The following is a 60,948-nucleotide window of genomic DNA, read 5'->3' on the forward strand; positions in this document are numbered from 1 at the left end:
TGCTTACACCTCACTGCCTTTCTTCTGCCTTTCTCATGGAGAAATTCACTGCTGGAGAGTTGGAAACCAGCCCCACGTTGATCCCCGTGGAGGACCCAAGCTGGCAGCTGCTGGGAGCCTCACTGGCAGCCTCTGGAGTGTGATGTTTGCACTTCTCCAGAGTGTGATGTTTGCAGCAAACGCAGCAAAGCAGGTGCTCACCTTCCAGTGAGGAGCTTTGGGAAAGGCTGTGTGAGACCTCCCCAGCTCAGCAGGCACTCGTAGCTCATGAGGCACTTGCAGCTGCAGTGGTGAAGGCACCACAGAGTGTTTTCTTCCATGGCAGGAGAAGATGGGGAAGGTGGGAAGAAGACAATTTTTTTCTTTTCTCTGTTTTCTCATGCACAGAAGGGTCCTTATTCCTTTTAGTAGCACGTTCCCTCCCACAGCAACCAGCTCTGTCAGCCAGAGAAAGGCTCCTCATGCAGCTACCTCACACCACACATCACCACTTGGACCTTCTCAGCTGCTCCCTGAGGATGGGAAACCCCACCCATGCCAATCTGAAAATGGAGAGCACAGCCCTGAACAAACAAGGAGATTGCAATAATAGATACAAGATGGAGGTTTCCTGAAGGAGCCAATATTTGTATTCTTCACAGCTGCATCTTTTTCTTTCTCTGTTGTGTTGGGGTTTTTTTTTCCCCTTTCTTTCTTTCTTTTTAGCCTCAAGTGCTCCCAAATGCCTCGTGCCATGTGGCTGCTTCTTATTTGCATCCAAGACCTGCTTGCTTTGATAGATGATGCACGTCCCTGCAAAAGCAGATACAAAATGCTGCTCAGAGAGTATGGAGAGACCTCTCCTGCAGAGATCCAGACACTGATCCCACGTGAAGGAGATGGTTCTCCAGCCCTGACGTATCTGGAGCTGGAAGAGGAACCCCCCCCAGTGCAGAGCAAGGGCCCCCAGGCCACCAGCAAGTGAAAAAAAAAAAAGAAACCCAACAGAAAAAGAAAAGGGAATGGAAACAATAATGAGGAACGGGGTTATTGGAGGAGAGAGCAAGTAGAAAGGGTTGTTTGGGGACAGGGGGGGGAATGCCAGATAGGAAAGAAATAGTGCTCTGAAGGAAGACAATGGAGAAACAGGGTGAAACAATGGAAAGCCCATGGTAAAAGGGAGTGGGGAGATCACAGATCACAGCAAGAAGTTCTTCACCAAGGTGCTGCAGCTTCATTCAGTGCCAGCACACGCAGCCCAGGGGATGGAAAGAAACCTCTTTGAGCACGTAGCTCAGTTTGAAACTGTGATGCTAAGGTGGTGCCACGGGGGGGATGGGTTTTTCCTGCCTGAATGGGAGGTGGGGAGTTAGAGACGGGGCAGCAGCCAGAAGAACGAGTGACCCTGCAAACACCTGAGGGAAGGCAGAGGAACCAGCACCACAGGCACAGCAGGAAGGAAAGCCAGGCAAACAAAGGGAAGAGCATCATGTTACACATGACAGGACAAGATTTTCAGATCGCATCAGGCCCTCCTTGCTGACCGTTCACCTGCAGCTCATCCAGAGGTGACATTTAGAACAAGTTTGGAAAGAGATCAGGATTTCAACAGCCACAGCCTCAGCCTTTTGTCTGATGGGGAAAAAAAAAAACCAAAATCAGTTCCAAATGTGGAAATTTCAATACAGACTATAATTTTGTTACAATTCAGATTTATTCTGCTTGCCTCCTTTCCTTTTTGTCCTTCCCCTCCTCTCAGATCTCCAGAAACTGGTTCTGCTCCTTCACTCTCACCCCCTTTGCAGCAGGAACGAGCCCCTGCCCTGCCCAGGGAGGCAACCTGCTCCTTCCAAACCCCCTGACTTTGGGATAAAAACACAGGATCCTGGGGCTCTAGCATCTTGCAGATTTTATCTTCATGCAAGGCAACAGGAAAGCATCTTGGTGATGGGGTTTTTTTAAACATTTTCAGTCTAGTTTATAAAAGTGACCAGTGAACTTGTTTTGGCTTTCTCCTCACTAGAGTGAGGACAAGAATCCTCCAGCTCCAACATGTTTAAATTAGGGTTGTTTTGAGTGTTTCTGAGGATGCAGCTACTCAGTTTACTTAGAACTATGACTATGTGCATGTCACAGAATCACAGAATTTTTTGAGTTGGAAGGCACCTTCAAGACCATCTAGATCCAACCCCCTGCATGGGCAGGGACACCTCCCACCAGCCCAGGCTGCTCCAAGCCCCATCCAACCTGCCCTTCAACACTGCCAGGGATGGGGCAGCCACAGCTTCCCTGGGCAGCCTGGGCCAGGCTCTCACCACCCTCACAGCAAAGAATTCCCTCCTCATGTCTCACCTCAATCTCTCTTTTTTCAGCTTAACACTATTACCCCTCATCCTCTCCCTCCCTGCCCTTGTCCCAAGCCCCTCCCCAGCTTTCCTGGAGCCCCTTCAGGCCCTGGAAGGCCACTATGAGGTTCCCCCCAGAGCCTTCTCTTCTTCAGACTGAACAACCCCAGCTCCCTCAGCCTGTCCTCATCAGAGAGCTGCTCCAGCCCTCGGGTCATTCTCGTGCCCTTCTCTGGACACGTTCCAACAGCTCCACATCTTTCTTGTGCTGGGGGCACCAGGGCTGGACACAGTGCTCTAGGTGAGGTCCCACCAGGGCAGAGCAGAGGGGCAGAATCACCTCTCTCAAACTCCTGGCCACACTTCTTTAGATCCAGCCCAGGATGGAGTTGGCCTTCTGGGCTGCAACTGCACACTGGGGGCTCATGTCCAGCTTCTGACCCACTGGTACCCCCAGGTCCTTTCCCACAGGGCTGCTCTCCAGCCTGACCTCCCCCAGCCTGTGTTCATATCTGGGGTTATCTGGGCCCAGGTGCAGGACCCTGCACTTGGTCTTGCTGAAGCTCATGAGGCTCACCTGGGCCAGGCAGGCTGCCCTGGCTCAGCTCCACTGGCACTGCCACCAGGAGAGCTGAAGGAGGTGTCTTTACCCTGGGAGCAGTGACTCCAGCTCCTCAGACCGGAGTCTTCCCACTGCTGAAATGCCCCATGTGGCTCCTGTGTGCTCTGGGAACGCTGCTGCCCCAGGGAGTGAGGCCAGGGTGGGCTCCATCCCACAAGGAGAAGCGGTTTGCAAGGAGCCAAGAGTTTCCTTCAGCTGTTTTTTGCTCTGGAGCACAAGGTATGGTACCATCCACTTGCCCCAGCATTTGCTGGGACCTGCCTGCTTCCAGCACTCTGCTGCAGCACGGAGCTCTTCAGCCTGTTTGGTTTTTATTTTTTGTTTGCCTCTTGGCTTGGGGAAGGGTTATAAACTTACGGGTAAACACAGGTAGTGTTTGGAGTTAGGCTGAGTCGGGTGTTTGATTCCTATCTGGGCCCTGCTGAGTAATCTGGGGAGGAGGAGAGGAGAGAGGAGGAGAGGAGAGAGGAGAGAGGAGAGAGGAGAGGAGAGGCTTCCCTGCTCCAGGTGTGCAGCCAAGGAGAGGGATGGTGCTGGGCAGAGGAGCCGGAGGGCACCACACTCCCCTTGGGACATGCTCCTCCACGGCTCTGCAGAGCCACCTTGGTGCTTGCCCTGGACCCTGAGAAAAGAGCAGATGTTCACGTGTTAATTCCCGGGGCTGAGCTCAGCAGGAGCCAGAGCTGCTGCCCAGCACAGGCAGCCAGGCCCTTGCTGCAGCCTACCCAGGGTCAGCACTCCTGACCCTCAGCACCTTCAGCCTCCAGGCAGCTGAGGATGAGGCCCTTCCAGCCGCTTTTCCCCCTCATTTGGAAAGCAGCCAGGGTGCAGTTAGTCTGCTGTGGCTGTTTGACAGCCTGTGTCGAGCTCTGGAGCAGCCACCCTGCCTTTCAGTGCTCCCTGCACTCCTGTCATCATCTGCAGGCAGCGAGCGAGGCAGGAGCCCCGGCTGTCCCTGCTCCACTGGGGGTGAGAGGGGCAAGCTCAGCCTCTCCTTTCAGCAGTGGGGCTGTAGCAACAGCCCAAAGTAGGCAGGTCAGCAGCAGGGCTGTAGCAGCAACAACCCAGGGTAGGGAGGTCAGCAGTGGGGCTGTAGCAACAGCCCAAAGTAGGGAGGTCAGCAGCAGGGCTGTAGCAGCAACAGCTCAAAGTAGGCAGGTCAGCAGCAGGGCTGTAGCAGCAACAGCCCAGGGTAGGGAGGTCAGCAGTGGGGCTGTAGCAGCAACAGCCCAAAGTAGGGAGGTCAGCAGTGGGGCTGTAGCAACAGCCCAAAGTAGGCAGGTCAGCAGCAGGGCTGTAGCAGCAACAGCCCAGGGTAGGGAGGTCAGCAGTGGGGCTGTAGCAGCAACAACCAAGGATTTAATTCACTTTTCCTAACAGACTCCGCTGAGTTTCCAACAAACTCAGTCAGAGCTGCTGGCTGGGGTGAGGGAAGATGCAGCTCCAGGTCAGGACACGGGGTGTTTGCACACAGGCTATGCCACAGAACGAGAGCAGGAACCATAAAACAGATGTTCTGTGTGAAGTGCAAACCACCCAGGCACTGAACTTCACCCCTTGCCACTTCCAACAGCCATAAAGGGGAGGTGTGTTTGTTGTGGAGGGCTTTTGGTTTGCACCTTTATTATCACTTGGTACCAACTGCATCTGGGATCCTGTGAGGATATTGAGTGAGGTCAGGTCAGATTTTATGTGGGAACTTCTATGCAAGGAGCTTCTGGTCTGGAGTGGTGGGTTCATGGGGGGTGTTCTGGGTCCTACTTGGAGAAAGAAGCAGAAACAGCAACAGGAGGTGTCTGCCTGTCTGCATCTCCACCCCTTCTCTTCCAATCCTTCCTGGCCTGGCCATTCTGATGGCAAAAATATCTTCTTTCTCCTTAAGACATCTCTCTTTTTTCCTGTAAGATAATCCCATTCCAGTCCTATGAGGAAAATAAACCACTGCACCCACTGAGCAGGCAGAAAGTGTTGTAAGTGTTACTGGATTCAAAAGAAAATCTCCAAACTCTGTTTAATTCCTTCACTTAAATCAGCATTAGTTTTTAATGAGGTAGTGGACGAAGTTACAGGGAGCGTGGAGCAGAGTGTTGGTACAATCCAGTGTGTCTGATGGTATCTCCTGTTTGTTTGGATAATGTTGATGAATGTTAGATCAGTTCTGCTGGTGAGGACGTGTTGCTGAGCTTCCATGGCAAAAAAAAGTAGCAAATTCTCTCAGATTTGGATGCGAGCACCTGTGTGTGAGGAACAGCAGGAGGCTCAGGGACCTGCAGGGGAAACCCCTGCTGCCCTGCAGGCCTTTCCCAAGTATCATGGCATCAAGGAACGGTTTGGGTTGGAAGGGACCTGAAAGACCATCTAGATCCAATCCCCCTGCATGGGCAGGGACACCTCCCACCAGCCCAGGCTGCTCCAAGCCCCATCCAACCTGCCCTTCAACACTGCCAGGGATGGGGCAGCCACAGCTTCCCTGGGCAACCTGGGCCAGGCTCTCACCACCCTCACAGCAAAGAATTTCCTCCTCATGTCCAACCTCAATCTCCCCTCTGCCAGTTTTCATCCATCCCCCCTTGTCCTCTCCCTCCCTGCCCTTGTCCCAAGTCCCTCCCCAGCTTTCCTGGAGCCCCTTCAGGCACTGGAAGGTGCTCTAAGGTCTCCCTGGAGCCTTCTCTTCTCCAGGCTGAACACCCCAACTCTCCCAGCCTGTCTCCAGAGCAGAGCTGCTCCAGCCCTCCCATCATCTTCATAGCCCTCTTCTGGACTCACTCCAACAGCTCCATGTCCTTCTGATCTTGGTGGCTCCAGAACTGGACACAGTTCTCAATGTGGAGCATCTCATGAGAGCAGAGAGGGGGACAATCCCTGCCGTGGCCCTGCTGCCCACGCTGCTGGTGACACAGCCCAGGACACAGGTGGTTTCTGGGCTCCAGCACATGGTGCCAGCCCATGATACAGCCAAGGCTGCTGGGCTGCTCTGGATGGCCCAGCTCATCTGCTGGACACAACACTCGTGGTTCCCCTGGGGTGGATGGAACATGCCAATACAGCCTGGTGGAAAAGTCAGCTCCAGCACACACTGTTTACTTTTGAGGATCGGAGCAGACAGGCTTCCAACAGAGCTCTGTTTGATAGCAGCTTGTGTGCCAGGTTGCCTTGCCTCGCTCCCTCCTGGGGTGTACACAGCCCTGTGTTGTGTACAACAAGAGAAAATCAAGCCAACGTGTTCCAAGACCTCCTTTGCAGGTCCTAACAAAGGCAAGAGCTGGGGAGGCTTTGCTAGACACTCGTTACAAGAACCATCATCGTCGTTATTATGGCCATGGGAAAAGAGGTGGTTTTGTTATGGGCTGGCACTAGAAATGCAGAGCAGCTGCTAACCATGGTGGTAAGTGGGTTGTTGGTCTGGAGGGGGTTTGGGCATCCAGGTGTTCACTGTGCCCAGCTGTAAGCAGCAGGACTTCTGTTCTCTGAGCCTTTCAGCAACTTCTCCCCCATCTTCCGATTGGAATCTGTTGTGATGGTACTATTCCTCCTTATCTCTCTCCTCTCCCCTTTCTTGTCAAAGGCTTTTCTTTTCCATTTCTTTAATATTTCTCTTCCCTTGTTTGTTTGTTAAATCACCTAGAGCAGTTGAATTAGCAAAGAAGAAAAATAGAAATTCCAGTGCAACATTTTCTAATGGGTAAATGAGTGTGTTTTTGGCTCTGCTTCTTGCCATTGTTTTGTTAAGACAGACTCTCCTTAACTCTCCTTTTCCATCCCAGAGACTGTCCTTCCTTTATAAGCCCAGATTTCTTCCCGTTTGTGCTCTTTTTCCTCCCTCCTGACTCATTTCCACTTCCCATTTTGGCTGTTTCTTTTCTCATTCCTTTTCCTTTCTCCAAATGTTCTCTGATCTTATTTTCTGCTATTTTTAATTCCTTCTTCCCAGGCCTGGATCCACCCCCTGACCCGACACTCCTGGTGTGTGTGCCTCTCTGCCCTCTTCCTCTCCAGACTGTCTGGGTGATCATTTCCTTAAAAACCAATTTATTTTCTAATCCAGTGCCTTGGGATAAGCATTTGCCTGCCTTTGTGTGGGAATCCTCTGTCCTTGCACAGTCCTTATGGCTCTCCAGGAATTTCAAAACACAGTTAAGGCTGCCCTCAGACTTGTTCCATGCTGTTCTGTCACTTCTGACCCAGCCAACCAGGCAGTTTGGTCATTGTCCTGCTTCTGCCAAATCCTCCTTCTGTGCAGCTCTGCCATCTGGAACACCCAACAATGTCCCTTCACCCTCAATGACTGGTCATCTAATTTCCAGTTGCAGCTGAACAACAATTTTCCCTCGCTGTCATCCCATAGCAATCCAAATTTGGGGTGTAGTCATTTCTGTTCCATGGTGTGGGAATAGTTCTTGTACTTGAAGCAGTCTCAGTTTTAAAGGAGCCCTGGAGCTTGTGGAATGTGGGCAGGTTTCAGATCCTCCATCCTAAGTCTCACTTAGCAACTAGCTACAACTCTGTAAGCTTTTCCACCAGACATCACATTTCCCAGCATTACCAGTGAATACCTTGCTAGGAGAAAAAGTCTATTTAGAATGGAAAATGAAAGGGGGGAAAAAACAATTTATTGAAAGGTCAGAGGGAAAGGGAAAAGATTTTTCCAAGTGCTGAAACACTGCATTATTACCTAGAAGGGAATTCTTGTCATAATCAAAGCCGGGAGGTCCAATAACCTTCGGTGCAAAGAATGCTCAGCATTCACCCCCCAAAGTCCTTTATTCTGGGTATCAGTGTGTTCCTGATGAGGAATCAGGCCTCCCTGTATCACACAAACACCACTAGTCATAACTTCTGAAGGTTTAGCTGGCAATGAATAAATACTGAGCCTGCAAAGTCAAAATAGTCCTTGAATTGCTGCCTTCAGCAGCAACGTTCGTTTCATGCCACGTTATTTCCAATTCCCAAATCACACCCTGATGGGTCTCCTTCAGAGGAGCTCCCAGAAATTAAGCCCAGATTATCTCACTCCAGAAATGAAATCCCCAGGGCACTAGACACGCTTCGCTGCAGATTAGTCAGAGCCTGTGGAGTTGTAAGATTCCTGAGATAGAGGGCTGAAGATTCCAGGAATTTTCTCCAAGGTGAAATGATTAACCAACCTTTTGTTCCTAGAGCACAATAATGCAGAAAGCAGGTCTGCATTCACAGGGCTCCGTGCTGGGCTTGTCTTCCACCTTTTCTGAAGGGCTCACAAGCCTTAGAGGTGAGCTAGAATTAGAGTATTTTTGTTTCAGAATTGCCAGTGAAATCAAGAGTTAAGGATCGGTGACAAAACCGAGATGTGACTCAAAAGAGAGAAGCAGCTTATTCTCCCTCTGAGTTTTTCTAAAGATTTCAGTCTATTTTAGTGGCATTTCTTCTCAACAATAATGAAATGTGACGTGCTGTTCCATACTATTCCACAGGGCAAAACTATGAGCTGTTGCTTTTCTGTACCAGCGTCAGGCCAGCAGTCATGGGGGTGCAGTAAAACTGGTGGAAAAGGTAGAAAGAAGAGGAAAATTCAGTGCAACAGACCACGACTGAGATTTTGCCAGTTGTGTCATCAAGAGGGAAAAGCTTCTGCTGCCTTCTCCACCTGGAACTGGCCATCGATCCAGCTACCAAATCTTGCTTTTCAGATCACAAATTAGATGTTCCAAGAAGCTCCAGTCCAGGTTTGGGAGCTTGGATAAATCGAGGTGGCAGCAGAGATCAGAGAAGAAAAAGCTAACAGGTTCCTTGACTTTTCATGCACCCGCAGTGTCATCCTGCACCACGTGTCCATTTTCACTGATCATGATGAATAAGAGCAGGATTTGCTTGTTTTCTCCCCAAAACAAACTCAAAACAAATCTAGAACTCAAAACCAGTAGCCAAGTAGATGATCAAGTACAACAAAATAAGAGAGGGGCAACACTTCAGTGAGTGCTGAACACACAGATGCAACCTGAGGATGATTTTATCTGTTCTTTTACTGCTTGATATCAATTTGCAGAGAATATATCAGTCATTTTATGGGCCAATAGGAGTAAAATTAATTGTAAAGTTGCACTGTGTAGTTTTGTGTCATTTGCTTAACAAGGTAAGCTATTAACCACTTAGAAATTCAGCAGGCACCACCACCTCTGGCTTCCCTTAACACTGCTTGCTGATTTGAAGGGATGGCTGGGGATTTATTTTAGTTCTGTGTAGCATGTACAGCAAATCAATCAATTCCCCTTGTCTCCAGAGAGAAATTCTTTGGCGTAAAGGAGCAATTTCTGCTGTACATCATGACCTATATTCATTTTTAAAAAGACCCCTAAGATCAGCGCAGGGGCAAGCACACGGGCGTCCATTTTTAAAGGTTAGCTTCTTTATATGTATATTACACAGTCTGCACGTAAATGGGGATTTTTTTACCTTCTTTTTCTTCGCAAACCACTGCAATCCACCACTTCCATGGCACTGCTTTACGAGCAGAGCTGCCACGTTTATCTTCCACCCGCCTCGAAGCCGGTTTCCCAGGCCGCGCACGACACGTCCCTTCGAGTCACAGCTCTGAGGGAAAAGAAAACAACCTGCCTCTAAACTGGCTCAAAACACCTCGACCGACCCGTATCAGAGGGGGGTGAAAAACACGTCGCTGTGTCGATGGTTGGGGAAAATGGATGTGCCAAAAAGTGCCTCGTCGAGCGCCCGGGCCTGATCCTCGCCCGCTGTCCTGGCGGGTGAGGGTGGCTGTGGAAGAAGGGAGCCCCGGCTGGAATGGCATCCCGAGGTGTGTTTTGCCCCGTTAAACGGTTTAAACACCCCTGACGGCGCCCGGCGTTGATGCTGTTTTATTTTATTACACGGTATTAAGAGTCCAGGCCTTCCCCCCCCCCCCCTCCCCAGATCCACTGAGGGAAGGGAAGGGATGGGGGGGGGGGGCAGTGGGGAGGAGGAAAGCGATTGTCCCCGTTTTGGCGGGACAGGGGCTCAGAGCTCCCCGTGGCTGGTGTGTCACAGCGGGTGAGAGGAGCAGCAGGTGAGAGGAGCCAGCAGGTGAGAGGAGCCAGCAGGTGAGAGGAGCAGCAGGTAAGAGGAGCAACAGGCCGCCCGCCCCAGCCGCCATCACCTGAGGCGCCTCCGGGGGGGGGTTCCCTCGCGGCAGGACGGGGGGTGCCCGCCCGCATCGCACCCCACCCTGACCCTCTTCGTCCCCACCCGCTGCCACACAACCCCCCCGTGCCCCTCTGTCCCTGCCAGCCCCCCCCCCCCCCTCCCCAGGCCGGCTCCCCGCCACCTGCCGCCCCTCCCTCCCTCCCGCGCCGCTTTCCCGCGGGCAGCGAGGGGCTGGACCGGCGGGTCGCGCCGGGCTGTGCGGTTGGCGCGCCCGCCCGCCCCCGGCGCAGGCGCAGGGCCCCGCATTCCATCATGGCGGCGCGGGCGGGCGGCTGAGGCGCCGCGACCGGTCAGTGCTGCTGGGGGGGGGGTAGAACCGCCGGGAGACCGCTCCCGGGGGGGGGCTTCTTGTTGCCTCCCCTTCCTCTGGGGCCGGGGGAGAGCGGCGCTGCCCAGGCGAGGCGCGGCCGGCAGTGGCAGGAGCTGGGGCCGGCTGGGCCCGCCGGCGGGGGGAGCGGGGGGAAAGGAGGGGAGGCGGGGGGGGGGTCTGTCTGTGGGCTGGGAATGGGGGGGGGAGGCTAGGGGAGGGGGGGTCTCCGTGTGTGGGGCGGGGGGCAGCGGGGTGTGGGGGCGGGGTGAGGGGAGAAGGACCCCGCGGGGTTGTTGGGGGTCCGGGGTGGATTTGGGGGTGTAGGGGGGGGGGGGCTCGGGGCAGGGCTGCAGGGGTGGGCTGCCCCCCCCCCCGCCCCCCCGGGGTTAGTGGGGGGGGGGGGTCGCGGGGTGCGGGGGGAACGCTCTGGCGGGGCAGGGGGGGAGGGGAGGGGGGGAGGCAGAGGGGCCCGGGCCGGGGTCCCACCCGCAGAGCGGGGGGTGTCTGGGTTGGTTCGCCGAGCCCCTCTGTGCCTGCCCCGGAGGGGGTTAGTGCCAGCGAGCTCCCCCGGGCTCCCTCTTTCCATTCCCGCTCCTCTCCCCAGCGCACGAAGTCCCCATCTCTCTCTCTCTCTCTTTCTTTCCCCCCCCTTTCCTCTCGTTTTCCTTCTGTTTCTTTGGGGAAAAGGCTGAGATCTGAAGTCGTGTGTCCCCCCCCCCCAGCAGCTTCCCCCCTCGCCGCCTCTCTCCCCCCCCCGCCCCGTTCTCCCTCCTCGGCAGCCGGAGCCGCTGCCTGCAAATGCCACGTCGCCTTCTAGTTGTTCCCCTTGGCTGATCAGCCGCTCGAGTACCAGACACCTCCCCCAGCTCCTCCTGGGGTCGGGGCAGGGGGAGGTCAGTCCTGTCATCCGCTGTTTGGGTGGTGACCGCCCTGTACCCTCCCCCGTTCCGCTTTGCCCCCCTCTGCCTTGGGGCAGCAGCGAAGGTGGGGACCCCACTGTGCCTGCTTTTCAGCCCAGTCCTATTTGCTGCCTCCTACAAAAAGGCTGGTGACTGCAGCACTGTGCGGGTGCTTTGCTGGGGGGGGGGGCAGGCTCTGGGGGGTTCATAGCCCCCCAGCCTCAGCAGACCCTGGTTTGAGGAGCTCCACGTGCAGCACACCAGGATAATGCAACAACAGGGTCATCATGTGCTGCTGGCAGGTGGATGTGCTTCCTTCAGCAGCTCCCTCCCAGCTGGTTCCCGAGTTTTGCTTCTGTTTCAAACTTGCAATCCAGACTTCTTGCTGGAATGCTTGACATTTTCTGTAAAGCTCATTTATTTTCTTAATTGAGGTCATATCGTGTTTCGATTTCTATCCATTCTTGGGATATTTTCTCTTTTCCATCCCGTGGTAGCTGAGTTTCTAACCCTGGCAATCCTTCCTTGCTTTACCTGATGCCTGGCTCTGAATCTTGACACACATCCCTGCTGCAGATAAGTTCCTCAGCAGCCTGGTCCATGTATGCCCACGGTCTGTGACATCCAAATGTGTTTATCTTTTATTACACTTGGTTCAATAGGGAAATACTATCTCAGTCACAGATGGAAAGACTGAGGCACCGACATATTTATGGCCCAAGGTCACACAGGAAGTGTGTGGTGAGGCAGGGAATTGAATCTAGATTTCCTGAGACTCAGATTAGCATTTTAACCAGGGAAGCATCCTCTCTGTATTTTAAGCCAATAAATTGACCTTGGAGTTAATATCCAGTCTAAAAGAAAGTACTTTGTGTTTTGTTCTGAATGTTTGTAAGACGCAGGACTGAAGTTGCTTCCCACACTTGCATTCCTTTCCTTGTTTTATGTCATTTCTATGTGAAAAAGGATAAGGTGGTAAAATAGGAAAGATGTTGACTTTCTCAAGACTCTGCCTGTGTAATCATGCATGTTGAAAAACAGCCAGCTATTACACTGTCCTCCTCTCTTTTAGCTCTTTTTTACCTCACTGTGTTCCAAATCTCTGCAAGTTTTGGAATGCAGTTGTTGTCTGGGAATAATTTGTTCTTAGCTAGGATCAAATACATCTAATATTCTGTAAAGCTGAGCTGAAAGCCATCTACTTTGTGTTGATTGCTACCCTAGATCTCAGTTGGTGATTCTTAATACAGCAGTCTGTGGATAAACAGGACTTGCATTGGCCATCTCCAGCATCTCCTGGAGCAAGCTATTACAAGTTGTTCTCTCAGCTGTAGGCTCTGAGTAGTTGCAGCAAGTTTTTGGAAAGACTTAACTGCAGTCAGGCAGTGCTTTGATAATGAAATGGAATAAATTCAACTTCTTGGCCTTTGTCTCCCCACAGATACGTATTGCAGGCTGGTTTCGTTCCTGTTACGTTAGGACAGCTTATTTTTGTTTGTAAAATTTGGTAGTTAATTGTACCACAGTGTTTTACTTGCCCATGGTTTTGAGGAATTGGATGTTAGAATGGTTTAAAACAATCATTGCTGGCATGTTCACCTTTGGAGGGAATAAAGATAACTTCACACAAGTGCATTTCCTGCCACAGCCCTCGATCACAAACTGCATCTTTCTTTGATGTTGCACTGAAACCAAATTTGCAACAAAGTTGAATGTAAGTGTTCTAAATAACACTTATAACCGCCTTTTGTTTGGGTTTTTTTGGAGGCTAGCATTTGCATCAAGTTGCCTGTGTGGGCTGTCACACCCATGCCAGCAATCTTTCATCTTTTCTGTTTATTTTTAGGAAAGGTTTGGTGAGTCCTTAAGAAACAAGATTTCATATGTACTGTACAAACAGTAAAAATTCCAGCATTCTGCTCACGACAGAGAGTGCCTGGCCTTGGCAAACCCCCACTGGGAGTGCAGTACATTTGTAGACCCATTGTAGTGTGTGGATTTGTACACCCACTACTGAGAAAGGTCTTGGAATCCCTCTGGGTGAATTTCAAGCCAATTGAAATACATATTTTAAGCTTGGAAGGTTGAAACTGGCACTTTGATTTGATGACCTGCTCTTTCCCCAACTTGGAAGGCTTTTTGTCAAACAGTAGAAATAAGCTTGTAACTTGCAAGAAAATATACAACTGGAAAGGCATTTTTACAATATTTTGCATCAAAGACATAAGCTAGGATGAAATATTGTAAGAATGCCTTCCCTAGTTATGTTTTTTCTTATTTTCCTGGCATAATTTCATTTCATAATCTGATAATTTCATATTTATCTCTGAAAGCAGATGAGAAATTATTAATAAAACCACAACAGTCAAGAGACTTTGAGAAAAACAATTACATTTCTCACTTCTAATTTTGCTGCATCTGAAAAGGCTCAAGTCTGAACCATCAGTATTTAAAATCGTGGTTGCTCATTGCTCTGGTTTCAAGGCTGGTGGATACCAGAGGAGTGTAACCTTTTTGGTTTATTTCACCTGTTTTTAGCAAGTTGTCACAAAGCTTACCAAGGTCAAGATGGTTAGTTTTCAGCTGTTATCTTTGCTGCAAGCCAGACCTTAACTGAAAAGTTTTGGATTCCTGAGTGAGGAGCACACACTGAACTCTTTATTGCATTCTTGAAGAGCTTATTGTAAAAGCAGTGATAATTTATTCTTTCAGTGGTGCTAACACAATCCTTTCTGTGTATTGACCAGCAAAGACAGACCACTGGCTGGGAGCCCTGATCCTGTTTCAATCTTAATGTAAATCTCCTGTTGTTCCCAATATCTTGATCGATGTGCAAAATGCCTCTGTTTGCTCAAGATTCACTTCTCCACCATTGGGGCTTGATGCTTTCTATTTTTTTCTACCCGTGTCTCGTTAAAAGCAGTTCAGGAGGAACATTCATATTAGGCTGTGACTTCAGAAACATCTGTGACTTCAAGACAGTATCACCTTTCTGGGGAAAATAACAATGGATCTGCTGTGTTTTGCTGGAGGAAACTGGGAGCTTCTGCTGGCTGGCTCAGTGCAAAGTTAGCCAGCTTAGTCTAGAAACTACCTCAGGGAGCTCAGGGGGCAGGAGTTTCTTCCAGTGTTCCAGTAAAACACTGCCTGTGCCTTATCTTTGGAAAAACTATCTTGGGAATTGACTAATATTTGTAAGCTTCCCAAGCCTGGAGAGCTGAAACCATAAAAGTCAGCCTGCAAATGGCTTAGGAACTGGAGTTTGGTACTGGCCCCAGTAGTTTGAGAAAGAGGATGATTTTGACATCATTAAATGCAACATCTTAAATGGCTTCAGTGAGTCCTGAGGCTCTTTGTTACCTTCTCCTGGGGGAGCAGCTTTAGTAGGACAGTTTCTAGAACACAGCTGTGCTGCCCCACAGCAGTAAACTGTGATTGCATTGTCCAGGTTGTCAACTTTTTGTCTTTTTCACTCTACCCTCTGTGGAAGTGGTGTCAGGATTAACCTGTGCTGAAGCTCTTTCCAAGGCAAATGGAGAAAACACAGTTTGCTTTTTGGAAAAGGTATTTGGGGTTCTGCCTAAACCCACAATAAACAGCTGCATGGTAATTAAAATTTAGATACATTTGCAGACTTTTTGGAAGTAGTTTTTTATTCATTATTGTCATCTAGAGGAGCAGAGCATTGAGTAGACAACGAAGTCAATACACTTGATTGCCACAGAATGCACTTCATAGGGGAACCATCTTCATAGCATTCAAGTTACCTGTCACTAGTTAGATCCTAGCTGGAGTAAGGGAATGTCTGGGGCTAGTGTGGTGCTGATATATGTGCAGTGTTTGCACAGTTGTCAGGTTTTGCATTCTGTACAGACCAAATCATGCAGGAAGGCTGCCTGAGGTCTTCAGGTTCTTTCCCAGTAGCGTCTTCCTTGAGTTTTGTTTGCTGAGTCTACTGGAGTTAATCATTGGCTCTTCTCTGATGTCTCTTGCTGTTTTATTGACTGTAGGTTGTTTTCTATACCTTTTTTTTTTTTAACTTTAAGCTTGCCAAGTCACTAAAAAGAACATTACTGTTACTTTTTTCCTGTCTGCAGAAAGAAGACTGAGGGACAGCACGTTGGTCATACTGGAGCAGGCACTGCCTGGGTAACATTTACCAAGAGGAGCAAATTCAAGTCAGGAGAGTGTCAACGGTAATTAGACATGACTTACTCTTCTCCCAGGTTTTATGGAGCATGTTTTTCTTTTAAGTCTCTAAACTTGAAGATGAAATCATGTACAAATATTTCACAGAATTCTAAACTTCGGGCCGCTTTTATTTTTTCCTGAAAGAAATTTTTTGATCACTTCTTATCACATGAAAAAAATTAATAAGGGGAGGAAGAACTCCTGATAAGAGTTCTTGAGGTAAGAAGAGGTGCAGTGTGTCCACATATAAACATTATTGATTTTGTGAGGTATCAACTTTACCTCTGTTTTTCACATTACTTGTTCTCCTTCTCTCCTCCCTACCCTCTTAGCTGCAAGTTTTGTCTTAGAAAGACTTGCATAATTGGCCTTTGGATAAAGAAAGTCAATTCTGATTGTATCAAAATGCATTTCCTGTGTGAAAAGCAGCTCCAGTGGGTGGTAGCATACTGAGAAGTGACCAGGTAGGTGGCCCTACTCAAATGCATTTGTTTTAGTTGGAGCTCATGGAATTGAGCTCCTCAGTCACGGAACTGATCAGGTCCTGGAACTGACCTGCTTGAAAAGAGGGAAGAAACCTGTCATGAGGGCACTGTGAGAGCCACACACCTGTTTTATAGGCACTAATTAACCCTGTCCTCTTGACGAGTCTATGATTGCTGCCTGTGTGATGTTGGCTGCATACAGCTTACATTTGGGTCACAATTGTCTAATGCAGCAGAAGAGATCAAGTGGAGAGCCAAGTGTAGCTGATACAGGATAGAATGTGAGGTGAAACTACTTAAGCAAGGACAAAACAAGTCTTTGGGGAGGAAAGTTGAAAGTGACCTGTGAGTGAAAGGTCAACAGCAGGTGGGTGTCTTACAAGATACAAAGAAGATATGAAGTTATATCTTAAAAGATAAAAAGTTACAGTCGCCAGAAACAGGTATTTGGAGAGGAAAATTATTTAACCATGTTAAATACAGAGTTATACATGTCTGGACAACATTGTAGGCTCTTCAGATCATGGGATTCAGCTGGCAGTGCTCTCACTGGAGTGAGAAGGCACCAGAGAACTTGTGCATCCGGAATATCAGTGGGTCTTGTGTCTGGAGGAGGAGGATGTCCTCCAGGCCAGCAGTGATAACATGGGGAAGAGTCAATGCTGCTGTTTGTGCTAGAGCAATACATGTTGGCAAGCTGCTTGGACTGCTGTCCTCTCTGCAAAAAAACCCAGGCCCAAGTCATGGCTGCAGTCAGAGCTGAGGAATAGGAGGATGACAAACTGGTGCAGTAATGTGCCCTGGTGGCCAAGAAAGCCAGAGCCACCCTGGGGTGCTTTAAGCAGAATGTGGCCAGCAGGTCGAGGGAGGTTCTTCTCCCCCTCTACTCTGCCCTGGTGAGACCACATCTGGAGTGTTGTGTCCAGTTGTGGATTCCCCAGTTCAGGAGGGACAGGGATTTACTGGAGAGAGTCCAAGGGAGGCTACAAGGATGATTCAGGGACTGGAACATCTATGTTCTGAGGAAAGGCTGAGAGACCTGGGGCTGTTCAGTCTGGGGAAGAAAAGACTGAGAGGGGATCTTATTAATGTCTACAGATATCTGAAGGGTGGGTGTCAAGAAGAAGGGGCCAGTCTCTTTTCAGAGGTGCCTGTGATAGGACAAGGGGCAATGGACACAAACTGGAACATGGAAGTTCCACCTCAACATGAGGAAAAGCTTCTTTGCTGTGAGAGTGACAGAGCCCTGGGACAGGCTGCCCAGGGGGTTGTGGAGTCTCCTTCTCTGGAGACTTTCCAGACCCATCTGGATGTATTGCTGTGGGACCTGCCTGAGGTTGGACTCAGTGATCTCCAGAGGTCCCTTCCAACCCACAGCATTCTGTAATTCTCTCATTCTGTGGTTTTTACCTGCAGGTGAATGCCCTTATCAAACAGCTTCACTATCCTTACCTCTTTAATGGGGATCAATTGCTTTCAGTTCTGCTCTGTGAAGTATGAAAGCATTCCAGCCTAGTGGGGTGATCTGTACCATGACTGTGTAGCTTCAGCTGGGTTTGTCACACTCCACAGTCAGCTGAAGGAGTAGAGGCAGCCTTTAGTTCTTGCAGGGCTGTAAGCAGCTTTAGGACTCTTCAAATACTTGCAAGACAGTGCATGTTAGTGTGGGGCAAAATGGCTGTTTTCATCAGAAGGTTTAATCTGCTTACCATACATACACTTTTGTCCATTTCAAAACATCAGACGTGATGATTATTTAGAACAATTATGGAGAATATTATGTAAACAACTTTTTGATGTGTTGTAAACTGCCATTTTGCTTTTTAATGCCTTGATTTCTTAAAATATAAACTTTATAAAGGTGTATATATAAACTAGCAACCTCAGAGTCTTCAAAATGGTGATGATTTACACCTGTGCTCCTAAGTAAAAATGTTCAGACTTGTAGCAGGTTAACTGATTTGCCAATAAATATGTAAAACTCAGATACAGGAGCAAATGATTTAATGTGTTGCCATGGGTTAGCTGGAGTGTTTTATACATGTTGCTGGCCTGTCACAAATGCTGGGAGAGGTGTGTTTGCTTAAACCTCTCGTGTATGATCTCATCCTTGCCTTTTACCTTCCATTTTCCATGAGCTGAAAAAAATGCACATGCTCTGTTACCATGAGCCTGCTCAGATGTGGCAATTTAAGTAATTTATTGGTGTGTTTTAGCCCTTAGTTTAAGTATAACCTGTTTTAACTAGACTCATTTGATCAGCTGTGCAGCCAGAGGGTTTCAGCCTGAACCTCTTCTCGCGTTGCGCAAGGAAGGCAGGTTGTGTTATCAAAATAATTCTTCCTTGCTTGAAGTTTGCATCATCTCTTACAAGTTGAAGGAATCCTTTGTTTTCACTGTGGTTTTGTGCTTGTTTTTGGAGTCATGTTTTGTAAGAGACTTCTTGAGGGGAAAAGCTTGTTTGTATCAGTACATTGATACATCCTTAGTGCCTAAAGAAACCTAAAAGCAGCTCCTGCTGGTATTAATCTTGTGAAGTTCTGATTTTACTTCTGTTTTGTTGGGTTAGATGTCAACTGACTGCTCTGAGCAGTCCCGTGGTAGGGAGCCTTTCCTGGAACTGGTGTTGTTGCTGTTGTTTTTAATAATCTGGATGGTTGCTCCCTCGTAAGAGTCAAGTTTAAAATAAAAAATAAGTAGTTGTTCAAGATTTGGAACACAACTTTTGGTTCAGCTCTTGTTTGGATCACAGCAGCTGTACCAATTTTATTCTTCCATCTGCCATCCCATCATACTCTCTAGGTTACTCTAGGGCAGGTATTACCCAGCTTTGGCACTGAGAAGGTCTGAGTTTTGGTGCTTCCTGGCATGATCCCAGGAGGTTTCTCTGCCCCATCTGTGTCTGTACAGCACAGTGTGACACGTTTGGTGTCTGGAAATAGGTGGCACAGGACAAAGCAAACCAGCCAAGCTCAGGGTGCACTGAAATCTGCCTCTTTGCTGGCTGGTCCTCAGCCAGCTCTAACTTGAAAATTTTAAGAAAAGCTTTTAAAAATACTTAGCTATTCCTGCTGTGAGCTAGGTATTCCTGGCTATTGGGAGGAAACTCGGGTGGACAAGGTGCTGTGGAACGTGTGATCCTGCTGTGGTGGACTTGTCCACACATCCAATAGCCCCTTCTTTGGATTGTTTTCATTCTGTGAAACAGAACTTTTTCCCCTGAAAACTGAAGAAGGTTGGTAAGGAAACAAGCTGAGCTTGTTTCCTTTGAAGGACAAAAAAAAAAAAAATCATAAAACTGATCCAGTTTTTACACTCTACTTCAAGACCAGGTTTGTCCCACAGGGAAGGACTGTACTTAAGTTATCCAGATATTTTAGACTCTTGGAGCATGTGCATCTCCTGGTAGAAACTCCTGGTTCCCACCTGGTAAATCTTGGTGTGGTTTTGAACATTTGGCTTCATCTGTTCAGATCTGCAGTTACTTCAAGGTGTAAATTCCAGCTACCCTTTTGCTGACCAGTTAGGTTTCTCCGAGGCCCTGACTGCATTATCACCAAGATCTGTTTTCAGGTATGTAGCAGGGCTTGTGCTCTTAGGGGAGTGCAGGGTTGTCTTTCTAGACCTTTGTGTATTTTACTTGCAAAAAAAATAACCTCTGAGCTTTCCAGCTGTTCTTTACTGCTGGTAACATTATGTCTGCACCATGAGAGCTGTGAGGAGACAGGCAGTAGGCTTTTCTGCTTTGTGGGGTTTTACTTTCTCATTTTCTTTCATTTCAGGAGTGTGCTCTGCTTCTTGTGACTCCAGTTTTCTGGATTTGCTTTTCAGTAGACCACGGTATATGTTACTTCCATAACTTCTAAGTGATAGACATTTGGGTATAGAATTTCACTAGGATGTTGCTGATGTGTAAATAAGCTGTTTTTTTCTTCAAGGTCTGAACAGCCAGAACAGTGTTTTGAAAGTCAGGGGACAAAGTTTCGCACTTTAGAAGATGATGTTTAAAATACATAAGTTCCTACACTGCATTTATTAAAAGCTTTTTCACCTGAGTTTGAAAATGGCATGTTTGTGTAGCTCTAGGACATGAAAATGAGCAACTGAGGTTGTGCCAGAACATGTGCTCATAGCTAGTGGAAAGAAACAGTCAGTTTTGCATTTAATTCATATATGTGTTTTTAACAGTATCGATACAGCTGGAAAATATCTTAATTTCTCTACTCTTATGAAGAGAAGAGGAATTAAACATTGTGAGGACTCAATCCTTTGACGTGTTCAGTTCTCTGGAACACTCAGAGAAGCAGGACTAGGACATTTTAGGAACTACTGTTTTTGGTTTATGGGGCTGGTCACTTAAGAAGCAGCAGAGAAGTGCTTAAGGTATGACCCTGTAATTCTGGCAATAGGAGTAAAAACCTAAAATAACCAAAACAATAAAGTCAAATATTTATCTGAAAGTAATGTAATGTTTGCATTATATAAGCTGTTCAGCAAACCTTACAGGCCCCGTAAATGAGTAATTGAGAGGACAGGCAGGACCCTGATGTGGCCAATTAGTATATTGCTAAATAACAACTTAGATCAAATCAAATCTGGTGTAGTCTGGGCATTGACAGAGACTTTCTTCCCTGCTCACACTTATTAACAGTGGAGTTTCTCCTGCAAAAGATGTTCTGCAGTCACTAGGAGAGTGTGTATAACCCTGCAGGGTGAGCACGACCCTTCATACTGTGCATCTGCCTTTCTTGGCTCTGGTGGAGCAGAGCTCTCAGATCTTAAAGGATGTCATTTCAGATTAGAAAATAATTCTTCAGTGCTGTAGGCAGTTGCTGGTGGAGTTTCTATTTGAGGGTGGAGGGGAGCAATTTTTTTTACTGCTTTCCTGGCACAGTCACCTCAGGAACCTGATCCAGATTGGTAAGGGAGGATGAGGGTTGATGTTATCACTTATGGCAGAGTTCCCATGGGTCCTGCTGTGTTGTACCTGCTGTTTCTCTGCTTCTTTAGGGGGTTTTGTGAATGTTTTCCATCTCAATCTTATTCCTCCTTCAGGGAGAATTTCTGTGGGCAGTCAGGTCTCACAGTTCCCTCAGAGGTGGCCATTAATAGTTAGTTTAATCATCTTTAGAAAAAAGTGTTCTGAAATTTGCTAGTTGTTTTTTTTTGTTGTGTTTTTTTTTCTTGTTTTTGTTTGTTTGTTTTAGTTTTTCTTCTGCTCCTCTTCCCAGCATTTACACCTTGATGTCCCCCTCCATTCCTGTCAGTGGCCACAAGAGCCAGGCAGATTTCTGCAGCTTGTAGGAAGTTAATAGAGGTCCTTCTGGAGCCTGACCTGATGTGTCTGGTCCCCAGATGGTCTTGGAGAGCACAGAACAACTATCCAGATTATGATAAATGGCCTGTGGTCACTTTTGTATTTTACCATGGAAACTCAGCCCTACTTTGGAATAAGCAGTTAAGTAACTGTTAAACTTTCTGGAAAATACCAGGAAATGTTTGGGCTTCTGTAGAGTTGACATATCTGTGGTCTCTTCAGATGTTCCCTGCCCTGAAAGTTCCAGCAGTGAAATTGTTACAGTCGTCATTTTGAAGCAGAAGCACTTTGTGTGATGGCAGCAGCAGTGCACTGCTGGGATTAGGTGATCCTACTATTTTTTTCCTAGAACTTGTGATATTCCACGTGCAAAGCATGTAGTTCTGCAGCAGAGCTTCTAGCCTTGTTTAGATGTTTTGGAATTTATGCCTTTAAAAATGTTTAAGAACTTTTTGGGAGAAAACGCAGAGCGTGGAGACCTCGCACCGTGTGTCTGTGAAGCTGGGGTGGGCATTTTGGGGAGTTTTTTGGCTTTACTTGGGTTGCAGTCCTTACCCAGGTCAAAATGACAAGGTCCTAGCTCAAAATGACATGGGGCTTTTCACAGCTGCAAGTGTTAAAAATGTTTGACTGAGCCCATTTGTTGGGTAAGCCCTGCAGAACGTTTTCAGTATCAAGGCTGTGGTGCCCTTTTTGGCTAGAAGCCAAACTCCATACAAGATGGTGTGGACAAATTCACTTGGGTGTGATTAGAAATTATTTCCAGCATTTTAATCAAAACACACATTTAGTCCTGAACAGATGACTGTTATGGAGTGATGGTGGTCTCTTCAGAACTCAAGTTGTAACTGCTCTTCTGTAAAGTCTGTCATTCCCTTAATCTTGCTCAGAGTAAACCAGTCAGCCTAGAACTTCTTGTGGGTGGTCCCTGTGGCAGAGGAGAACTATTTTAGGATTGGGATTATATCTTAAACACCTTGTTAATACTGTTTATTTGAAAAACTTGGGTGGGAGGAGGTCGCTCATATCTCTTTTTCCAAAATGTTTCCTGCCTCAGAATTGGGAGGGGGATACATAGGATCGTAGAATATGTTGGAAGGGACCCACCAGGATCATGGAGTCCAACTCCTGTCCCTGTGTAGGGCACCCCAAGAATCTCACACCATGTGCCTGAGAGCATCAACATCAAAAGAGCATCATGTCAAATCTGGAGGAGTGAGAGCTTTCCTAGAAGTCATTAATAAGGTTTGATCTATTTGATGAGGCTGCTCCTTAGCCTGAGGTTGGGGATGACTTGGTTTTTTGGGTCTGCTGTTGTTCTTTTTAGCAGCTTGGGACATTGCTGATGCAAAATTTAACTGACAGGTTAGAGTATGTTCAAATACTCAGAAGTCTCCATTTGCAAGAGACCTGGAGTTTAAGGCATGACCATGTCTCTGTTTCCTTTTTCAGAGCCCATGAGGTTATGATGTGTGTGTAGTTTTTTTTTCCTCAGAGCCCTTGAGCTTAATAAATGTGTCTGTCCACAGATCTGACTTTTTTCCAAAGGTAAAAGACAGTAAATGTATTGTTTGTAATGAAGCTGTTGGGTTTTTTACCCCCACTTAGATAAAAATATGTAATATGTAAAAGTATAGTAAATATATAATAAGAACTAGTGATTCTATTAATATCAAAAGATATCATTGAAGCTTTGGGCTTTTATACAATAGCATTTTTAATAAATAGCAGTAGTTTACTTCCTGCAGTAAATGTAAACTTATGACCAGGCTGGAAGGTCACATAAGGCATTGAACCTAGAAATCAGGAAGTCTTGAGCTGAATTTCTAGCTCTCTTCAGACTTCCTCTTTTGGTCCTGGACACATTGTTCTTTCTAACTCAGGCATGCTGTATTTTAAAAAAAAAAAAAGGCTCCATTTATGTAATAAGCTCCTTGGAATAGAACTTTCTCATGTGAAATCCAGCACTTAACTGTAATGAAAATACAATCTATTGATAGCTTCTGTGTGGGATTATCATTTATTTTTTTTTACTGTTTATGAAATCTGCTCAGCTTCTACTCTGGACAGTGGAATGAAGCTGATCCATTTCTACCTGCAGGGTTCCCCTCATTTGGTGTCTCTCTGGTCTCTTTCTGTTGAGAGATTTCTAATATACTGGGAAAGTATTTTAATAGCAGATTACAGGATTTCTTAAAGCTTGCTAACTACAGAATAATGCTACACATCTGCACCATAGATAAACTCATGTTCTATTCATTTTGTTAAAGGATATAATGCCAATGAAAGTGTTATTTTTTCAGTATGAATTTTTTCTTAGAAGATATATATATGTGTACAAAAACACATCTAGTGAATACACAAACTTCGTGGTTTTGCACGCCTTGCACAGTTGCAAAGTCGTTGTGGAAACCTTCTCTGTGACATTGTTGATGTGTTGTTGGTGTTTGCTGGTGATTGTTCCAAAGCTCTGGGTGAAACAATGTGTTTATACAGGGAAATTATTCCAGTTACCACTCTTCCCTAGCAATATTTCTGTTGCAGTTTTGAAATGGTTTCATCCAAATGCAAGTGACTTGAGTGGAAGGTGGTGGTGGTTTGTTGATGTAGTCAGCATCTCTTCTAGAGGTTTAACCAAATGTTGTTGGTAACTGCCCCTGTTACTGTTGCCTGTTCACTTCATTCATCCCATCTTTGTTCCGCTTCGGATTGAAACTGGTTTAGACTATTTTAGATTCAAATTTCAAAACACGAGTCCATGATGATTTCCACACTGAAGGTCTGATGATCTGTTGTTGTACAGACTTCACTTACCTACCTGAGCTCTGTCTGCTGCTGCTGCGAAGGGAGCATAAAAGCAGCTGGTTTGTGTGTCAATGCCAGCCCAGGGGAGCAGGGGGGGAATCAATGGACACTGAGTTCAGTGCAGATCCTGGGGAGCTGGCTGAGGGCCAGGATGACTGCAGCACTGGCTGAGAAGAATTTGGGCTGGAGAAAAGGGAAGGCCAATGTTTCCAGTCTTCCAGAGGCTCAGCGTTCTTAGTGTGTCAGGAAGTGAGGTCAGGCACAGTGCTGTGTGCTGTCATTGTTTGCTGGGAGGCCAGGCATGAAGATGCTCTGTTTTTCTTAGAAGCCTTTGTAGTGTGAGACAGTCGGTGGAAAATACTGCCTCTTTTCTAATATGGTTAACATGATTAACCATATTACATTAGCACAGCACCAAATTAACTCAGGAACGCTTCTCAGGGTACACTTTTTGAAATGTGAACTGGTTTTATTTGGGTTTAAGTATTGTAATTTTGGATCTCTTAAAATAAATGAGGAAGTATTTCTGCTTTTTGCATCCATGTGTCTTGGACAGATAGGCTGTGAAAGCTGCAGCTCAAGCTATTTGTGGTGTAGATTTCTGTTAAATGCAATATCCACCATTTCTTCTTTCATCTTGGGTAAAAGTGCTTTAGAAGGTATGTTTCTGAATTGGTTAGTCCCAATTCTTTTTTTTTTTTTTTTTTTTTTTAATGGTTACATTGTTATTTGGGCCAAATTCCTCTGGCAGCTCAAGGTTGGAGAGTGACCTTTAACTGATGTCTAATAGAAACCACTGTAAAGAAATGAATCAGGCCAGAAGGACCATTGCAAAATGTAACCTTTCAGAAAAGTAATCTGTTTAATTCCATACTGACTCAAAATCCTCTAGTTTCTGGTGACAAAGATACCTCTACAAATTCTGCTATTGATTCATAGATAATGATTCACTAATTATCCATATGTTTCCTTTGCAACTCTGAAAACTGCAACATTTGCCTAGTCTTTAATGCTTGCAGATGGAGGTTTTTCTTGTTAAAAATGTTGTGTATTAGCTCATCTTTAATTTTATAATTAGTGTAACATCAATACAGCCTGTGAATTCTTGGCTAGTTGGTAGAGATCATAAGCTTAAAACAGGCAGATACCACGAGGAGACCCTGGAAGCAGCAGTCTGAGCCTCTGTCACCAAGCATGTGATTGACCAAGCCAGCTTCAGGGGACCCAGGAAGCTTTTTGATGCAGTTCCTCCTGTAGGTAGGTTGGGTGGGTTTGCCTGTCCAAGTTAACTTGGTTTGGGGTGAAACTGAGGGTTGAGAGAACACCCAGCATCAGGGACAGCATTCCTGGCAAGCTCTGACACTTGTTAGGGCTTTGTCTGTGGGAGCTGTGGATGGCTGAGTTTAGGATCCTTGATCTCCCTCTCTGCCCAGCCCTAAGGGAAAAGTGGAGGACAACTTTTTCTGTCTTCTTCCCTAGAAGAAGCTGTGTGCTTTGCTTGCCCTGCTGCTGCCTAGAGGGGAGTCGTGGGGCTGAGCTGGGGGGGATTGCTCAGGAGGCAGCAGGGCTGGATTGCTTGTTCCTGCACAAGCAGTGGGAGGGTGTGTGTAATGGCTTTTCAAGATAGATCTCTATTTCTTTGTTTTGTTTTTTCAGGAAATTGTGCTGAGTGTGTAATAACTTTTGAGGAATTCTCTTTTTATTTACCTAAATACCACCTACTTCCTTGAATGAAACGGAGACTTTTGGGAGGTGACCCACTGGTATCATGATCAGTGGGAATTCTTTATTTCCCTTGCAGAGTTTTACCTCTTACACGAGGGAGGGTTTGAGTCCTGTGCTTGTTTACCAGCAGAGCCGGTACCTTTGAGAGCAGCACTGGTTTTGTTGCTCTCATCAGTATTTTCAAGGAATGAAGCTCTGCTCTAAAAGCAAAAAACCTTGTTTTTTGCACAGTCCATCAGGATGCAGTGGGATGTTCCTCTGTATCGTTGCTGTTCTGCCACTTGCAGCCATCTGTGCAGTCAAATGGCAGTGTTCTGAGCCAAGTGAAACTGCCCAGGAGTTACTAACATGGTTTCATTTGTGCAAGTACTTCTGTTTCCTCCTAAGACATGAAATTGTATGTGCTATTTTTGGAGATGGCCATTAACTGTATAAAACAGTTTGTTTCCTGAAACCCCGAGTTCTTCCTCTGAAAAAGGTGAAGTTGCAGCACTAAGCAAGTAGAAGGGAGGTGTGTGTGTAGGTGTAAATGGAAATACCACCTGTGCCACCAGGCAATAGATTCAGGAGTCTGAAAACCACGTGGATGTTGGTGCTCTATGATTTGTACTCACTGCCCTGTGCTGCTCACTAACACAGACACAACCTCAGAGATTTCTATGCAGCCAAGGTGGGAGACTGGAATAGAAACTTTGGCCATTTATTTAAACTTGCAGGTGGTATTGGGACTTGTTTCAGAACATGTTTTTCTACAGCTGGTTATTTTGGTTAGTTGAACATTTGAATGCAGATGTTGCTGCTTTTTGGTGAAGGGTTTTCCCCTTTATGTTAAGTTCTAATTTCTCTCCTCTCTGAGGTACTTAAATAGGGAGTATACACATATATAAAATACAATATTTGCAGTCTGCCTGTGCATACTGAATTTCTGAAGTGGATCTTGAGAGTTAGATCTAACCTCTGAACCTCTAAAAATGGGAGAGATGGAGGAAACTGCTGCCTTAATTTTAACATCCTGCCTGATAATGTCACCATGCAGGTATTTTTAAGTGGAATGGTTCTATACAATCCAATGAGTTTGTTCCCTGGGCAGTGGGAATTCAAAATCTGACAAATAGGATGGAAGATTATTTTACTCAGGAAATAAATAACATGCTAAGGTAGTTAAGTATTTTTAGGACAAACCTGATACAAATTTAAACTTAAGAGGTTGTGTCTAGCCCTTGCACCTGTGCAGTCATATTTGTCCTCTTAAAATTGTTCCTGGAGCAGCTCTGGGGAGCAGCTGACATGCAGAATGAGCTGGTTTCTTTGGCAGTCTGGGGTATTTTGTTATGCTGCCTTTTGTGGCTGTGTGATTGTATCAGTTATTTTGACATGCTTTTGCAAACAAGAAGGCATGTGGGTTTTATGAATAGATGCTACCAGCCTCTCTACCTTGTAATGGCAACACAGGAGAAATCCTTGTAGTCTCAGCTTCTCTTACAGACCCTTTCTGAATAAAATGAATTAAGGCTAAAAGAATTTCTTTTTGTTTCTACCTCCCAAATCCTTTCCATACTGGTTGCACAAGGATTTGGCAGTTGTGTATAGATTGACTGAGTTCATGCACAGGGGAGGAGTGACAATGGTTTTGTTTGTTTGTTTGATTTTGTTGTTTTATTTAATGATTTGAACTGTCCTAACCACATTTTGTCTTCTGCCTGGGTTTATAGTCAGTAATGGGACTGGAGAAGGAAGTGTCAGCATTTCCTGTATCCTGTTATCTCGTGCTTTTTCTGGATGCTGAATTATCTGTGCACTGAAAATTCACTAATGTTTGGATTGTATTTTACCTTATTATAATTACAGATGTTTCCCTAGAAGCCCAAAACCATGCAGCACATTTCCATAGGCACTTCTCCATGGTGCTTAGACTTTTGTACCAAGTACTCTGCTCTCTTGTGTTCTTCTAAGTTTAGTTTTCACTGGGTCAGATTTCTAGATCAGTGACATCTTGCTACGTGGGAGAAATTGTATGGTTTGGGGTTGGGTTTTTTTAATCATCACAGAGACTGAAATGTACAGTAGTATGTGAATTATCTGGCCTAAAACTTAGGTTCTAGAGGACAAGCAGTTTAGAAATTGTAACAACAAATTTAGGACTAAAGTGCTGCATAAATATAAGTTCTGCTACTGGGTAATGGCATCATGTGTGCACCAATTTCATCAGGTTAATAGGCATGAGACATTTAAACATAATATTTTTTTAAGAGATATAGGTATTGCTTAACTGCAGTATTTAAATATTAAAAGAAGGGTAATGGATCAGATTAGTTGGGTGTTTTCTGTTGTGAAGAACTTGGGTATGTAACGTGTGACCCCCTCCAAGCTTTTAAGACTGTGAATTTGCACAAGTATTTGAATGTGCAATGAAGCTGGAAGTGGAAGTTTTATAATAACTTTGGGAGGGAGTTGTAGAGTGCTGAGGTCTGATATTTTCCTGTTGAGTTTTCAGATGGTTTTGAATTGCTGACATGAAAGCAATGGTAGTGCAAGTGTTGGTTTTGTGAAGAAGGAAAGACTAACCCAAAAGCAGTGTCCTGAAGGCACATCTGTGTTTTTCTTCTGAAGCACTGCTACCAAGTTTGGCAAACAAAGTAGAGAATAACTTGGGGGAGAGGTGAGATATGTTTAACACTGTCACTCTGTCTTTTCTCAGGTGGTGAACTTGAGCAGGTGTCAATGAATGGTTTCCAGACATGATGGCCGACCAGCCACCTCCTTTAGAAGCTACACCCATACTGAATGAAGTGCCACTTCTACCTCACATGGTCAATGGGGACAGCATCCAACAGGCAAGTAAACCCCTTGCACTTCCCTACAGTCATGGAACATTGTGGCAGCAGGGAGGCTGACATTCGAACAAGCTGTAGTGAACAACAGATGAACAACAAGTAGTTTTTCCAACCTGTCTGATGGCTGAAAGAGAAGGAAGCTTGAAATAAAGCAACTGTGGTGCTGGTCTGCATGGTTAGAAGAGCATGTGGTTCTCAGCACTGATATGATCTGTAAAACAAGTGCAAATGTAGAGAGGAACACTAATATAGTGTAAATGTGAGAAGATTGCAAATGAAAATGAGTGTTTGGTATAAACATGTGCTTTAAAATTAAACTGCAAAGTCAAAGAATAAAAGGAAAAATATGATATGTGGATTTAATAAAGCTCTAAGGTTTTGAAAACTCCTCTTAAAACTCATGTGAAATGATTAATAAAGATTAGCAAGTGGCTGCAGTGCTCTAAACCAAGAAGTCAGTTGCAGGGAAGTGAAAGGAAAGACCTTGGCTTCCCACTATTAAGTATCTTCATGAATAATTACAGTGCACTGGTGAAACCTGAGTAGGTGTAGTTGAAACTTTAGAATTCTGTTGGACACAACCCTTCAGAAGGGCCTGGTATGATCAGAAATGGACAAAAGTGAAAGCAAAACTATTTGACTGAAGCACAAGCTTGTCTAAGTTGTCAGTAAACTTGAAGTGAATGTACTGTTTGGGAGGAGAAGCAGAGTGCCTTGTAAAATAAACACTGAGATATCTTCCCCTCATTTGGAGATAGTTTTTTTAGTGCACTCAGAAATATTGGGGACATCTTGACATTTCAAGACTGGATCTTAAAGTAAGAAGCATCTTCCCCCCTGCCCTGGAACAGCTACAAATGTGACTGGTCCTGATAGGAGGGCAGATGTTTGTTCATTTCCAATAGCTACCTGGCTGCTGCTGACATGCTGCAGTTGGACAGGGTGCTAGGTAATTTCATCTAGGCTCTCTTTCCCACAAAATATTAGAACAGATGATCTCTTGAGGTCCCTTCTAACCTGGCCTGTTCTAGGATCCTGTGGTAACAAAACATACATTTGAAGGCTTTATGTGTCTGGAGTTTGATTTTGTTGAAGCAGGGGACAAAACTACCCATTGCTTTAACCTGATACAACTCGAAGTATCTGACAGTAACTGGAATGGGAGTTAAGTGGTTAATCCAGAAGGAAAAGTTGCTTAAAAGTTTCCAGAGCTCTCATATGAAATGATTAGGAAGGGTACCAGTGAAGACCTTGGCAGATTTGAATGTACAGTGGATAAACATGGTACAGGAGAACAATCAAGAATTGTTGAGGGGCTCATAGACCACAAATGCTGGAAATTTTAATTAGATATCCTTTACTGTGTAATTGTTACAGATGGGGAAGGGCTGAGGTATATTTGCTTGCAAAAATAGCCTTTCTTTTAAAAAAAAGTCTGCTCTGCTTGTTTTCCTCAGACTCTGGAGATAGAAGTGCAGTGACTGTGTCTTGAAATAAGTAAAGCTCTGGAGTCTCTGAGCTAGTTCTGAAGTTCGAGCATCAGCAACATGAAATTTTAGACACTGAGCAGCTGGGAGGTTATTCAGTAGCTGGTGCTTCATGTTACATGAGGAAAGAGATCAAGTGGATCTAGCTGGAGACCATCTCCAGAGCTCTTATTTGTACAGCATGTCTGGTATAGAGCAGTGTCTGCTGAATGACCCAAAAGAAGGTGATGATCTTTTAAGCTTTTGGAACCTAGTGGAGACTGCAGTCTGGTGAGGGTAAAAAAAAACAACAAAGAGTTGGAGATGCATGGGAAAATGGCATGTGAGGAGGAGACTTCAGGCTGCTGTGCCAACGTTGCTCATTCTAGCATGTCTGTATATAAACAACCACCTCATCTTGCCTTCCTCCAGTTGCTGAACAAATACACTTGCTGCTCTTGTTTGTGGCAGTTTTCCCCTGAGAGGGGAGGCTTCTGAGCCAGCCTCCCATTGGAAAGTTTGCTTTTAATTAGGGTATTAACTTAGAAGCTTTATTAATGCAGATGATTCTTTAATTATTTGGCTGCTGGTGCTGTAGAGGATGGGCTAATTATAGGGTATTGTACAGTGGGTTTGTTTTCAGAAATAAAACTTGTTATTTTGGCCAATCACTTCAGACAGAGGGATGCAGCACCCAGTTCATGGGTTTCATTTCACATGGAGTCTAAATGGGAAGCTTTCTGGAAGGGCTTCTTGTTCTGAAACAACTTCAGCAACAAAAAGTGTGTAGATGAGGGATAAAGCAAAACACAGAGCAGTGCTTTGAAGTAGCTTTCAGACTGTGTTGATCCCACTAGGTCTGAGATGGTTGCACAGGACAGCTGGAGGTGTAGCCATTGCTGTGACTCCCAGCACAAGTCTGTCTCTAACTTGGTTTAGACTGAGTCAGAAACACTCAAGCTTCCTGTAAGTTTTCTTTGGTGGAAAGTAGATGGAACTGCATTTGCTTCATGAATTATAGTGAGTCATGCCTCTAAGACATTGCCCCGTGCATTCCTGAAATTCCAGTCTCTGAACCACTCTACAGCCCTGTGATTACACAACTTTCTTGTGATCCTTTTTGCTGAGTTCAGTTAATAGTTTCCTCAACTGGTTGTGAGAAGTTCAGCTAATTGAAACCTGTTCTGAGGCTCTGAATTTCTCAAAGGGTCCCTTTTTTCCTGCCTCTGAATTTTCTTGCCCTTGAAGATGACTCTTGCTGTGAGGTTTTAATACCTGCCTGTGGAGTCTTGTCCCCTGCAAGTGTCCCCCTCTGCAGCTGCTGCTGTCAGCAGGCCTCATCTTTCCTGCTTCTTTGGGCTCTGGCAAATCCCCAGGTCCCATCTACCTGATCTAACTGTCATTCCATTAATGATATAAACATATTTTAGACAAACTGAATGAAAGAAAATGGTTCTGTTTGAGTTTCCTTGCTAATTTTGCAAATATATTCTATTTCAAATTTCCTTCCTGTGCTGCCTGGGCAGCTCTTACATGGACAAGCCTCTCCTTTTACTGAAGAGTTACACCTGTGCTTATGTAATATAGTAGAATCATGGCAAAATTCTGGTAGTGAAATTGTCATGTTAAAACAGGAGGACAACAGCAAGTATTTTTTAGGGTGAAGCACATGCTGGGAGTTGGGGTAGGATGAGGTGATGGTTGGTGTTACCCAGCAGAAGGGTGCTGAGAACTGCCTGAGGAGGAATTCTGGCAGATGTCCACATTGATTTGTGTGAATCTGATCATGTCCAAACTGCCCTGCAGAACCTCCCTGCTAGTGGTGTTCCTTCAGCTCTAGGATTACACAAGCATGGGAGAAAACACAGCCCATCCATCAGGAGCTGCAGAGCAGAGAGGTGGGAAGCATGACCTGCTTGTCACCTCTGCTGCCCCCCTGCCACCCCCAAGGGACTGCATGCTTCTGTTAAATTCCTGTGTTAAATTAATTCAATTGCTTCTGTTAAATGACTTGATGGCCACAGAGGATGTTTTCCTCAAAATGCTTTCAATGCAAAAACAAATGCTGAGCTTGTGTGTGGATGGTCCTGGTGTGACCAGTTTAGCCCTGAAACTGAAATAATCTTATAGGCAAAGCTTGGAAAGCAAGATAATTCAGTGCCTCAGTAAAAGAGGTAAAACCAGGTTGAAAATGTTGAAAATCAACTTCGTTAATTCTTTCAAGGGAGGCACTTCTGGTGGTCATCAAGTAAAAATGCTGATTGTGCAAGATTCGTGTTTTTATGTCGAAGCATCAGGAAATTTCATTCTACCCACCAGCATTTCTCATCTTGCTTTTACTTCTCCTAGGTTGCCAGAGCTGTGTTGTTTTCCTCTAACATGTGGGTGTGAAAAAGAGGTGGGGTTTTGCCCCAAGTAGTTTCTAAATTATTTTTTTTTTAAAAAACCACCTCTTCTATGTGTTGTTTTCTGCAGGTTATTCTTGTGCAGGTAAACCCAGGTGAAACATTTACAATTACAACTGAAGATGGACACATTCAGTGTATTCAAGGTAAAGGAAAAACTGAAGTGCTGAATTCAAATATTTTGATGCTGTCAGAATCACAGAATTAGTACCAGTGTTTGTTTATGTAATGTCAGTGTGTTCTGCAGTGCAATAAATCAGATTTTTCTTACTTAAAGCACAAATGAGGCAGCACTGGGGAAGTGCCAAGCAGAATTTGCAGTTAATTTTAAAAAGGCTGGCATCCAAACTGGTTTTGGGATCATCCATCAGTAACTGTGTTCTCAGAATCTTAGCTCATGGGTATATGTGGGATTTAGCCCACACTAAGCTCAACAACTTCAGTAAGTTCTGTGTGACCCCAGAGGCAGTGACATGAGCAGTCTGGGGATACTGGGGAGTCCTTTTCTGTGCTCTGCATGTGCCTGCAGGCTGCTTCTTACCTCCTAGGGAGGTGACAGAACTGCACATCTGAGTCAGATCAACATATCCCCTGTAGAAGTCAAGTAGAATTTATCAGTTCTTCCATTTTGGGAGTATTTTTCACCATTTCAGATTATATGATGTAAAACACGTCCATTCTGGTTTCATCAGATCCCAGACAGGATTCCTTTTTTTTTCCAGCTTGATATGTAAAATCATCTATTCTTTTTTTTTAAAAAAAAAACAGGTTGGCAGACCAGCTGTCAGCACTGCTCTGGTGCCAATATTGTTGCCACAGACTTTGAACACTGTCACAAAACAAGAACTAAAATTTATCTATGCTGATTTTTGCACAATTAAATAAATCCTGTTGGCTGTATAAAGTGTGGTGGTTGGGATAAATCTCACCTGCACTTGTTGTAGAATCAATGTGCAGCCATTCTTGCATTCAGCAATATTACCTGAAATTCTGGGTATATCTGATAATTATGAAATCATACTTAATGTGTATTTTGAATGTGAAGATGAGTTCCCCCTTGGTGACATACATTGCATTATCTTTCTTGACAGAAACTTGATCTGGTCACTTTTTTATTTTTTACACTCACAGTCCTGATTATTTAAGGTTCTCTCCTAGCTGACTTTTTTAAGCCTTGCTTCTAAATGTACTTGTCTAAAAGTAGTTTCATAAACACAGAGCTGGGTGCAGTTGCTGGCTGGTCAGGCACCAAACTGAGCCATCACCTTTAAAAATAAAAATAAGGTGTCTGGAGTTTCTAAAAGCCTGGATTGTTAAACAGTGGCACCTTGTTGCTTCTCAGGTCCAGCACATGTTCCTATGATGTCACCAAATGGTTCCATGCCACCAATATTTGTGCCTCCAGGTTATGTATCTCAGGTAAACTTTCATTTATTCTTACATTGCAGTATGTTTGTGGGTGTGGTTTATTAACAAGGCTATTGATTGTTTTATCTGGAACAGCTGTTAATAGCATTGATTGTATTTTCCATTGAACTTGCCAACTGTTTCACTTTATTGTAGGTCAGATCACCTTCTGTTCCCTTTTTTTATCTACTTGTCAGGATGTTGTTTAATGATAGTACTAGGCACTAAAAGGTTACTACTAGTAAAGTAGTAGATGGCTCTGAACTAGCTGAGTTCCATTAACAGGATCCACATCTGGATTTTTCTCCAGTCCTGTTTTCAAGGTGAAGGTAGGTCCTGGGCCACAGGGACCCTCAGGGTTGACTGCAGGCTGCAAAGGGTGAGTGTTGCCAGTGCTCAGCTCTGCTGGGGACACTGGGGGGAACACAGCTGGGGGCAGCATCAAAATTGAGTGTGTCTCATGTGTCCTGTGGTTAAGGAGACTCGTGGTTCTTACCATGAGCATCATGTGGGTCACATACCAGTGCCATTCTGTCTTTCATCCCTTAGCTGGGGAGGAACTTCACTGGAAAGCTGGGGATGTGCTTTTTACGAGGGCAGGCAGTGAGAGGACAAGGGGGAACAGGTTAATACTGGAAGAGAAGTGAGGTGAGACATTAGAAGGACATTCTTCCCTGTGAAGTTGGTGAGAGCCTGGCCCAGGTTGCCCAGGGAAGCTGTGGCTGCCCCATCCCTGGCAGTGTTGAAGGGCAGGTTGGATGGGGCTTGGAGCAGCCTGGGCTGGTGGGAGGTGTCCCTGCCCATGCAGGGGGGTGGATCTGGGTAATCTTTAAGGTCCCTTCCGACCCAAACCAGTCTGGGATTAGGTCTCTTCTTTTTTTTTCCTGGACTAATTTCTTTATTCAGATTCTTCTATTCTAATACAACACTATCAAAAGTTTTCAATGTCCATTTCTTTACCAGCTCTGACCTTCTTAACAGTCAGCAAAACACTCCAGTGTTACAGCAGAAGTGTGAGGAGCATTGTCAATGCTGTGACACGTGCCTCTGCAATGAGCAGGACCCTGGCCTTCTCTTTTCCATTCTCACTGATTTTTCCACTCCTCTGTCTTCTTAAGTTGTAGCTGATCAGCCCTGCCCATGATATTTGAACAGTTATCAGAGATATTTGAAGTTTTTTTTTTCCAGTGACGTTGCTCATACTGGTTTAATTTTTTGTGTGAGGGAGAAAAATGTTTTGTGGTCTGCCTTTAAAATAGGTTTTAATACAACCTAGTTTGCTTTGAGTTGGATTTCTCATTAGATGCAGTCTGAATTTTATGCCAGTGGACTTTTGTGTTTTCTAGCAGAAGAAACAATCTGGAGTGTGACCAGGTCATTTCTCTGATGGTCAGCTCAGAGCCTCTGCTGCTCTGTTCCAAGTGTCTTAAAGATGAAGCTAACCATTGGTTTTCTTCAGTGTCATCATGGCTTAACGTGTCTCTTTGTGACTCTTGCTCTGCTGTTACTTCTTGACCTTGTCTTCTAACACCTGTCAGTTGTGTAAAGTCTTCTCTCAGTTTTGAGGTTGAGAGAAGCATGAAGAAACCTCAACATATTTTAAGTTTACTGGAGGAAGAGCAATCCATTGAGATATTAATGCATTTCACACTAGCAGAATGAGACCCTGGAAGGAGCCCAAATATTGAGGGGATGCACCCAGAAGTGTGTGCACACACACGTGCATGCCCTGACTTAGCATCCAGGTTCCTTGTCTGAATTCTCTTAGCCTGTGGCAAACGTGAAATATTTTGACATGTGAGCTGGGTTGGATCACAGGAGAAGACATCAGAGCTGCCTTGTAGTACTTTGTACTTGCCACAGGCTACAAGTGTGTATGCAGAAATGTCCCACAAACCAGGTGACAGGCAGGAGCTTGTACTTCAGATAGTCAGTCAGGACATGGATTAGAGCAGCTCCAATTACAAGTAGACTGGGAATGACACCCTGATCAGTCCACATTGCTTTTTTTAAAAGAACATCTTATTCATCAATTATAGATTAGTTAACACTTCAGTGCATGAGGCTCAGCTTCTGAAAACTGACTGCCTCAAACTCCAGTTCCTTCCAGTGACTTATGCTGGAGTTCCAGGGTTTCCCCCTGGAATTCCATCCCTGGCTGTCAGACTGTGGCTGGGAACTTAAGCACAGAGATTCTTTATTAAACGCCCAGTATTGACAAGATGGTTTCTGTACTGATGTTTCATCTTTTTATGTTGCCTGACAGGTGGTGGAAGAAAATGGGGTCCGTAAAGTGGTGGTACTGCCACACTCAGCTGAATTCCACCCTTCCATGCATCCTCCTCCTCCTCCTCCTCCCCACGTGCCCCATTACATGCACCATCACCACGCGCTGCTGCCCCACCCGCCTCACCCAGTGTACCCTCCAGTTCCTGGGACAGGAGAGCTGCCACCACAGTTCATCCACCAGCACCCACCACCACATGTCTTTCAAGAGCAAGGTGAGGGCTCAGGGGATGGTTAAATATATGGGGGGACCTTTCACTGCCTGCATCTCAATTGAAACCGTTCTGGTTGTAGCTTTTTCACACATTTTCATGACGTTGGGGCTCATTATCGGACTCTGAAGCTGATGAGTATTTATTTGACCTTAAAATACACTTGTCTGGAAGGTGTCATGGAGCCTGGTCTGAAGGCACTCAGCATGTTCAAAGGGTCATTGTATAAAGTTTAAATTCTCTGCTGTTCCGTTTGTCAGGATTGAATGGAAAAGTAGTAACCCAGAAGTGCTCTAGTACTGTGTCTGCTTTTCATGGATCATAGAATTATAGAATGGTGAAGGTTGGAAGGGACCTTAAAGCCCATCTAGATCCAACCCCCCTGCATGGGCAGGGACACCTCCCACCAGCCCAGGCTGCTCCAAGCCCCATCCAACCTGCCCTTCAACACTGCCAGGGATGGGGCAGCCACAGCTTCCCTGGGCAACCTGCTCCACTGCCTTGCTAACCTCCTGGATCCTTCTTTTTGCTCCTGGATGTCAAATCAATTGTACTGAATAATGAAATCACTTCTTTGTTTTTTTTGTAGAACCTCGTTCTCATGGCAGGACAAACTTCATTCAGCGAGATGAAAGGAGTCTCAAAATGCAAGAACACCTGAAGAAAAGACTAAAAGACAGACAAGCTAGTGGTCATACTAACAATAAACTTAACAGTCCTCCATCTTCACCACATAAAGCTGTTAATTCTTCCAATGCAACAATTCAGAATGGAAATGGAAAGGGACAGCAAGGGGCAGGAGGACCACTAAAGCAGAAGCAGATAGGAAAAACAAAGGGCAGTCCAGACCCAGAGGTGGGAGGTAGGTTACATTGAAAGGGTAAAATAAATCTAAGTTCTTTTGTAACAGAAAATGCTGTCAGTTCATTGCAAAATGGTTTCTGAAGAAATTGAATCAATACATTTCTTGCTATTCAGGGTTAGAGAGAGCCTGAAATACTTCCCTTTTTTTTCCACTTTTCCTTTAGAAATAATAGTAGTGTCCAGTTTGTTCATTTGAGATTTATCAAGCAAGGTCTTCAGGAAGGTTTAATTTTAAACCTTTTGTTTACTTCTGTGCCTTTCCTGACCTGGGACTCATCAATATTCCAAGTGAGGATGAATAGAGGATGAGCTGTGGGAACTTACATCAAAGAGTTCTGGTGTCATTCGCTGTGATACTTTTCAGATAACCAGGAGTTATTGAAAAAGGTTTGAGCAACTCTGTACAGTTTTTGGGTCAGTTTTACTTCAATTGAGTATATTATTTTGCTCAAGTGGATGCTGGAGCTTCTAGATAGCTTATGGCCACTCGCTTCCATGTACTAAAATGTCTTGTGGACAATTATCTTTGCCTTTCCTGTTGGTTGGAAACAGTGTTCCTGAAATGCAGTTTCTTATGCTGATTCCCTAACTGCTTTGTGCATCTTTTGGTGCTTTTTGTGTGTCTCTTAGATTAAGTGGTCTTGTTAGGCTGCAGGGTCTAGTCCTCACCTGTGTCACTGTTGTATTTCACTCTTCTGTTAGACAAATAAGAGAAACCTGACTGGATATCTTGGGAAGTAAATCGAGGTGGAAGCTTTTATCTTGCTTGATTCAAGGATGAAAAATGCACTTGATTAAAGATTTGTCTTAATAAAAATGTAGTGGGGGGAGAGGGGAAATTTTTACTGGCAAGCAGAATAATGTCCTGAATGGACCTGGATCATTGTAAAGACGGGATTCAGTTTGCAGATGTGAACTTTTTGGTACCTGCAGGGATTTTTAGTGTGCAGTTCTGATCAGGCTGCTTCCAAATTGTGCCTAGACCAAGTGTTTTGCAATAGAAACTCAAGACAGACACATACAAGAGAGAGATAAGATCTTATTGTCACTTTTTAACACCTTGCCTTTTTGGAGGGATGTTTTTTTGTGCTGTAAAAGAGAACCCATTTATGCTCAGATTAGGAAAATATCCCCTTTGTGCAGGATGTACTAAAAGGCTTTTTGTAACACTGTTAGTTTTGGATAGTTCTTGTTTCTATCCCTCAAGCAGCCAAAACAAACAGGGGAAATGAACTTTGCACAATAAGTACTATTGTTAAACTCTTAACGAGGTGAACTCCATCTCGTGGTGGCATTTTTTGTGACAGGCTGGTTTACTCTTGGGGTTTTCAGTAATCTGGTTTGTATTTGAAATTGCAGAATCTGACACAGAATCCAAGAAATGTGATACTCACTTGAGCATTGGCAAGCCAGTTGTAAGTATTACCCTTCAAATACCACTATTTTCTCTGCATATACTTTCTATAAAATGATGTGTCTCATTGATCTCTCTTTCTTTTTTTCTTTATTTTTTTAATAGAGAAAATGTATTTTAGTTGTCACAGTTTATAGCTGGGAAAGGGCAGCCATGCTATGGAAACCCTCTGTTTCTCAACTGTCTGACTCAGTTTCCCAGCCTGAAAGATGAGGGTATATCCACTGTTGAAGTTATCTTGTGTACTTGAGGACTTTAGTGCCTTGCAGAACAATGCCTGCTAAATTTACAGAAGTCTTTCCAATCTTGGAACCATCCTTTGTTCATAGAGAATTCAAGAATATGTGGAATAGAATATTTTAAAAAATAGGCCATCTTTTGGTGTTTAGAAATTGGAGCAAATATTTGAGTATTTAGACTTATTTAGGAGGTTGGAGTCTGGTGACTTTAAATGTCTAGAACTGCTCTGTTTTTTTTGGTGTTGAGCATGCTTAGTGAAGCTGTTTTGCAGTATCTCTACAGTAAGCACAGGTTGTATTCTTTTGCTCCAGCTTTCTAGCTGTTCTTTGTTCCAGCAGTACTTTGCCATTGCTGCTTCTGACATCTGTAACTTAACTTTGTGCTGTGCTGACTTTGTCAGAGAAAATGTGGAGAATGGGAATTGAGCAGCAAAAAAAGACTCAGACCAGAAGTTTGAGTTGTGAGCACTGAAGATCAGAGCCTCTTGCTGTCCTGCAGCTTAGTGGGGAAATATTATTATGTGAGGGAGCTGTAATACAATTAGAAAGTTAAGCTTTCTGAGTGTGCCTAACTAGAGATCTGATGCCAGTGTTCAAGACTCCAAAGCTGCAAATTTGCTCCAGACAAGTGGTGAAAACAGGGCAGGTGACATGGATGTTTTCATCCACTGAGACAACACAGTGTGTCTGTGAGTTTGGTCAGTGCTGGAAGGGAACTCTTTGAACGTGGTATTTTAGAAATGAAAAGAGGAAATCATTTAAATTCAAGTCATGACTCAGTATTTCCACTACAAAGGTAGAGAATTCCTCCAGTGAGGAACTTCATAGGCAAACTAGCAAGACCATGTTATTGACTAATCAACCTTTTATTACAGAAAGCAAACTTACTTGCATTATTTATGCTTTTAATAGGTTTCTGATATACAAGCAAGATCAGCCGTTCTGTCCTGGAATCTCCCAGTTAGTTCACAGAATGGAGAGAGCCATAGTCATAGTCCAGCAGCATTTACATTTGAAGTAGCAATATCCAACAGTGGTAAAAATGGAAAATTTAAATCTGTCTATGTGTAAGTTTAGTTTCTTCCTTTAAGCACAATATTTAAAACCATTAACCAATCAGCAATCTCTCTATCAGGAGCTGTTTGTTGACTTGCAGACCTACCTACTTCACATGAAATAAATGTTAAGTAATATCTCTAAGAGTTACATGGACAATGGAAAATGGGAAAGTTAAATGTGCTCTACATGGTTTTGCTTTTCAATAAGCTTTTATCCTCTGCAGTGTAAAGGAAAGCTGTAACTCCTGGTTGTTGTTCTTCTCCTTTTCACAGTGGGGAAGAGTTAACAATTACACTTCCTGATCTCAGACCAGCCACTGATTATCATGCCAGGTATGTTGCTGGGAATGAAACACTTCATGCTTTTGTTGAGATGTTAGTTATGAAACTGCTGTGGCTTCATGAAAAAGCTGTGATCACAAGGAACTTAAGACATACTCTGCAAAAATACCACAGCTATGGACACTGCTGTTGCTATCCAAATTCCCAGTTACCTTCTCAGTTGATAAAATTGTCACCTCCTTTTCTTCCCTGCTACCTCCTCTGTCTCTTCATGTTTCTCAAGTGCAAACTTCAAGTTATCCTGTGTGGGTGTTGGTTTAGAACAACAGGACTGGACTCAGTGAAAGAGATTGTTGCAGGCTGCAGGCAGCAGCACATGATTTACCCTAGAACATGGATTTGCAAGTCTGACTTGTCAGCTTGATTTGCAAACTGCAAGCTTCTGCAGCAGTGCAAGAAAGGAAGTGCAAACTGGTTGAGATGGGGAGAGGTGAGATGCTGTGTTGCAGGAGAACAAGACGTGACGTCCAGGAATTGCCCTGCAGAGTAAATAAGCATTATGGGAGGTGTTAAACTGGTCAGGAAAAAGACAAGCTGGTTAATCAAGCCAGGAGAACAGTGTGATCCAGTAGCAGAAGAGAGAACATCAATATGCCCAAATGGAGACAGGTTTGAAGCCTTGTTGAAGTAAACTCCAGTTCTTTAACAGCAGAACAGCTCTGTGTGTGTTGGCCAGTCAGCACAGTGTGGTGTGTGCTTGGTCCCTGGTATTGCTTTCCATACAGACCAACTCTCTTGTAGCTGCAGCTCATTTAATAAGAGGGATGGTATTTCTGAGAAATTGTCATTGCTTTTCAAAAACAAACATCAGTGAGCATGACTGTGGTAGAGATTCTGTCCCATTGATGCACTTAAACTGATAATCACAGAATGTCAGGGCCTGGAAGGGACCTCCAAAGATCATCAAGTCCAACCCCCTGCCAGAGCAGGACCCAAACTAGGGCAGGTCACTCAGAAAGGCATCCAGACAGGTCTGGAAAGTCTCCAGAGAAGGAGACTCCACAGCCTCTCTGGGCAGCCTGTCCCAGGGCTCTGTCACCCTCACAGCAAAGAAGTTCTTCCTCATCTTGAGGTGGAACTTCCTGGGCTCCAGTTTGAACCATTGCCCCTCATCCTGTCCCAGGGCACAAGTGACAGGAGCTTGTCCTGCCTTCTTGCTGCTCTCATGTATTGATAGACATTCATTAGATCCCCCCTCAGCCTTCTCCTCTCTAGACTGAACAGCCCCAGGTCTCTCAGCCTTTCCTCGTAAGGTTCCAGTCCCTTCATCATCCTCACAGCCTCCCTGGGACCCTCTCCAGTAGATCCTTGTCCCTCTGGAACTGGGGAGCCCAGAACTGGACACAACACTCCAAGTGAGGTCTCACCAGGACTGAGCAGAGGGGGAGGAGAACCTCCCTTGAAACTTGACTTTGTGGCCTGCACAGCTGAGTTAGCCCCTCTCCGTGCCCCTCCTCTTGCACAACTAAGTCTTGTCCACATCTCAATCTCAGGGTCATTTTGGTGAAAGGTTAATTCCAAGTCAGGTGTTCTGTTACCCGTCAGTAACACCTGCTGTAGTTTTCATCATCCCTCCCACTTGTATTTCACCACTACAATATTTCCACTGTGATAGATGGCAAGGGAAGGGTGCCAGGTGGAGTCCTGCAGCTCAGTAAGGGCACCCCTGGCACCTCCATCCCACTGCTCAACAGCTTGCCCTGTCTCCCTGAACACAGAACAGATAGTAGTGCTGCTTATGATGTGGGCATCAGGTACTGGAGCCTGGAGCTACATGATAAACTCACTTTTTGTTGTTTCTTCCTGAATGAAAAGGCATGAAATTGTTGTCTTTTGGAGTCAGTGATCTGAAAGAAGAGTGATCCTTCTGTTCTGGAACATGAGCAGGCTGGTCTGGTTTTGCTGTATCTTGTGATTCAATGCATTTCTAAAGCTCACAGCTCCGTCCTTAAGTTTTCAGGTGTTAATACAATAGCAACATAATTAATTGTCCTTTGTTCAGAGTTTCAGCAACCAGCAGTTCCATCAAAGAATCCATTTCAGAATTAGTGAGTTTCACTACAGAAAGTTGTGAGCCCGACTGTCCCGCTGCACCCAAGCTGATTAACAGAACCAAGAACAGCCTGAGCCTGCAGTGGAAGGTAAGTGTCCCTGTGGGCTATTTTTAATTTAGCCTTGTCAAAAATTTAGGGTGTACTTTAGGTGTTGGCTTTTAAGCTGCTCAGTGAAGACTGAAACAATATTTGTTTCTTCCTCTTTCTCTCACCACGTCGTTTCTTGCCTGTGGTGTTAGAGGGATAAGAGTTGGTGGCAGCTCACTGTGTATGAACTGAGCAGCAGGGAAGTTTTCTCCTGAACTGGCAGCATAGGAAAGGATAAAACACTTATATTTTTGCTTGGGGTTGATAAATAGATGTAACTTGAGCTTATAATTCAGAGTTCTCAGGGTTTCTCTAACCAGTTTCTTTGCTGGGGTTGTAGATGTAACTTATTGAAGGTATCTGTGAAGACTTGTTGGTAACCATGGTTTTGTGTGTCTTCACATTTATGCTATGACTGTGCTTATACCTGGAAAATGATTTAAAGCTAAATGACTTTAATTAGTTGAATTATTTGTATAGTCTGTGCTCAGAAAGGGATTGTTCCCAGTGGGTGCATCATAACAAGCACAAACGTTGCTTGTCTGAATTCTTATGTTCCTTAGATGCTGAACACACAGTGTAAGGACACAAGCAAAAAAGCTGTAAAAACAGAATTTGCATTATTTACACAATTAACCGTTCATATTAAACTGGTTTTAGAATTATTAGAAGTAGTGTAGCAGCCTGGGGAGCCATCAGGAGGAAGGAATTAAACCCTTGCACTAGCTGCTGGTTTCTACCCTGTCTCACTCCCTTCTGAACACGTTTGTCTGTGCCCACAGCAGAGTTTCAGGCTGGCCAAGTGTGTTTGTGGAAGAGAAGGGCAGTTCTTCATAGCATTGCAGCTCTGCATTAAATACTTTGGTTTAAAAGGAAGTTGGGATCTATGATATATTCAGGTTTTAACATGCTGGGGTTTTTTTATTGCACAAAAAGATTGATAAACTACAGCTGTTTGATTTTAACCTTTTTCTTTGTTTCTTTCTTTTCAGTCCTCAAATGACAATGGTTCCAAAATAACTAATTTTCTTTTAGAGTGGGATGAGGTAAGACCTTTTCTAGTGCAAAAAAGTCATAATGACATCTGTGGGCCAATTATACTTAAAAATACTTCTTGCCTAGGTACACCAGCTATTTTCAGTGTAACTGCCCAGACAGTTTGAAACAGACAAGCCAATTAAAAAGCTGGACTAAGACCACTAGTATTGCAGCAATTCAAGTAGACAGTCCTTTGACATCCTCCAAGAGGACTGTGTAAAACTCCTTCATTGGGCTCTTGCCATTCAGACCTTCATTAATTTCTAATCTCTGCTTCAATGTAGGAGCATTTGTTGTTTAACTTGAGTAGCTGTCACAAAGCTCCCCCAGCTTTTGAACTCCGTACTGAAACGTGTTCCAAAGTGATAAAAATGTCTTTTGGTTTCAACTGCAGCCTTTTACTACCATTTTGTCAAAGCTAAAACCTCCCAAAGTGTGTTTTGTTTTCAATTGCAGTCCTTTAAACCACCATGGGCCAAAGATTCACCAGGTCTCTCAATCAGAATGTGGTTTAATTCTCAGGAATGCTGGGGATTGCTGTCAGCATGCTCAGTGTGGCCATGAGGACACCAGCTTTTTACATTCTTTAGGCTTGCTCATTTTTCAAATTATTTTCAAATGTAAAGTGAAGAAGCTGAGCTTAGCAGGGAGCAGAGAGTCCAAAAAAGTAACTCAGGCTGTTCTCACTTTTTTTTAAAGGGGAAGAGTGGAGCCTTCAAGGAATGCTACTACGGGCATCTGAAGCAGTATAAACTGACCAAACTCTCTCCTTCTACAAAGTATTCCCTCAGATTAGCTGCTAAAAATGATATTGGAATGAGGTAATGAACACAATGTCTCACACCATGTATTCTCTCATCGGCTACACCTGCAGTGGTTAATATGTTTTTAAATGCTTTCCCAGTGGGTTCAGCGAGACAGTGACATACTACACAGCAGGAATTGTCCCACCAGCTCCATCACCCCCCATGCTGGTGGAAGCAGGAGTGACCTGGCTGTCCCTCAAGTGGAGCCCACCCAACGGGGTGTCTTCAGATGACTCCCTCACTTACACTTTAGACATGGAAGAAGAAGGTTCTGTGAGTGCCGGGGTTTTGTTGTAGGTGTAAAAAGCCTGATAGGCAGTGGGGCTTAAAGAAAATAGAACTCTGTATTTTACTATCAAATGCAATGCTTGAAAAATAACTGCAACAGTTGGCAGGAACTGCACGTGTTCATGCAACAAAGTTCAAGCTTAAAAAAACCATAAATAATTGATCAGCCTGGTCTGGTTTTTGTTTTGTCATGGATTATCAGTGACTGCATTTGTTCTTATTTTCCCTCCTTTGCAGGGTTATGGCTTCCAGCCACAGTACAATGGAGATGAACTCTCATGCACTTTAAGAAATCTTAGGAGGAGCACATCCTATAAGTTTAGGGTTTGTACTATGTTTTGTTTCTAATTTAGTGGTGACTGGGGGCTTTTCCAGAGTCTGAGCATTTTCATACAGCTAAGGCACTTCCTGTGGAGGCAGCAGAACCTGCACTACTTCTGTTGCTGGAATAGTTTTTGATAGAATCATAAAAAAGTCAGATTTTTTTTGCACTAATTACGTGTTCTTTTAAACTGTTGCCTTTTCTCTGGTGGTTTTGGTCTGGCTTTTTCATGGCAGAACTTGATAAATCAGCAGGGTGTTACTTGCCACGTGAATCAAGCATTTATGTTCTGTTCCATTCATTCCTGAAACAGCTCTTTGCCTACAACAGTGAAGGAAAAAGCAGCCCTAGTGAGGTGGTGGAGCACAGCACCAGTCCTGACAAACCTGGACCACCAAGTAAACCAGTTGTAAAGGGCAAGATCCACTCCCACAGTGTGAAGGTTACGTGGGGTAGGTGACCTCCTGTTCGTGCTCCTTGAGAGCTGCATGTGTAGGTACAGTCACTCAGCACTGCAGGTTGAAAACCAAACAAACTCAGGCTAATTCATTTGCCTCAGCAGAAACACTTTGCATCACCAGATACTTGCAACTTGGGTTGTTTTGGGGCTGTAGTACCAAAGTAATCTTTTCCTACATTTCTTTTAGTGAAGCAGTCAAAGCTGTTGTAAGAGCCTCAGTTCTAGTAGTCTCTAGATTTGCATAAGTAATTCTTCTGTGCTTTAAAAAACATACAAGGTGATACCTGAAGTTGGCAGTATTTTCCTAGTTACTCTTCTTCCTGGTAAAATCATGATTAATAACAGAAAATAATGTTGTTGTGGCCACAGGAGCTCCCAGTTTTCTGTTTGAACTGAGCTTCCCACTCAGCTCTGTTCTACGGTCAATGACTGTGCCCTCTGGAAAAGCTGCTAACAGAATAATGCATTGCTTTTCAGTCTGCTGCAGCTGATTTTAAGATGTTGATTTCTTTCAGAACCACCCAAAGATAATGGAGGATCAGACATTTCTAAATACTTTTTGGAGATCTCAGAAGCATCAGTTGGTAAGGAGTCACCTCTCAGCACTAACTCACTGCACTTACTGCTCTAGCAATGACTCCTCTCCCTTCACCCGTGTATATATTGTGCTGTGCCTGTTTCCTGCATGATTGACCATTAAAATTTGATTCCATGGCCTGATAATCTTAATAATTGTGTGAGAATTTTCCAGGCTGATTTTTGCAAAGGTTGTGGAGTGCCAAGTGTGTGCTTCCTTTCCTCAGGCAGCAGGTGGGACACCATCTACAGTGGTTCCCAGAGAGAGCACGTGTGCGATCATCTCAAGCCTGGCACTTCGTACAGAATGAGAGTTCATTGTGTCAGTAAAGCTGGGGAAAGCCAGGTGAGAAAAAGGAGAATGAAGTTTGCTTTCTCTTTTCATGTTGTAGTGAAATGTTGCTTTGTGTTTTCCACTCTAACCTCGTGTGTGTTGCTGCCAGGCTTCTGATGTTACAACTGTTACGACATCGGCGGTTCCTCCGGGGCCCTGTCATGCTCCGTGCCTGGCAGGCAGAGCTAAGCCCAAGGAAATCACTTTGCAGTGGGGTAAGCTCCAGTCTTTTATGAGCAAAATGTTTTCCTGAATTTGAAATGTCAGAACAAAGAATGAAGAAGCTGCAGGCTCTTCAGTGTCCCCCCATGCTGACTGCCTCGTTCCCAACACGCGTTTGGCAATTCAAAAGCCAACACTCCTTTTCTCATCTGTATCTCAGGAAAGGAGATAATCAAAAAGTAATGAAGATCCACTGTTGTTGGAAGGAAATCTATGGAAAATACCTGAAAAACTGATGAAGGCCATCTTAAACTAATCAGTATTTGGGGGAAGAAGCAAGCTTCATCAAGTGTTTCTGCTCAGATACACGACAAAAGCTTGCACTCTAACTTTTAGAATCCATCTGATACATCTTCTAGTTTGAGAAAGCTGATTAGAAACTAGTTAGAAACAAAAATGCCTTGTGAAATTAGGAAAAACAACAACTCTTTTTTTATTTCCTAGGCCCACCATCTATAGATGGAGGTTCTGACATCACAGAGTATGTTGTAGAGATGGCAGGCTCTGAAGAGGAGGAACACAGACAAGTCTATCAGGGCCCAGCATCTGAATGTGTGGTGACCAACCTGCTGCCAGGGAGAACATACTGCTTCTGGGCACGAGCAGCAAATAAAATTGGGGTAACCACTGCACTCATCCAATTGGTTTGGGGTTTTGGTTTCTTTTTTTACACGAGAGCTAGTAATCTACTCTTGTCTTACCAGCCTGGTGATGTTTTGTAGCTTCTGTGTTCTCTTGTAGTTACCTTGAAGGAGCAACATTTCTTGCAGCAGTAAAAAAATGATTTAAAGAAGATTCCATAAATTAGGGCTGAAGGAAGGACAGGACGTGCCTGACTAAGGGCATGTTCACTGTGTGTTGCATTTCTGTTGTTACTGGGTTACTGTCAGAACCAAATGCAATTAGTCCAAAGTTAGTGCTAAACATTCTCTTGCTCCTTTTAGTCATTTCTTTCCCCTGTGAATAAAGCCCTTAATGTTTGTGCCCTAAGAAATTGCTGCATGACAAGGAGCCTGGACTCTGCAGATCAGTGGTGTGGGAACTGTCATGTAGAGAGGGAGGTGCTCAAACAATGCCAGGTTTGACAAAGGTTGGGATAAGTGTTTGTTGCATTAAAAAGTCTGTCTGAAGTCGTACCCAGCTGCTTCTGGCAGCCAGATCCTGACTGCAGGGGAAGGAGGAGTTACAAATCCATGGCAGTGGGAGGTAGCAGGAGGATTACAGATCCTAGCAGGAGAGGGGCCAGTTTATAGAGCAAACTACCTGAAAGGAATTTTAAATGGTGCTGTGAAAACTAAGCACTGAACGCTTCTATTTCTTTCTCTATTGAGTTAAAAATCCTTAGTTTTCTTCAGCTCAGAGGCTGGCACATCAGTTTTTGCTCAACTGCTGTTCATGCTGTTGTACTTCCTTGCAGTTTGGCCCCCACTCTGACAAAGCAGAGATCTCCACTGCTCCAGGGCCTCCTGATCAATGCTGCAAACCCTTGATAACTTGTAAAAGTGCAACTTGTGCTGTGGTTTCATGGGAGGTAAGTTTCAATCATTTTCAAGAATACAAAAGTTGACATTTGGCTTTTAGAATTGTTAGGGACACGTGTATGAGGCACAGGGAAGAAACAACAGATGTTGAGGTGGAATTTTTTTAAGCACGTTTCTTTATCCAGGTGTACATTTGTCCTGTAAGTTTTATCAGTTCTGAACTTCTATCTTAACTGAATAAATTGGGTGACATTTAATCCCTCTCATGGTATGGTATTGAGTTCATCCAGGTGCTAAGAGATTGAGATTCATTCTCTGCTCTGCTCTGGAAACAGGCTGGGAGAGTTGGGGTGTTCAGCCTGGAGAAGAGAAGGCTCCAGGGAGACCTTAGAGCACCTTCCAGGGCCTGAAGGGGCTCCAGGAAAGCTGGGGAGGGACTTGGGACAAGGGCAGGGAGGGAGAGGACAAGGGGGGATGGATTAAAACTGGAAGAGGGAGATTGAGGTGAGACATGAGGAGGGAATTCTTTGCTGTGGGGGTGGTGAGAGCCTGGCCCAGGTTGCCCAGGGAAGCTGTGGCTGCCCCATCCCTGGCAGTGTTGAAGGGCAGGTTGGATGGGGCTTGGAGCAACCTGGGCTGGTGGGAGGTGTCCCTGCCCATGCAGGGGGGTTGGGACTGGATGGTCTTTCAGGTCCCTTCCAACTCAGACTAGTCTGGGATTGAAAATTCTGGTCTGAACTGTGTTGCTAAAGCCACATCTCTAGATGGAAACCTCTTAACGAGCTGTCCTTGTCTGCGGTGAAGAAAACCTCAGGTTTCTACCCCAGTGCTCCTGTTCCAGTGTCTGTCCAGAGTCAGGAGAGCTCGTGTGTGGTGAGTGTGTGTGTCTGCAGTGGCTGAAGGAGAATTTATCACTTACACCCACAGAGTCCCTCATGCAACGGGGCAGAGATCAGTGAGTACAGGCTGGACTGGGGACAGGTGGAAGGATCCATGCATATCATTTACACTGGCCCCTGCCAGAGCTATGAAGTCAAAGGTCTCACACCTGCAACCACCTATTATTGCAGAGTCCAGGTATGAAAAGCCTTTTGTTGTGTGTTACTGAGCAAATGAGCAGGTCCAGACAGCTTGAAGCCTGGGGAGATAAAGGTGTGTGCAGCAAACAAGCTGTGCTGTCTCCTTCCAGGCAGTGAACGTCGCTGGAGTGGGGCTGTTTGGTGAGACTGGTGTGGTGACAACCCCAGCCTCTGTCCCTGCAGCTGTGTCACTGCTGCATCTACTTGAAGAAGACCAAATGGAGATTTCTCTTCCTCTCTCAACGTGCCTTGCAATTCAGTGGGAAGAGCCGTGTTGTCACGGAGCAGAGATCACTGGTTATAATATTGAGTATGGGGAGAAGCAGCCTGTGAGTGTTGGCAGAACTACAAGCCATGTTCTTGAGGACCTGCTGCCTGACACTCTGTACAGGTAATAACTCTCTTACTCTGAAACCACACCTGTAGGCTTTTGAAGCAATAACCTTGAGGGTGGTGTTTTACATTTGGATCAATCTTTTATTCATTTTTTAGACTGTTTCCCTCATTCACTCTGCAGCCTCATTAAAAAACCAAAACCAATTCTCATCTCCAGAATCTACCTGGGATGGTTTTTAGCAGCCAGAGTTAAGATTGCTGTCTTAAGGTGAACATTCTCTCTCACCAGCCAAGGTTTTATTCCAGTTTTTCTGGGCTCAGAATACTTGTATTCTGGAGCATTGCACAGAGTGGGATGATCAGGACCTCACCAGAAGAGGATGGATGTGCAGATCAGAGCAGAGCAGCTGTCCCTGGGTCTCAGGTTTGGCCAAAGCTTAGTCCAGATTATGGATCTTCAGCATCAGTGGGAGAGACCAAAGGTTCAGGTGAACATGGAGAAACTGGGAGTTTGTTCACTGAATAGAGCAAACCTGAACAATGCTGAGAAACCCTGAAGCTTCATTATGTTCAAAAACAATGTAATGATGTTGTCTCCTTTCAAAGTAGATTATTTTTGTAGCTAATTTCTAACTGCATTTTAATTGCTTTATTGTTTGTGGTTACAGTCTTGAAAAAATTTAACTCTTGCCTTCTTACCTGGCATTTTTTTTCAGGACCTCAGTAAATTAACCATACAGCTGCTCTTCTCACATTTCTAGAATTAGAATACAGGCTGTGAACAGCTTTGGAGTTGGGCCTTTCAGTCATTCCATTAAAGCCAAAACGAAACCACTACCTCCTGACCCTCCTCACCTTGAATGTGTGGTCTTCAGCTACCAGAGCCTCAAACTCAAGTGGGGTGAAGGTCCCAGCAGAGCTTTAATTACCAACCCTACACAATTCAACTTGCAGATGGAGGACAGGTTTGGCAGGTAAGATCATCAGGACATGAAGGATATTGCTGCTTTACAAATAGACTTTGGAGGTATTCCCACTTCTCTTTGCACTTGTGAGTCATCTGGGCATCCCAAAGTTTGCCCCTTAGCTGGCATTTTTGCATCCCATCTTCCAAAAAACTGAAAGAGGGGAGATTAAGGTTGGACATGAGGAGGAAATTCTGTGCTGTGAGGGTGGTGAGAGCCTGGCCCAGGGAAGCTGTGGCTGCCCCATCCCTGGCAGTGTTGAAGGGCAGGTTGGATGGGGCTTGGAGCAGCCTGGGCTGGTGGGAGGTGTTCCTGCCCATGCAGGGGGGCTGGAACCTGATGTCCTTTCAGGTCCCTTCCAACCCAAACTATTCTATGATTCTATGTTGCCAGTTTTCTAACTTTTTGGCAATTCCCAGCTGAAGCCCAGTTAGCACAGAAGGCAGGTGGGGTGACAGCTCTCCTGGGGCTGGGACTTAGAATGGATTTGGAGCGTACAGGGGTCATTCCTTGGTTCCAGCAGAGAGTTTGGCCACAGAGTTTGGGTGGAAGCTGTGTGTGGCTGCAGTGCAGTGCCTTGGCAGGCTGAAGCAATGCTTCCTGAATGGAAATGAAGACCCCCTGGTACCTCTTGCTGATTTGATGCTGGTCAGGAACTGCTGGGGACAAGAGCAGAGCTCGAGCTGCCCCACCTTCCTCCTGCTTCTGTGTGGGTTCTGGGGCACCCGAGGTGTCTTGTCACTTGTGTGTGCCTAAGGTAGAGATGAAAATGTTCCACTTCATGATGCTGACATACACATTTGTGGTTCCTGACTAGTACTAGTTTGTCTACATCCTGTTTGTTTGGTTTTTTCCAGGTTTGTTACTGTTTATAATGGTCCTTGTCATACCTACAAGGTACAGCGACTCAGTGAATCCACTACCTACTACTTTAAAATCCAGGCATATAATGATGCTGGAGAGGGAGAGTTCTCTGAAGTTTATGCTTTCACTACAACCAAGTCTCCACCTGCATCTCTTAAAGGTGAGCTCACCCTGCACTGGAAGCTTCTGTAGGGTCTTCATGCACTAGATTGAATGCCACAACCTGACTCTGTTCCCACTCCAGCCTCTTTCCAGGCCCTCTGTGGGACAGAGAACAGAAACCAGTTGTGATGGGCTTTACTTTAGTGCACGAAGGGCTCAGCTGGGGTGGGACCAGTGTGTGCCCATCCCCTACATCACAGCTCTCCCAGTCCTGACAGCAAGGATTTCCTCTGCCCTTTTTCACCTGGAAAGTCATTTTTCAGGGTTATCTGTCATTTGATGGAAGTCACAACAGCACGTGGGGAAATGAGAACACAAATAATTCCTCTGCTCTTTTTCTAATGTGAACATTCAAGATGGCCATTAGAGAGACTCATTCTGGAGCTCTGAATGCTAATTACCTGCAGGAAAATTAGCTGACTCAGCTGTGTCTATAAGATGTAATTTCAGCTCTGCAGATAAATGCTGTTTCCTTGAGTGAGTTGGAAGTGCTTGCTCATCTGTACGAGCATGAGATGTTAGCAGCTCATTTGGCAGCTGGAAAAGAAATACAAGTGGAACCTTCAAACATTACAAGGATGGATTTTTTCTGTCATGGAAGGGGAAACAAATCTTAAAGGCTTAAAATTACTGGAATGCCTGTTACCTCTAGGCCATAAACAAACATATTGGGAAAACTTTTTGGGAAAGCTTTGGATTCCCACTGCCAAGTCACTTGGGTTAGAAGTGAAACCTTTTCCATGGCAAATGTAGCACAGCAAAGCTGCCCCAAGCCAGAGTGGGGAAAACTGCCCTGTTGTCACTGAGACCAGTGCTCATTTGCTACATTAACTGTGAAAATGAGTCACTAATAGTTGGTGACTTGGACCCTTTATTTCTGATTGAAAAAATAGGGACTTCTGTAGACACCATTGTTCTCTTTCTTTAAAATGCCAACAAATCACTTGTGTTGTGTTTGTTTTTTTCCCAAGCACCCAAAGCAAATCAGCTGGAAGAAAACACTTATGAAATCACATGGGAACCTTTACAGCCCATGAAAGGAGACTCCATTGTTTACATCCTTCAGCTTGCTGCTGGGAGAGAGTTTGATCAGGTACCTTGTATTTCACCTCATAAACTTGAGGGGAGTTTATTTTGAATAAGTTCTTGCAAAAGATGATGTCTGCAAAGGTCCCCACTCTGGTGATGCTAGTGGCAGGGGTACTTTTCATTTTGGCAGGGGACTCTGTACAGTCCTACTTCCAGGGGTGCTTCAGTTTGTGTCTCAGGCAGTTTGTCTCAATGAGGCTTAAGTCTGTGATCACAGAATCATGGAATGGTTAGAAGGGACCTCTGGAGATCGTTGAGCAGGATCCCCCAGAGCAGATCCCACAGCAATACATCCAGGTGGGTCTGGAAAGTCTCCAGAGAAGGAGACTCCACAACCCCCTGGGCAGCCTGTCCCAGGGCTCTGTCCCCCTCACAGCAAAGAAGCTTTTCCTCATGTTGAGGTGGAACTTCCATGTTCCAGTTTGTGTCCATTGCCCCTTCCCCTGTCACAGGCACCTCTGAAAAGAGACTGGCCCCTTCTTCTTGACACCCACCCTTCAGATACCTGTAGACATTAATAAGATCCCCTCTCAGTCTTTTCTTCCCCAGACTGAACAGCCCCAGGTCTCTCAGCCTTTCCTCAGAACACAGATGTTCCAGTCCCTGAATCATCCTTGTAGCCTCCCTTGGACTCTCTCCAGTAAATCCCTGTCCCTCCTGAACTGGGGAATCCACAACTGGACACAACACTCCAGATGTGGTCTCACCAGGGCAGAGTAGAGGGGGAGAAGCACCTCCCTCGACCTGCTGGGTACACTCTGCTTAAAGCACCCCAGGGTGGCTCTGGCTTTCTTGGCCACCAGGGCACATTGCTGCCCCATGGAGAATTTGTTGTCCACCAGGACTCCAAGGTCCTTCTCCAGCAGATCAACTCCTAACCTGTACTGGTGCCTGGTGTTACTCCTCCCCAGGTGCAGGACTCTACACTTCCTCTTGCTGAGCCTCGTTAGGTTCCCCTTTGCCCATCTCTCCAGTGGTGGGTCAGGACCCCTTCCAGCTCAGGGTCCTGCTGCGCTGCCTCTTCATGACATCCCTGGTGGCCCCAGATTAAAGAGACTTTTTTTCCCCCTCTGTTGACCCTTTGCTTCTACTATAAAAGCAAGTGCCTGGTCAGACAGGCTTGAGGAGTTACTGCAGGATGCTTCTCCTTTCCTGAGCCTGGCAGCCCAGGTCTCTGTGTGGGGCAGCAGCAGGAAGCTTGGGATTATCCACCAGAAAACAAGTCATAAATTCCTCAGGAAGAAAAGCTGAGGTTTTTTATTAAGTTGGCTTGAAGAGAAGGACTTCAGGCAGCATCCAGCTCCGCGGGTGTTTGAAAAACAGGCCGGGAGGTGTTGTGAGGAACCCCATCTCAGGTGGGTCTCCCTTCTCCTCCTGCCCAGGTGTACAAGGGGCCCGAGTCCTCCTGCCGCCTCGCGGGGCTGCAGACCAACTGCGAATATCGGGCCCGCGTCTGCGCCGGCCGCCAGTGCCAGGACCCTGCTGGCTGCCAGGAACTGTACGGACCTTACAGCCCCTGCACGGTCTTCTCATCTCAGAAGCCAGAGCTGGTTCCAGAGGGTGCTGCTCTGACCACCCGGCTGGCAGAGACCAAGCAGACGCTGCGCGAGGAGCGCGTCATCGCCATCGTCCTGCTCTGCGGCTTCGCCGTGGTGGCCATCCTCTTCGCTGTGGTCATCCAGTACTTTGTCATCAAGTAGAGGCAGAGCCTGCTCAGCCCTCAGCTTTTCCTTTTTTTTTTTTTTTTTCCCCTGCCTTTTCTTGTTTTTTGTTGTTGTCGTTGTTTTGTTGGTGTGTACAGAAGCTGTTTCGGGTATTTATGGTTAGTTCTAATGAAAATCCTGGCTGGAAATGTGTCCCTGCCTGCGTTCCCAGCGTGGCTGCTGGCCGACAGCGAGGCTGGGCTGGCAGAGCCTTCCCAGCTCCTGAGAGCAGGTTCCTTGCTGAAAGGGTGATCCTGGGTCCTCTCTCAGCAGGCTCAGCTGTTCAGCAGAACAACAGCTGCCTTCTGGTGCACACTGTGGGGGGGAAGGGGTGTGCACGCTCGCCCTCTCTCCCAGTGGGAAGCCTGTTGGAGGGAGGAGGTGTTGGTAGGACAGGTCCTCTTGGAGTCCCACCTGGGGCAGGTTCAGTCAGGCCTTGCAGGTTGGAACACAAGGTGCAGCAGCACCAACGCTTCGGCTTCGAGCAGCACTGCATTGCAGAGCATCCCTAGAGCAAACCACAGCTCGTATCCCGTAGGAGGAGAAGCAGCATCTTGCCTTTGCCTTCGCCATCTCGCTACTTTCCAGTTCTTTTTTCCACGCTTCGGATCCAGTAATAAATCACGAGGAGTGTTGAAGGTCGAGGGAGCCAGCAGTTGGAGAGTTTCAATCCCAGGGAGTGTTCAGCAGGGTGTCATGCACACGCAGCCAGAGCCTGGGGCTGGGCCAGGCCAGGCCAGGCCCCTGGGTACAACCATTTCTGCCTGCAGTGCTGCCTGCTGGTGCTGAGCAGCTGGTGGCCCAACCCACATTTCACTCTCAGTGCCTGAGAGAAAAGTAATTTCCTGTGCTTCTGCTGAAAGCTTTGCAGTCTTCTCAGAACAGCACAGGTATTGTCTTTAAGCAGAAAGAGTGCATTTATGATAAATGTTACACTATTTGGCTCAAACTGAGCAAATGTTTTTTTTGGTTTTTTTTTGTACTATTATTAACCTAACAAATAAAAAAGCTCCACCTGCTTTTGGATGCCCTTCTAACTTAATCTGAATGATCAAATTGTACATGAAAGAACTCTTTTTTTTTTTTTAGATAACATTTATACAATGTTTTAAACGACTTTGCTATCCCAGGGGTAGCAGCTTCACATTCCATGGTTTTCTAGATGGGAATGTCCAGCCTGCTATGAACTTTCCTGAAGCTCATCCTGTTTGTCTGGGGATGAGGATGTGGGGGGTGGGGGTGGGGGGGAGGGAGGTATTTTTGTGGACCCTCTGCACTACACGTGACTTGTTGTGCTTCGAATCTGCTTACAAGTGCCCACGAGGAGCCTGACAGCTGCTGCTTCTCCAGAGCAAACATTCTGAAAGCTGCAGCTCCCCAGTTTCAAAGGTGGGTCTCCCCAAAAATAAAAACATGCCACGGAAAAGCAGATTTAGCACGTTTTTTTTTTTTTGCAAAGACTTTATCATAAGACAGCAGAGCCGTGCACTTGGACGTGGGCTGTTGGATGTGACAGTGCTGCAGGCTAAAGTGTTTCCAGTCATTAATTAATCACTTTAAAGGGTCTTTCTCCTAATGGCAGTTGATGAATCATGTTGTGTTTCTAGTTGGAGGCATCGTGTTGTATTTCAGATGTGGAAAACCTAAATTATGACCTGGTCTCTCTTCGTACTCTTTATTAAAAAAAAAAAATTAAAAAAAAAAAAAAGTAGATTTATGGTGCAATCTGAAATTAATCTTTTCAAAAATATACTCTTCATTTTGTACTCTATTTATTTTGATTAAAAGTCCTGGGGGAGGGGAGGGGAGGGGGGGGGGGAGGAAAATAAATGTATGTTTGAATGTATTGTTCTACTTGTAGCAGAACTTTTAAGTTAATCATTTATTATTATATCATAGAAATCTCTCCCTCCAGTGTTGGAAAGAGTTTTATACAGATGTTAGTCTTTAGTTTGCAGAAGAGTTTTTGACAATCTTGTCTGTTTCTCTTCCTGGTCTCCTTTTAGCAGATAAAGCTGCCTCCAGCAAAACCTCTGTTGCCAAAGGGTTTGGCTTCTCCAACTCTTAGAACAAAGCCTGGAGAGGTTTATTTGGCAGTGATACTCCTGATGGTTTTTCAAAGAGAAATTAGGATGGCAGAGTAAATACTAACACAAGTCAGGACTCCTAAAAAAGTCAACAAAAGTTCTTCTGGAATTGCCACAGAATAGTCCAGACAACACCCGTGAGCCTGTGGCGACACGGATTCCTGTTCCAGAACCATGTACCCTCGTGGCATTAATGTACTTAGGTATCTTCAGTTTCCTTGTATTGTAATTTTGAGGTATCTCAAACTTATGTTAAAGCTGCCATGCATTGTATTACTAAATTGTAACTATCAAATAGATAATATATTTAATACAGCCAATAAATAATACAAATGTATTCAGATTTGACTCCCGGGCTGGTTGTCTGTTCTTCCTGGGTTTTAAGCAAGCTCAGGAGCAGTTGTTTGGGTGGTTAGTGTGTGATTTAAGGTGAAGAGACTTTGTGTTCTTCTATGTGTCTTTAAGAGTTGCCTTAAAAAAAACTTTTCTGGCAGTTATTTGCATGGGCCTCAGCCCAGCACTGTCCTGCTGCTTGCTGAGAGCCACCAGCTGGCCTGGCTTTAGCCTCCTTGGCTTCTGTGGGAGGAAAGTCACTTGAATTGTTCCACAGGTCTGTGATGAGCTCAATGTCTGGTCCTCAGAACCACAGACAAGCCCCTTCACAGGAGCTTTCGGAGGGTGAAACCCGTGCTGGTGAGTCCTGTGAAGAGCAGAGCCCAGCCTGTCCCTGTGTGCAGTGTGAATCGACTCCTGCTTCCCTGAACTGCTCCAGCCCTACCTGAGGGAACACCCAGTAGCCAAAAGGACAGCCTCAGAACTTGTTCCAGACTGCACGTGCACCACCTGCCTGGGTTTTATCCCACAGCACAGCTGGGGTGCTGGGACTGGAGTCAGTGCTGAGCAGCTGATGGGAAAGAGCCGTGTTCTGTCCCAGGGGGAGAAGAAACCTTCTCGCTCCTGCCCAGGCTCCTGCAGCGCCCAGCTCCCCTGGGGTGCAGGATGTTGCCCATGGCTCTCCTGTAGCTGTGTGACATGAGGTTGTACAGCATGGGGTTGATGGAAGCCCCCAGGTAGAAGAGCAGCATGGCAATGAGGTTGAAGTGCTGGGTGAGGTCGTACAGGATCACCTCACTCTGGGCAAAGAGGATCCGGCCGACGTGGAACGGGAGCCAGCACAGCACAAAGGCCAAGACAACCACAGCTGGGGAGGAAGGGAGCACATTTCAGAGCTTGTTCTGCCTCTTCCAACCGTTCAAGGACTGAGACAGGAGTCTATGGGATCATCAAGGTTGGAAGAGATCTTTTAAGATCATCAAGTCCAACCACCAACTTAGCTTGGTAAGTTCAACCCAGCGAGGACGCGACCTCCTGCCTTTGGGGCTGTGGCTACAGGTCATCTTGAGCAACAGGGACTGGAGGTTGCCCACAGAATTAGTGGTTTGCAATTAAAATAGGGCTCTCTGCACCCACAGTGGCCAGTGGAGATAAAGGAATCTGATCAGCTGGGAAAAGGCCTTTAAATTAAGGGCTACTCCCTGTTCTTGGCTGAGTGGCCATGGACTTCCTGCCATGGGAATGGGAGGGGAAGGACCAGGACATGGGGGGTCACCCCTCTGAGCAGTGGAGGGGTGGAAAAAGGGAGCAAACTGGAGAGGAGGCACTGAGGAAGAGGATGGGAAAAGAGAGCACGTGATAAAGAAATCAAACTGGGCAGAAAACAGCTGCTGGCTCGCTGTGGCATGTTCTGCTGAAGGTACCTCCAGTCGTGGCTGCTGCTGCTGCCCTGGGCACAAGGAATTGGGGGGGTGAGGAGGAGGAGCAGAAGGACCCAAACCCTCCTGGTCCCAGTGTCTGCACCCGCTGGCACAGGATAAAGATCCTGCTCAATCAGCCCAGCCAGGGGGTTGTTGCCATCCTGGGCAAAGCCACGGTCACTGGGCTTGAGACGTTTGACAGGGGCAGAGGCTTTCACACCTCTCCTGGCGCAGCAGGAAGCGCCAGCTCCGCCTTCCAGTCCCAATCTCTTTCATCCCAAAGGGTCAGAGATGGGGGAGGGATGTGAGGAATGTGAGCTCAAAGCAACCCCAAGCCCCACTGCTCTGCTCCCGGGCTGGGATTCAGGTCCCCAGCATAAATCCCGGGTGGTCGGGGCTCCCCTTGGGACCAGGAGGAGCCAGGAACACAACTCAAGTGTAAATCCATGGATTTTCAATCCATTGTGACCCCGTGTGTTCTGTCCCCACGCTCCATCACCCCCTCATCTGTGTGCCCCAGGGGAGCGACCACAGGGAATCATGGAATGGTGAAGGTTGGAAGGGACCTTAAAGATCACCCAGATCCAACCCCCTGCATGGGCAGGGACACCTCCCACCAGCCCAGGCTGCTCCAAGCCCCATCCAACCTGCCCTTCAACACTGCCAGGGATGGGGCAGCCACAGCTTCCCTGGGCAGCCTGGGCCAGGCTCTCCCCACCCTCACAGCAAAGAATTCCCTCCTCATGTCTCACCTCAATCTCCCTCTTCAGTCTTAATCCATCCCTCTTGTCCTCTCCCTCCCTGCCCTTGTCCCAAGCCCCTCCCCAGCTTTCCTGGAGCCCCTTCAGGCACTGGAAGGTGCTCTAAGGTCTCCCTGGAGCCTTCTCTTCTCCAGGCTGAACACCCCAACTCTCCCAGCCTGTCTCCAGAGCAGAGCTGCTCCAGCCCTCCCATCATCTTCATAGCCCTCTTCTGGACTCACTCCAACAGCTCCATGTCCTTCTGATCTTGGTGGCTCCAGAACTGGACACAATTCTCAGTATGGAGCATCTCATGGGAGCAGAGAGGGGGACAATCCCCTCCCTGGCCCTGCTGCCCACGCTGCTGGTGACACAGCCCAGGACACGGGTGGTTTCTGGGCTCCAGCACATGGTGCCAGCCCATGATACAGCCACAGCTTCCCTGAGCAACCTGGGCCAGGATCTCACCACCCTCACAGGGAAGAATTCCCTCCTCATGTCCAACCTCAATCTCCCTCTTCCAGTTTTAATCCATCCCCCCTTGTCCTCTCCCTCGCTGCCCTTGTCCCAAGCCCCTCCCCAGCTTTCCTGGAGCCCCTTCAGGCACTGGAAGCTGCTCTAAGGTCTCCCTGGAGCCTTCTCCTCTCCAGGCTGAACACCCCCAGAGGTGCAGCTCTCAGCCTGGGTTTCTGACCCATCCTTACCCAGCATTTTCACAGTCTGCAGGTGGCACCGTCTCCTGCCCCGCAGCCTCTCCCCGCTGCGCCAGAGCTTCCTGCAGATGAGGCCGTAGAGCAGAGCCAGGCAGAAGGTGGGCAGGAAGAAATAAATGGTGGAGACCCAGGTCATGGTCTCCAGCAGCCCCGTTTGGGCCACGCTGTGGATGGACCTGCACTCCTGGCTCTCCTGGGGGAGGCTGCCCTGGGGGTGCTCCACCCCGAAGAGGAAGAAGACGGGGCCAGCAGTCAGGAGGGAGCAGCCCCACAGGGCCAGGATGACCCGCTTCACCCGGCGCTTGCTGAGGGTGGCTTTGGCTTTCAGGGGGAAGCAGATGGCAAAGTACCTCTCCAGGCTGAGCGTGGTGACGTGCAGGATGGTGCTGTAGGTGCAGGTTTCGCTCAGGTAGATGAAGAACTTGCAGAGGAAATCCCCAAAGAGGTAAGGTTTGTACTTCCAGAGGCGGTAGAGGTCGGAGGGCAAGCCCAGGAAAATCAGGGTGTCCGAGAGGGCCATGCTGGACAGGTACATGTTCACTGTTGTCCTCATCTCTGGTGAGCGTCTGAAAATGACCATGGTCATCACGTTGCCAGAGACTCCCAGGAAAAAGAGGAGGATGGAAATCAAGGTCACGGGCACCAAAACCTGGACCTCGAACAAAGAAACCGCCTGCTCCTCGGAAGGGGCCGTGGCGTTTTGGAAGGAGCTGTGGTTGGAGATGGAGCCCATGGCTGGTCCCAGCGCCCAGGGCAGGGCTGGCTCTGTCCCCCCCTTCCTCAGCCAGAGCAGGGCAGGCTTCAGAGCCAGCCCAGCTGTCTCCAGATCTCACACGACCTGTTCAATCACCAAAATTATGCTCGTGATCATTTACCTGCTGAAGCCAAATACCCAAGTGCCAATTAGCTGCTTGATGAGAAGTGAAGGGAAATTGGATTTCCACATCCTGACCCTTCCAGCCCAGCAGTGCCCCTGCTGCTGTTTACCCTCCGCTTCCCAGGGTGTGCAAAAAGGGCTGGTTTTTTCCATTTCTTTTCAAGTCCTGAGCATCCCAGGCTGGGAAGTCCCCTGGAGGCTCCCCCAAGGAGCAGGGGGGCTGGCAGGATGTCCCCACACCTGGCAGGATGTCCCCACACCTGACAGAATGTCCCCACACCTGGAAGAATGTCCCCACACCTGGCAGGATGTCCCCACTCCTGACATAATGTCCCTATACCTGGCAGGTTGTCCCCACACCTGACATAATGTCCCCACACCTGGCAGGTTGTCCCCACTCCTGGCAGGCTGTCCCCACACCTGGCAGGTTGTCCCCACACCTGGCAGAATGTCCCTACACCTGGCAGGATGTCCCCACACCTGGCAGGCTGTCCCCACACCTGACATAATGTCCCCACACCTGGTGGGTTGTC

The 60,948-nt window shown here is 46.1% G+C and overlaps 2 protein-coding genes across 3 annotated transcripts; one reads left to right on the forward strand and one right to left on the reverse strand.

The window, feature by feature from the left end:
- Positions 1 to 10,352: 10,352 nt before the first annotated feature.
- LOC127389807 (fibronectin type-III domain-containing protein 3a-like) lies at positions 10,353 to 55,263 on the forward strand. Of its 2 annotated transcripts, XM_051630669.1 has the most exons (27): positions 10,353 to 10,408; positions 15,426 to 15,524; positions 28,550 to 28,685; positions 32,627 to 32,702; positions 33,899 to 33,975; positions 36,230 to 36,464; positions 37,051 to 37,323; positions 38,685 to 38,740; positions 39,891 to 40,045; positions 40,310 to 40,369; positions 42,381 to 42,519; positions 43,512 to 43,565; positions 44,257 to 44,378; positions 44,462 to 44,636; positions 44,889 to 44,975; positions 45,287 to 45,425; positions 45,949 to 46,017; positions 46,237 to 46,355; positions 46,453 to 46,558; positions 47,010 to 47,185; positions 47,983 to 48,096; positions 48,974 to 49,123; positions 49,236 to 49,516; positions 50,223 to 50,435; positions 51,284 to 51,450; positions 52,424 to 52,545; positions 53,924 to 55,263. In XM_051630669.1, the coding sequence occupies exons 3-27, from the start codon at positions 28,590 to 28,592 to the stop codon at positions 54,239 to 54,241; spliced, it is 3,579 nt and encodes a 1,192-aa protein (XP_051486629.1). In that variant the 5' UTR covers positions 10,353 to 10,408; positions 15,426 to 15,524; positions 28,550 to 28,589; the 3' UTR covers positions 54,242 to 55,263. The 2 variants fall into 2 exon arrangements, with proteins under 2 accessions (XP_051486629.1, XP_051486630.1); XM_051630670.1 differs by lacking the exon at positions 15,426 to 15,524 and having other exon boundaries at positions 10,363 to 10,408.
- Positions 55,264 to 56,071: 808 nt separating this feature from the next.
- On the reverse strand, positions 56,072 to 60,271 carry LOC127389787 (growth hormone secretagogue receptor type 1-like). The gene is made up of 2 exons (XM_051630631.1): positions 59,530 to 60,271; positions 56,072 to 57,532 (listed from the first exon to the last, which is right to left on the reverse strand). Exons 1-2 carry the CDS (start codon positions 60,269 to 60,271, stop codon positions 57,222 to 57,224), a joined length of 1,053 nt encoding a protein of 350 aa, XP_051486591.1. The 3' UTR covers positions 56,072 to 57,221.
- Positions 60,272 to 60,948: the final 677 nt, after the last annotated feature.

The sequence above is a fragment of the Apus apus genome, chromosome 12, assembly GCF_020740795.1.
Source record: "Apus apus isolate bApuApu2 chromosome 12, bApuApu2.pri.cur, whole genome shotgun sequence".
NCBI classification, from domain to species: domain Eukaryota; kingdom Metazoa; phylum Chordata; class Aves; order Apodiformes; family Apodidae; genus Apus; species Apus apus.

Coding starts and splice junctions, on each gene's coding strand:
- LOC127389787 (XM_051630631.1), bottom strand. CDS start 60,271: ATGGGCTCCATCTCCAACCACAGCTCCTTCCAAAACGCCACGGCCCCT. Junction 57,533..59,529: donor GCAGACTGTGAAAATGCTGG/GTAAGGATGGGT, acceptor CTTCCTCCCCAG/CTGTGGTTGTCTTGGCCTTT.
- LOC127389807 (XM_051630669.1), top strand. CDS start 28,590: ATGATGGCCGACCAGCCACCTCCTTTAGAAGCTACACCCATACTGAAT. Junction 48,097..48,973: donor GTGCTGTGGTTTCATGGGAG/GTAAGTTTCAAT, acceptor TTACACCCACAG/AGTCCCTCATGCAACGGGGC. Junction 49,124..49,235: donor CCTATTATTGCAGAGTCCAG/GTATGAAAAGCC, acceptor GTCTCCTTCCAG/GCAGTGAACGTCGCTGGAGT.